The 52,044-nt window shown below is 39.5% G+C and overlaps 1 long non-coding RNA gene across 2 annotated transcripts; it reads left to right on the forward strand.

Moving 5' to 3' along the window:
- Positions 1 to 7,849: 7,849 nt before the first annotated feature.
- On the forward strand, positions 7,850 to 33,901 carry LOC131237130 (uncharacterized). 2 transcript variants are annotated; one of them, XR_009167056.1, is made up of 8 exons: positions 7,850 to 8,242; positions 8,412 to 8,664; positions 9,973 to 10,164; positions 30,387 to 30,461; positions 31,041 to 31,381; positions 31,461 to 31,492; positions 33,318 to 33,380; positions 33,452 to 33,901. It is a non-coding gene; the product is annotated as an uncharacterized LOC131237130 (long non-coding RNA). The 2 variants fall into 2 exon arrangements; XR_009167055.1 differs by lacking the exons at positions 7,850 to 8,242; positions 8,412 to 8,664; positions 9,973 to 10,164 and adding an exon at positions 29,809 to 30,186 and having other exon boundaries at positions 30,295 to 31,381; positions 33,631 to 33,901.
- The last annotated feature ends 18,143 nt before the right edge of the window (positions 33,902 to 52,044 follow it).

The following is a 52,044-nucleotide window of genomic DNA, read 5'->3' on the forward strand; positions in this document are numbered from 1 at the left end:
CTAGGTAGGGCCCGCATCCGGAAAATCCAACCCACCCATTAGATTCCATGTCTCGAAATCGTCCAAAAGAGCCTAATATCCAGTATATGTCGGTGCATTGAAAAATCAAAGTGGGCCATAACGGATTTTAACTGTCAAAATACTATTGTCTACGATACGACCCGCCATATATCCGGATTGGCCTCATATTTCGACTCAATGCCTAAAATGAGCTAGAGAATGGGATGGATGGCATGGATTAAATACATACATCAAGGTGGGGCCTGTATGAGTGGTCCACCCCAAGGCTTGTTGAATCAAGCTAATATTTTTGTTTTCTTGACAGTACACCACACCGTCAGTTCACTCTTCACTGAGTAGCCACGTCCAGCGTCCCTAGACACTAGACGGTTTGGTTACAACACATATAAGGTGGGCCCCACCTACTAGATGGCTTGGACAACTACATGCTTCATGGTGGGGTCCATCCGGGTGGGCCACACGGCCACATCATCACAAAAAGATGAAAGAGAGAGGGAGAGAGAGACAGAGAGAGAGAGAGAGAGAGAGAGAGAAAGACCAAGTGATGGAGGGACCCCGGCACTGTAGGCCCTCCCTTCCATACATCACAACATACATCAAGTGGGTCCCATTACATGTGGGCCCACCAATCAAAATCAACGGTAGAGATCCTTTCTCCACCAAAAATGCAAGGTCTAGATGACTCTATTCATGCAAGGAAAATAAACATCATGATGGGGTCCATGGAGAATGCTCTATCATGGAATGATCATGAGAATCAAGGTGGGTCATAGGCCACACCTAGGGTCCAAAGTGAGATTCATACCATCAATTAATAGGCCTCACTTGGCCCATCATCAAAGCATTAAATCTAGACTTATAAAGTATCCACCGTTCAATCTTCTTGGTCCGATGGAATGCCGAACTCCTTGTGTCTCACTTTAATGGAAGATGATGAGAAATTAAGGGCTAGGATGATGAATTTTAGAATAGGAAGTGGGCCACACGCATCACACTTTTCTTTCTATGGAAGAGCTTGGACATCTACTTTTTTTTTCTTTGATTTTGTGAAGAGAGAGAGAAAGAGAGAGAAAGGGTAGTTGTAAGAGAGGTGATGGATGTGAGGTGATAGTTGTACTTGACATATATGGGTGTGTAAGAGAGAGAGGGAGAGAGTTGACTTTAGGGTTGTTCTTGTACTTGACATGAGGTGATTGATTTATGATTGATGGAACATGTTGTAGAGATTCTCTTAGGATTGCAAACACATGGTGTTTTCCTCGAACTGAATGTCGGCCCACATCTCCTAACCAGGGTATCGGATCAGTGTGTAAGACGCGGCATCGGAACCACGACAACAGTGCAGTCGCAATGGTACAAGTCTCGGGTCGAGCCAACTCTGGAATACGGGAAGCGACTCAAGGTTGCACGCAAATGAAGTCTATGTGTCGCGGGTCACCGGAATTCGACCGGGAGGACCACGGAAGCCTACGTAACAGTACAGGCCAGGATACGGGCCTTACAGCCTCAGTCCACAATTTTTTGCCCAACCCAGCACGATCATGCATCGGACCCTCTCCAAGAGAGTTCGATCATTCGCTCAGCCATATCGTTTTGCTCTGGTGTGTGGCACACTGTGTTGTGCCTCACGATCCCTTCATCTTTACAATATCGATTGAACTCCCCATAAGAGAATTCCCCATCGTTATTTATGCTTAATAACTTCACCTTATCCCTGTCCATTTTTCCATCATTACCTTTCATTACTTGAAGTTAGTGAAAATATTGGATTTATTTTGAATAAAATAAACCCGGACTTTCCTGGAATAGTCGTCAATGAAGGTGACAAACTATGATGACCCTGCACCAGAAACCATGGGTGACAGCCCTCATACATCAGAATGCACATAATGGAGAACAACCTTATAAACCTCACTCGCTCATATGGCCTAATAATGCATGCCACATACGTGCAAACTTGGAATTTACTACAAACGCTACATCTCCACCTGATGAAGTGCTCCCGATTAACCTGTAAAGATTTTCGTTTCTCTGTGCCTTTAAGACTATGGGTACCCCCTTTAAAACTTTAAGGACACGTTCAAACCCGATGAATCTGTACCCAAGCACCTTGAGTGCTCCCAAAGATATTAAACTCTTCCTCAAATCAGGAACGTGTCTCACCTCGGTCAAGATATGCTCCATGCCATCAAACATCTTAATGCACACGGATCCAACACCAACTACTTTACAAGCATTATCATTGCCCATAAAACTTGGCCACCATCGCACTCACTGTAACTAGGGAACCAACTCCAATGAGGGGTCATGTGATATGAAGCTCCCGTATCCAATATCCTTTCTTCATTGAAGTATTCATATTTTGATGTGGTACACACATCACTGCTATTCACTTCCTCACTGGATTTCGCAGTATTGGCCTCCCTAAAACAATTTTCTAAATTCTCTTTTCTTATCTTATGATTTTTGCAATCCTTCTTCATGTGCCCAAACATCCCACAATTCCAACATTTCAACTTGCCTTTACCTTTGCCCATGGATTTGGACCTTAATTGAGAAGATCCATTGTCCTGCTCAAAATTCTGCCCCCTCGTAACCGGTGCATCTATAGAGGCACCCACTTCACCACTTTTCTTTCTCATCGCCTTTGACCGAAGGGCTGAGATGACGATGTTGACACTAATGGTAGTTCTACCAGTGCACAACGAGCCCTTGAACGACTCATACGAAGCCAGGAGAGAATTCAATAGGATGCATGCCTGATCCTCGTCTTTCATTATTTCCTCAATATCCAGCAATTTATAAATTATCTGTTAAAGTTACTAATGTATGCCACAACATCAGCCCCCTCCACCATCTTCAGATTAAATAACTGAATCTTCAAGTATAAGCGTTTCTCTAGAGATTTCTTCGCATAAATGTTATCTAACTTCACCCATGTACTTATTGTAGGTTTTTCTCTTATAACATTATAGAGGATCTCATCCATTAAGCACAATTGGATAGGGGTTCTTGCTTTCTTATCAATCTTGCTCCATTCATCATCTATCGTGGATTCCGATCATTTTTCAAGGAGAGCATCATCCAATCCTTATAGAATTAGGAGACCGGTCATCTTGACCTTCCATAGTTTAAAATTATTTTTCTCAAAATAATTTTCAATATCAAATTTGGATTATAAGCCATTGATACTATGCTTTCAAGTTCAATCTGCTTCCCAACATTAAGCTCTGATACCACTTGTTGGGGAACCGCAAAAGTACACTAAGATAAATCAAGCAAAGTACTCCAATTGCCCAACCAAGTTCAAACATAAATAAATCAAATTTTATATGGAAAAGCCCTTGCATGAAAAAACCATGGCACAAAGCGATAGTAATGCACTATTAAAGTAAAAAATTACAATAGATAGAGATTACCGATTCGAACAAGCCTTGAATCTTCCTCACAAGCCAAGCTATACCCTTGAAACCCTTAGAAAAGAATTTAGAATACCTAGAACACCTCTCTTACTACCCAAATCCCGATTACACTCGATATATAGCATAATATCATATCACAATTGGAATAGGAAACAAATCCCACACTTATGCAATTCTGCATGTGCATTTGATGACACCTTCTATGGGTCTTCGATGACATCAATGATTTGTCAATGGCATCAAACACCTTTGATGGTATCGAGAAAATACCAAAACGCTCCGGCGATAAAATGTAGATTTTTCATATTTTCCCGATGGCATCAAGCATATGTTGATGGCATTAACATTTGTTCGATGGCATTGAGTGGTCTGTCAATGGCATCGACAGACCCTGCTATATACAGATTTGAGATATCAACAACAATTAATAACTCATATGATCCCCTGTTTATAGGAGTAGTGTAAATTTTGTCCTAGAACTACTAAGTTAGCATAGTGTGGCCCACCTAGGCTTTGTATTAAACTGATTTTTGTCTCGTCTCTTCATCCTTATGATTTACACTGGATTAACTGGTTTGATGAAAGATACACACCATGGTTGCCCCACAAACCAACATGGTTGGCATCCCCACCCAATTATTCTCCATGGTGAGGCCTGTTTGAGTTATGAATGTAGGTGATTTGTGGAAATAAGAACTCATTATGATAGGAAGGTAAGGGAGGCCTACTGTGATGTTTGTGAGAAATCCATCCATTTTGTCAAATCATGTTAAAAAATACCGTATAAAAAAAAAGAGGTGTGGACCCAACAACAGAAAAAAAAAAAGTGATTAGGAAAATGTCGATGGTCGAAAGCTCCTACGTCTAGCATAATGTTTATATGCCATCCATACCATTCATTAGGTCATTGCTAGTAGGATGAACGGAAAAAGCAAAAATATTAACATGTTCACAAAAATATTAGCCTGTTTCGAAATTTCTGGCTACATGAATGTTCAATGGTGGACATTCCATCTCCACTTTTTATTGTTATGTGGTCCACTTGAATTTTGGATCTACTCATTTTCAGGACTATATCCTAATCTAATGTGATCCGGCTAAACAGATGGATGGGTTAGACTTCTCACAAACATCGTGGACTGCCTTGCTTTCTATGCCAGGAAGTCAGGCCACCACCTGAAGCATATTGCCAGTGACGGCGGTCAATTACCCAGTGAATGTATGGTTGGTGCTATGTGGGCCCATCATGATATTTGTGTTTCATCCACGTAGTTCTTCCAGTTCTTCCAGTTTTTCAGATCATTTCATAGTATGAGCCCATGTGAAAAAGTGTTGATTGAATGCTTATCATGAAAAACTACCTAGGCCATAAAAGTTTTGGATCAAGCTGATATTTGTTTTTTCACTCCATCCAGGTCAATATGAAAGTTTGGATGTCCAAAAAATTATTACGATGGACCTTAGAAGTTTTTTTTTTTTAATGGTTTATATTCAATCCTTCCTTTTATGTGGTCCACTTGACATTTAGATCTACCTCAATTTTGAAATTAAGCAGAAAAATGAATGGACGGCGGGATAAAACACATACATCATAGTGGGCCCACTAAGCACCGACCACTAGCCACCTGAACGGAAACGGATTGGCTACTCCCCCTGCCACCAGCCCGAGGCTGGTTGTTGATGCTCTGTGGGCCCCACTATGACGTATGTGTTTCATTCATTCCGTTAATCCATTTTTACAGATCATTTTAGGGCTTGATCCCAACAATGCGAGATATAATCTCAAGTGGACCACACCACAGGAAAACAATAGTGATTGGATCATAGGAAAACAATAGTGATTGGATATCCACCATTAAAATCCTCCTAAGGTTCACTGTAATGTTTATTTGACATTCGATCTATTGATTAGGTCATCCAGACATAGATGAAGTGAAAAAACAAAGATCAGATTAATCCAAAACTTTATGGCCCCCAAAAAGTTTTTAATGGTCGACGTCATTCAACACTGTTTGTGTAATGTGGTCCACTTGAGATTGGGATATACCTCATTTTTGGTCTCATACCATAAAATGATATAGAAATATAGATGGACGACATATACATTATGGTGGGGCCCACATAGTACCGACCACCAGCCATTGGCCGGTGGCCAGGGGAGTAGCCAGCTTGACCGTTAACTATCACAGTGGCAGTGTCAATAGCCAAACTGCATCCCTTCCTGCGCTCTCGGAAGATTTTAACTGTTGGCGTTTCCCTACCAACTTTTTCTTTGTTATCTGGCCCGCTTGTGTTTTAGATTTTACCGGAGGAGTTTTCTTTTACAAGATCTTGATATTTGGGAAATTATCGCATGCTTTTGAGAATATGGTAATCACCATTCGCTCGATCTGTGTGGGGCCCATTGTGATGTTTTGTCTTGCCATCCAATGCGTCCATTGGACAAAAGAACCCTCCAATGTTAGGCCTAGATTCCAAAATACAGTTTGATTCATCAGGTGGGCCACACTAAAGGGAAGAATGTGGGACATTGGGGAGGGCAGCGTCCACCACAACAGCATCGGGGAGGGCGGCGCACACCATAACAACTTGCAGATGGAATGTGGGTCCACCATTTTTTTTTAAAAAAAAAATTATTTATTTATTATTCACATGTGCACACACTCACACTATAGTGGGATTTCACCGTTAATGGGTACTTGAACCTTTTACCAGGCGTTGAAACTGCTAAGAGTCTACCACTGCAGCAAGAGTAAGGACCCACATATACACAGCATGTGGGTCCACCATGTTGTGTATATATCATCCAACCCAATAATCAGCTGTGGCCCATCAGGATCAATGGACAGAGATAAACTCGAATCATTCCAAAAACTTATGTGGGCTATATAAGAAGAGAATGTATATACATTGCTCCGGGTGGTGTGTCCCACCTAAGTCTTAGATTGGGTACATTCTTAAGATATACGGCGAACACCAACACACGCACCGGATGCACGGTTTTGATTCTACGTTCACTTCACGCAGTCCGTTTCAGGAGAAGAATCACTTTATTAAAGTGCTACAAACCGATAGGTCACCTCCATCCATTTCAACGGTAAAAGTTTAATCCCCATCGTGTGGTCCACTTGTTTCTTTGATCTTCTTCAGTTTTGGTGTTATATTTTGAAATGCCACGGAAAAATGGATGAACGGTGTGGATATAACCCATGCATCACAGTGGCCACTCAAACCTCCTACCCATTTCCAGTTGGAGACGGGCCGGGTAAGACGCAATCCGCGTTCGGGTAGGACGCGATTCATTTTTAACTTATGTGGATCACGTCCTGCGGCTCCTGCCCGTCCTGTCTACAGCTGCGAACGGGCAGGATCTTCAGCTGAGAACGGGCAGGAACTTTGAGTAGCCATCATGATAAATAGGTTTTATCCACACCGTCCATCCATTATTTTGTGGCATTTTATAGGAGGAAGCAAAAATTAAGATAGAATAAGGCTCAAACATACCACACCACGGGAAGAAACAGTGATAATGATCCTCACCGTTGAAACTTTCCTAGGGCCTACTGTAATGTTTTTTAAACCTATTCATAAAGTTACATAGACCTGACCAAGTCAAGGTAGGCCACCTAATCTTAATCTTGCTTAATAAAAGCAAGAAGTTTGCAAAGGTCGGACGCGGATTAGCTACCGACAGCTTTAGTAGTGAGATTTGCTACTGAAGTGACTTCACCAAGTTCTGTGGGCCCTACTAGGATGTATGTTCTGTATCCACACCGCCCGTACATTTGGAGTGATCATATTGGGGCAGGGCCCAAAGAATCAATCAGATCCAAAAGCTCAAGTGGATCCTACTGTAGAAAACAGTGGGGAGAGTGACGCCCACCATTAAAAGTTGGACAAAATTTTCGATCAAGCTGATATTTGTTTTATCCTTCTTCCATGTCTTCGTTGACACATGAATAGGTTGGATCTCAATTAAATATCAGGGTGGACCTTTGAAAGGTTTCAACGGTGTGCGTCACTTTCCTTACTGTTTTCTGTGACTCTCCCTACTGTTTTCTGTGGTGGGTCTACTTCAGGTTTGGATTGGCCTCATTCTTTAGATCATACTCTAAAATGATCTCTCCAAATGTACGAACGGTGTGGATACAACACATACGTCATGGTCGGGCATACAGAACTTGATAGCGTCAGGGAGTCTCGCTACTCAAACGGTCAGTAGCTTCAGCCTTTTGCAGGAAATCCGCGTCCGATAGCTATCTCGCGGACTTCATCTTTCTCCAGTTCAAATCTGTCTCAAGAAAGCAACGGCTCTTTCTCTCTTTCTCTCTCTTGATCGACCAACTCCGTCCGTTCTCTCCCCATCCCCACTCTCGCTGGCTTCTCTCTCTCTCTCTCTCTCTCTCTCTCTCTCTCTCTCTCTCGACCCTCTCCGTCCGTGCTCTCTCCATCTTCCTCTCCATTTCCCTCTCCCTCTCCCTAGCTTCTCTCTCCGTGTTCTCTCTGTAACCCTCCCTCTCTCGTCTAAGGACTCTATCCTTCCAAACGGGTTCCTCAAACAGGAACGCCCCCCTGGCATCCTCGATTTTTACGGCATCTTCACAGCACAAGAAAAACAGGGTGACATACCTGAATCCTGGGATACCCTAGCAACGTTCCCAATCCTTGCCTTCAGATCTCGATCACCGGCTTTTGGATTAGAGCATGAGTAGATATGGGGTCTGGAAAACCGGAAGCATCTCCATCATCGATGTTTGTGGCTCCATCTCAAGATGTCATCGGCGATGTGCCAATTTCAGGTGAGCATTTTGTTGCTTTGATCTGTTGCATCTCAGTGCTTTTTGGGATTTTGATGGTTGAATTTCTATGAAGTTCTGTTTCTACAACTTTTACTCTCTCTCTCTCTCTCTCTCTCTCTCTCTCTCTCTCTCTCTCTCTCTCTCTCCTTTTTTAATTTCTTTTAAAAAGGTGGCAGCAAGATAGTGTCATTGATAATAGTTTGCCTGGCGTGGAAGATGGTCAACAAGGGTTCTTCCATGCTGGATTTTGGGAGTGTTTGCATCGCTTGAGACGGATTTAAGGTTCTCAAAGTGTATATCCTCCACAATTGCTGGCTTCATCTTCTGCCACCAGTGTCGAGAACACAAATCTTTTGCTGATGAGGTGCAAACAGTTCCAAATTGATGGCTCTGAGGCCTGTCTCTGGAAAATGTTGCCGCCGGTAAGCACCCTCAATGATGTGTGTTACAATTCTTCTAGACTTCCAAGAAATCTTTGTAAGGGCCTGTTTGGATGCCTGTAAGTTGGGTAAGTGGGAAGTGACTTACAGGGAAGTCACTTACAGGTGGTGTTTGGGGGAGAAAAATCACCAGTAAGTAACTTACAACCTGTAAGTCACTTACAGGCAAATCTACCAAAAAACTGCAGGGGGATGGGGGTGGGAAGTCACTTCCCTGTAAGTCACTTACAGGCTCAACGGTCAAATTTTTAAAAAGAGGGGAAGAGGGAGAAATGCACGAACCCACCAAATATCTCTCCGTCTCTGCAATCTCTCGCTGCAGTTACTGCCTTCCGTCTCTTCTCCTCCTAAAACGGTAGGGTTTCATCTACCCATTTTTTTCTCCTTTGAAAACGGGAGTGGTTTGGCCTTACTCTATAAGGCACGCCGGCATCCAAACAGTCACTTATACGCACCTGCGTATTTTTTCACACGTGTCATGGGCCTCTAATCCGAACAGACCATGTGATGCAGCATCCCATGAAACCGTCAGGGACTGTGGCCTGTGGTTGGTGATCCTGTAGATCGTTTATCTGGTTGGTCTCACTGTGGCCTGTGGTTGGTGATCCTGTGATGTACTTGCAGTGTTGGTGAATCTCTTAGATTGCATAGTTAGAATGCAAGTAATTTAACGATCTACATCAGTGTTGGTGAATCTCTTAGATCCTGAGCATCAAACTCCTCATTAGAGAATGAGAAACACTTTGATGATAGAGTGGGATTGATGATGCGCTGGCCCTTGGAAATTACATCAGATTGCACAGTTGGAATGCAAGTAATTTAATTATTAGATTTTCTATTAATGTTTTTAAGTTTATTCTCAATGCTTAAATTGAGTTATTACTCCATATTATAGATTTTTTGAATTCGTGGGCCCACTTTTATAGCCCACTTGATGATTGGTTTAGCTTAATAATTATCTCAAATATTCATCTTGATGGGCTTAACAAAATAACATATTTGATCCCATGTTTTTTTATATGATTATAACATTTTAGAACGATTCCCCAATCTAAGCTATGCTCGATGTGAATATACAGCTTTCTACCTGTAAGTAACTTACAGGTTATCCAAACAGAAAAAGTAACTTACCTGTAAGTGACTTACAACTTACATCCAAACAGGTTACCTGTAAGTAACTTTCACCTGTAAGTCACTTACAGGTAAGTCACTTACAACTTAAAATAACTTACAGGCATCCAAACAGGCCCTAAGGGTTTAAGGGAATGTATTTGCATTGGATTTTTGTAGGCATTTTCCCAGAACAAAGCAATCTATGCAGCTGTTGAGGATGAATTCATCACAATTAATTTGACGAAAAGCCCTACATAAACTGCTGTGAATCTATTGAACCTTACTATAGAATCCAGTGTTGGTGATCTAGCAGCTCCAGAATTTATAGTTGGTTCGTGGGTATCCAAAGGGGATATTTCTACAAGCACGGTATGTTTATTTGATTGTCTTAATTCCAGGTCCTACTTCCATCAATATGATTCACTCACTCTACTGGAAATTATGCATAGGTGTTCTTTCACCATTCTTTGAAATGCATAGTTAGACTATAAGAACTAAGAGTGCCACTTTCTACACAGTTAGGATCATATTCATGCTTGTGACAAATTTGAAAGCTGAATGTCTTATATCACATGAGAGAATTACACAGACTGCAGCAAGAACTGTGATAGCTATTTGATTCCATTTGAACATTTATGTGATAGTTACATGGAACTTTTGGATCTCTGAACCCACTTTCTCATATGATGTACCAATCCGTAGTTCCTATAAGGATGCTGGTAACCTGTTTTGAACTAAAACAATTGTCTCATAACTTCTAAAGCCTTTCTGTAGATTGACTTTTGATTTAAAACTCTGTTCTTGTAGCTTAGGTACAAACATATAGGTATTCCGGTTAGGTGTTGAAATGAGGATGCTTTTCAATGCTTGTTGGATGCCAAGATCTATGTCCAACAATCAAATCTGTTCATGTTTTACAATGCTTGTTGGATGCGACATACACTAAAAGTTTTTAGGGGTGGAGGAATTTAGTCATAGAATATTTTGACCTTTTGCCATTGAATGCAAACTGTTGAGATATTTCCATTCTTAACTATCAATTGGTTGGCCATTAAGTTTTGGGATCTTTTATTGTTCAGGACATTTGTTGACTAGATCAATTGCAGCAGGCTTGTTTTCTGGGATCCAGTCCATTCATAGAGTAGGCATCATATTCAATGATCCAAACTGTTCATATGATTGATCTGATTTTTTGTGATCCTTGGTGTTCTTACAATAGAGTCCTTATTTGTTTTACAAATCTTTTACACGATTGGGCATGTTTTCAATATTCCAAACCGTTAATATAACATGGACCATTCAGAGATCAAAACTATCTGCATAATTGTTCAATTTGAATAAACCATTAATATGGTTGGGTCTATTTATGATGATCTAAACTGTTCATATGAGTTGGCCTTTTTCCAGCGATCTAAACCTATGACACGCTTGGGCCATTTCAGTGGATCCAAACTTTTCATATGATTGGCCTTATATCCATTGATCAAAATGCTTAATATGATTTGAGCAACTTTTAGTGATTCAGACTCATTATATGATTGGGTCTGTTTTCAGTGACTGATGGTAATTGACATGCTAAGTTGATCCATATCTTTCATTTGATTGTGTTGGTTCACAGTGATCCATACTGTTACAATCTTAGGGCCCTTATTTAGTGCTACAAACCATTCAAATGTTTGGACTTGTTTTTACTAATCCAAACCATTCATATGATTGCTTTGTTTCTGTGATCCAAACCATCTATATGTTTTATAATCAACAAATCAATTAGTGGGGGCTACATGCACCAAATTTGTTAGTGGTTCAAATTATTCTTATTATTGGACTCTTTTTCAATGACACAAACCTTTGATATGCGTGCGCCTAATCAAGGGATCGAAATTGTTCATATGTTTGGCTGTTTTAAGTGATCTAAACCCCTTCATATGATTGGATCAAAACCGATTGGTAAACTTAGGCTTCTATTTACTAAGCCAATGAATTAGTGTTTTATAATCTTTGTTGGGTTACACAAGCACAAGAATTCATTATGGGAGGAATCTTGACATATCCTTGTGTTCATTTTCAACAATCTAACTAATCATACGATTAGCTAGTGTCTGGTGATTCAAATTGTTAATATGGTAGAGTTTGTTTTCAACAATCTAAACCGTTCATATGGTGTGACCTATTTTTTGGCACAACCCTTGGTGGATCTGTGATTGTGTTTTCACCCATTTGAGACAATTAAGTGCATGAGTGATACATGAAAGGCCCATTTTCAATTATCCAAACCACTAATATCTCTTGTTTTGTTTTTAAAGGTAGAAACTATTCTTATGGTAGGTTCCTTTGTAGTTATCCAAACCCATTATATAATTTGAGTCATTTTAATGAACCACACCATTCATATTATTGAGGCCATTTTCAGTGATTCAAATCAATTGATATGCTAAGGCCTATGTTTCAACAATCCAAGCAAATTAATCCAAACCCTTTACATAATTTGGCATGTTTTAGTGATCCAAACAATTTGTAGTGTTGAGGCCAATTTTAGTGATCCAAAGTAATTGATATGCTTAGGCTCATGTTCAACAATCCACGCAAATGTCTTATAACCCATGTTGGTTGAATTGATGTACCAGTAATGTCAACCATGAATATTATGCTAAGTCTCATGTCTAGTGATCCAAATAGTTGATGTGATACAAAACTCAACGGATCTGTTTTTTTCTTCACCCATGTGAGACGATTGAGTGCAAGAGTCATGCACAATGGGCCCATCTTCAATTATCCAAACCATTAATATCTCTTGTTTTGTTTTTACTAGTAGAAACCGTTCTCATGGTTAGATCCCTTTGTAGTGACCAAAACCGTTAATCATTTACGCACTTCTAGTGATGCGATGTATTATTCAAATGGTCCCATTTTCAGTAGCTAAACCATTTGTAAGATGGGCCAACCTTTTAAAATGCTTTTGGGGTATTTGAAGTGATCTAATGGGGCAAACCTTTTGAAATGCGCAGGTTGTTTGGAATTATCCAAATTGTTCATATTATTGGTTCTTTTTAAGTGATCCAAATCCTTTATATAATTTTAACCATTTTAGTGATCCACACCCTTCGTATTATTCAGGATGTTTTTAGTGATCCAAATCAATTGATGTGCTAAGGCCTATGTTTCAACAATCCAAGCAAACTTATTCGAACCCTTTAATAATTTGGCTTGTTTTTGTGATTCAAATCATTCGTAGTGTTGAGGCCATTTTCAGTGATCCAAATTAATTGATATGCTTAAGCTCATGTTCAACAATCCAACCAAGTGTTTTATAGCTTGTGTTGGTTGAATTGATATGCCACTAATGTCAAACATGAATATTATGCTAAGGCCCATGTCTAGTGATTTAAATAGTCAATGCGATACAAAACTCGGTGGATCTGTTGTGTTTTCACCCATTTGAGACAATTGAGTGCATGAGTCATGCACAATGGGCACATTTTCAATTACCTAAACCATTAATATATCTTGTTATGTTTTTATTGATAGAAACCATTCTTATGGTTGGGCCCACTGTAGTGACCAAACTTGTTAATCACTCGCTTCTAGTGATGCAAACTATTTATAAGAATAGTCCCATTTTTGGTAACCAAATCATTTGTAAGATGGGCCAACCTTTTGAAATGTGATGCATGACATGAAATTCAAATATGATGTGCAAGATTTTCAGGCTTTAGATCATGTTAGTTCAGAAACAATTACACAAAATTCTGTCACGCCCCAAACTTGGAAACCGGGCTCACAAAATTTTCGATCGCCGAATCCGGCGCCGACAGCCTTCGTAGTACCCCATGAAATAAAAGACTATAAGGGGTGCCTATTTATAATAAAACCCTATACCCCAAAACTCGCGCCATGTGCGCAACATATTACTTGGAGACGAAGTAATAAAAAATAACAACTAATCCACACAATCTAAATCGTCCATGATATTCCTAATAACAATAATAGGCAAAACCCAAAGTATTAGATTAATTAGAATAGTGGGTTGCGATCATGAGAACCCATGGTGGGATTTACATGACTATTGGGCCCACTCCACGAACCAAAACACAGTCTTTTAACTAGGAGGCCCTCCCTGGACGTGGTGGGGCCCTCCTCCTCCATGCGTACGTACGTAGGGGTGGCGTGTGTGCGCGCGTGATGTCCTCATCAAAATGCTTGGGCCATTCGAATTAATCCAATTGGGCTAACCATCTGAAATGCTTGGGTTGTTCGTAGTGATCCAAATTATCGTTCATATTACTAGCTCTTTTTAAGTGATCTAAACTCTTCATATAATTTGGGCCATTTTAGTGATCCACACCCTTCGTATTATTGAGGCCATTTTTATGATCAAAATCAATTGATATTCCAAGGCCTATGTTTCAACAATCCATGGAAGGTGATCCAAACCTATTATATAATTTTATCCCTTTTAGTTATCCAAACCCTTCGTATTCTTGAGGCCTTTTTTTAGTGATTCAAATTAATTGATATGCTAAGTGTCATGTTCAACAATCCAAGCAAATATTTTATAGCGCATGTTGGTAGGATTGATATACCAGTAATGTTGACCATGAACATGCTATGGCCCATGTTCAACAATCCAAGCGAATGTTTTATAGCCCATGTAGTGTTTTCATCCATTTGATACAATTGAATGCATGAGTCATGCGCAATGATCCCATATTCAATTATCCAAACCATTAATTTCTCTTAGTTTGTTTTTACTAGCAAAAATTGCTCTTATGGTTGGGTCCCTTTGTAGTGAACCAAACAATTAATCACTTAGCTAGCTTCTAATGACCCATTTGAGACAATTGAGTGCATGAGTCATGCACAATGGGCACATTTTTAATTACCTATGCTGTTAATATCTTTTGTTTCGTTTTTACTAGTAGAAATCGTTCTTCTAGTTGGATTCCTTTATAGCGACCCAAACCGTTAATCACTCAGCTTGATTCTAATGATGCAAACTATTTATAGAAATGATCCCATTTTCGTTAACCAAGTCATTCATAGGATATGCCTTCCTTTTCAAATTCTTGGGTGATTGAAGTGATCCGGTTGGGTGGTAACCTTTTGTAATGCTTGGGTTGTTTGGGGTGATCCAAATCATTCGTATTGTTTGCTTTTTTTAAGTGATCCAAACCCTTTATATAATTTGGGTAATCTTGGTGATCCACACCCTTCGTATTATTGAGGTTTTTTTCAGTGATCCAAATCAATTAATATGCTAAGCCCCATGTTTTAGCAATCTAAGCGAAGTGATCCAAACCCTTTACATAATTTGGGCCATTTTAGTGATCTAAAGCCTTCGTTTTATTGTGGCCATTTATATTGATTCAAATTAATTGATATGCATATGCTCATATTCAACAATCCAAGCAATTGTTTTATCGCCCGTCTTGTCTAGTTGATATACTGCTAATGTGAACCATGAATATTCTAAGGTTTATATTTAGTGAAATCCAAACAGTTGATGTGATACAACTGTTGGTGGATCTATCATTGTGTTTTCACCCATTTGAGACAATTAAGTATGTGAATCATGCACAATGGGCTAATCTAAACCTTTTGGATGATGGACATGTGTTTATTTGATCGGTTGATTTCTAGTGATCTGAACCATGAATATGCAAATGCTCGTGTTTAGTGATCAAAGTAATCAATGTTATAAAGTCCTTTGCACATTTGAAATTATGAATTTGCTCATTTGAGATAATTAGTGCTTGAGTCGTTCACAATGGGTCCATTTTCAATGATTCAAACCCATCTGTATCTCTCCTTCTGTTTTTAGTGGTATAAACCATTCATATGATTGGGCCCCTTTGTAGTGATCCAAACCGTCAATCACTCAACTTGTTTTTAATAATTGAAAACTTTGTGCAATTGGTCCTATTTTCATTAACCAAACTATTCAATGGATTGAGCCAACCTTTTGAAGTGCTCGGGTCACTTGAAGTTATCCAACTGGGCATCCAATATGTTGATGTTTTACAATCCTTGATAGATGCCACATGCTTCAAATTTATTTGTTCGGAGTCTAGTCGCAACTTATTTCAAGATTTCATGGTCGAACAAGATCTTTTTAGGTATCCTTGACTACCAATTCATTAGTTGCTGTCAAATAATCTATTTTTTTTTTAGAGATTAGGAAGTTAATCTGTAAAGTTATGATTTTTTATTTTTTTGCATGTGATTAACTTACATGGGTCATCTAAAGTTGATTCATTTTCAGTGATCCAAACCTTTAATATGATTGGGTTCGTATTTAGTTGTCCAAACATTCATTTAATCGCCAACTTCCATGATCCTTGCCGTACTCGTGCATTTAGGTTTTGAGTAGTTTAAACCTTCTATTTGATTAGGGATCCACATTAATGATAAAATGAGATATCTTGCTCAATTAGACTTACTGAATAGAGAGGAGGAAAAAACTGACTACAGTAGCTAAGCAGGAGGTCCACAAAAAATTCTAATATGTGATACATTGATGGGGACATCAGAGGACCTACTTGAGTGTACCAAAGACGGAGACGATCACCCACATCAGCACAACTTTCTTTGTGGATGGGAGACGAGTTCCAAATGGGGCCCGCGGGCCATTTTGAAGACCCCACATGCATTTGACATGCATCAGGAAGACTCCACCTTGGGATGATGCATGTGGGCTGCTTAGGAGATCATTTTAGTCATAGGATTTCTATTTTGTGTCGATCCGATCGTTGCATCTTGTTGATTGGGCCATCGGGCCACCAGATCTTTTTAGATCTGGGCTCCTTGGACTTTGATCTTGATTTTTTATTTTTTGTATTTTTTTGTTATTTTTAGGAGTTATTTGATGGTTTAGATTGATAATATATATCTTAGTTTTCTTATTTTGGATGATGGGTCATTTTACTTAAGTGAATGGCATAGTTGTAATTATGCTGAATTTTAATTCCGAATTTTTTAATTATAAAACTATAAGGGGAGTGGAGTTCCAACCCTAAGGGAGATTTGAGAAGGAAAAAAAAAAAAAGGACGAAGAGACGCTCTTTTATGTGAAGGAATTTTCCTCGGTTTTTTTAGGGTTTGTGAGAAGCCCTCCCTTTATGTGGAGGAATTTTCCTCAATTTTTTTTAGGGTTTGTGAGAAACCGTCCATTCTAATTGAACTGTAGAAGGGTAGAAGCTTGTTTGGTGGTGGATTCCCCAAGGTACATCCTTCCTCTTTCTTTTATTCGAAAGGTATATTTCTTCTTCTTCTCTTATCTTCTTCTTTTCCCTTCCATTACAACCTTCTAACCCCCTAGATCTTCAATTTTCTATTTTTTCCAATTTCTAAAATCCCTAATTCCAAAATCCTCAATTCTCATGAACCCTAATTTTTCAAATTTCAGATTTTCCCATTCCTAACCCTAATCATAAAACCTACTAGTCATTCCCTTGAATGTGGAACGTGCCTATGCTAAATTGGAAGTTCTATCCTTCCATCGAGCCTAGTTTTAATTGATTTATATGATTTCTTAGCATATGGGCATGTGATTTAGGTTAAATCCAATTTTATTTCCTATCGTTTACTCTTAATTACTTGGAGGATTAGCATTTTTTGTTAATTGAATTACTTTATGGACTCTTTCATAATCTCCATGTTGCATGCTAGCATTAAATCATGTGTCCTACATTAAATTTGGTAACAGAGAATAGGTTTGACATAGGATTTTTGTGTTGCATCTAGGTTAGTCACATATAGGGTTATTGAGTATGCATTGCATATAGGATCATATTGCTGAATTTTCAATTCGCATCCCCACCTATACCATTGCTATAATTTCAGCATAGTAATTTCAGGTTGCCATATTCCTGAATTTTCAGCTTGTAATTTTTGGATTACACCCGTGCTGAATTTTCAGTTTGCTACCCTCAAATTACTATTTTGCTGAATTTTTTGGTTAGTCTGTCTAGCGTGATCTCTAGGTTAGTACTATCATTGTCATCACATTGTCTTAGGACCTAGGGTTTCCTTTACGATGTCCTTGTGTATGCCCACTCGTTCAGAACGTGGTTTCGGCTTACATCCCACTATGAATCTAGAACAGATTGTCGAGGCCCTTAACGCTATCTACAATCGTTTGACGGCTATTGAAGCACGCAATAAGACCATTGCGACTCAATTGACTGTGACCAATACATGTATCAATCGGCTTGAAGCCTCCCTTCAGGCAAACCCCGACACTGGGGAAGATGTCCAATCACAAGCTGGTGATCAAATTGAAGGATTTGAGACTATGCCACTTGCAATTATTAGCCTCACCTTAAGCCAAATTGTAGAAAATGATGATTGGCAGAATTCAATTTTCCACACTTATGCCAAGTGTTTTGGCAAAAACTGCAAGGTGATCATTGGTAGTGGCAGTTGCATTAATGTGGTATCTGCTTACACCGTGGACCACTTAGGTATGCTAGTCGTTCCTCACCCTCAGTCCTATCGAGTCTCATGGGTTGACGCATCTTCAATTCTGGTTTCTCAGCGTTGTCTCATTCCCATCCAGTTTTGTTCCTATACAAACACGTTGTGGTATGATGTTTTGCCTATGGATATAGGCCACATCATTTTGGATAGGCTTTGGTTGTATGACAAGGAGGCAACATTGTTTGATCACTCGAATACGTGTTCGTTTCTATATGAAGGCAAAAGGATTGTCTTGAAGTCTCTCCCGCCTAAAAGCACATTAGAAAAGAAGGTGGACGTCAAGAAACGTGGTCCTGAAGGTGTGATAAAACTCTAGCTTGAGTCTCTTCGTATAGTTAATGCCAAATAGTCCGAAAGAAAGACTAAAACTGATTTGACATTGCATGCCCACATGGCAAGTGATGTCACACCTAAGGTTATTATGGAGATGCCATCTGAGGTGAGTCCAGTATTGGAGGAGTCCAGTGTTGTTATTCCAGAGGACATACCGGATGAGCTTACACCCATGCAGGATATTCACGCATTGACTCTACCAAACCTTCATCACGATCAAATGAGACCTAGGGAGGAAGTGAATTTGGAAAGACGAGTAGATAAGCCGAAGACACCTAAATGATTGTAGATGAGCTTAAGACCCCTATAGATTGCATACCCACGTCTGTGTTCCATAGGCCTTCAGAGTTTGCACATGCATCTAGACAACATATGCATGACTTGCATGTGGAGATTAGAAAAAGAATTAATACAAGTAATGAAATTTACAAAATGATTGTTGACTCACGCCATAGGTTTAAAGAGTTTGTTATGGGTGATGAAGTCATGATTAAAAAGCACGATTTCATTTTTGTAATTGTGGACTGTTTTTTGAAAATGAGTCACTTTCTCCCATGTTCTAGAATGTCTAATGCCACTAACGTGGCGAAGATATTCTTTGAGGAAATAGTTCGTCTACATGGTTTGTTGAAGACCATTGTGTCGGATCAAGACGTATGGTTTATGAGTTATTTTTGGAAAATTATATAGCACATGATGGGGACTAAGTTACAGTTCTCTTCGGCATACCATCCTCAAACTGATGGTCAGATGAAGGTTGTCAATTGAAGCTTAGGAAATCTATTACAATATCTGGTGGTAGACCATATTAGGACATGGGATGCAGTTTTGCTCACAGCCGAGTTTGCATACAACAATTCCATCAATAGGTCCATAGGAATGAGTTCATTTGAAATAGTATTTGGGTACAAACCTAGAAAGCCTATAAATCTCATACCCATGTCCGTTTCGCATAGGCCATTTGAGTCCGCAGATGCATTTGCACGGCATATTCATGTTTTGCATAGTGAGATAAAGAAGCGCATTAATGCTAGTAATCAACATTCTAAAATCCTTGTAGAATCACATCGTAAGTTTAAGGAGTTTCAGGTGGGTGACTACGTCATGGTCCGCATAGATGAGCCTAAGACCCCTATAGATTGCATACCCACGTCTATGTTCCATAGGCCTTCAGAGTTTGCACATGCATCTACACAACATATGCATGACTTGCATGTGGAGATTAGAAAAAGAATTAATACAAGTAATGAAATATACAAAATGATTGCTGACTCACACCATAGGTTTAAAGAGTTTGTTATGGGTGATGAAGTCATGATTAAAAAGCACGATTCCATTTTTGTAATTGTGGACCGTTGTTTGAAAATGGCTCTCTTTCTCCCATGTTCTAGAATGTCTAATGCCACTAACGTGGCAAAGATTTTCTTTGGAGAGATAGTTCGTCTACATGGTTTGCCGAAGACTATTGTGTCAGATCGAGACGCATGGTTTATGATATATTTTTGGAAAACTCTATGTCACATGATGGGGACTTAGTTACAGTTCTCTTCGGCATACCATCCTCAAACTGATGGTCAGACAGAGGTTGTCAATCGAAGTTTAGAAAATTTGTTACGATGTCTGTTGGGAGACCATATTAGGACATGGGATGCAGTTTTGCCCACAGCCGAGTTTGCATACAACAATTCCATCAATAGGTCCACAGGAATGAGTCTATTTGAGATAGTATTTGGGTACAAGCCTAGAATGCCTATAGATCTCATACCCATGCCCGTTTCGCATAGGCCATCTGAGTCCGCAGACACATTTGCACGGCATATTCATGTTTTGCATAGTGAGATAAAGAAGCGCATTAATGCTAGTAATCAACATTATAAAATCTCTACGGATTCACATTGTAAGTTTAAGGAGTTTCAGGTGGGTGACTACATTATGGTCCGCATAGATGAGCCTAAGACCCTTATTGATTGCATGCCCACGTCTGTGTTCCATAGGCCTTCAGATTTTGCACATGCATCTACACAACATATGCAAGACTTGCATGTGGAGATTAGAAAAAGAATCAATACAAGTAATGAAATATACAATATGATTGCTGACTCACACCATAGGTTTAAAGAGTTTGTTATGGGTGATGAAGTCATGATTAAAAAGCACGATTCCATTTTTGTAGATGGACCGTTTTTCGAAAATGGCTCACTTTCTCCCATGTTCTAGAATGTCTAATGCCACTAACGTGGCGAAGATATTCTTTGGGATGATAGTTCGTCTACATGGTTTGCCGAAGACTATTGTGTCAGATCAAGTATGGTTTATGATATATTTTTGGAAAACTATATGGCACATGATGGGGACTTAGTTACAGTTCTCTTCGGCATACCATCCTCAAACTGATGGTCAGACGGAGGTTGTCAATCGAAGTTTAGGAAATCTGTTACGATGTCTGCTGGGAGACCATATTAGGACATGGGATGCGGTTTTGCCCATAGCCGAGTTTGCATACAACAATTCCATCAATAGGTCCACAGGAATGAGTCCATTTGAGATAGTATTTGGGTACAAGCCTAGAACGCCTATAGATCTCATACCCATGCCCGTTTCGCATAAGCCATCTGAGTCCGCAGACACATTTGCACGGCATATTCATGTTTTGCATAGTGAGATAAAGAAGCGCATTAATGCTAGTAATCAACATTATAAAATCTCAGCGGATTCACATCGTAGGTTTAAGGAGTTTCAGGTGGGTGACTACGTCATGGTCCGCATAGATGAGCCTAAGACCCCTATAGATTGCATGCCCACGTCTGTGTTCCATAGGCCTTCAGATTTTGCACATGCATCTACACAACATATGCATGACTTGCATGTGGAGATTAGAAAAAGAATCAATACAAGTAATGAAATATACAAAATGATTGCTGACTCACGCCATAGGTTTAAAGAGTTTGTTATGGGTGATGAAGTCATGATTAAAAAGCACGATTCCATTTTTGTAGTTGTGGACCGTTTTTCGAAAATGGCTCACTTTCTCCCATGTTCTAGAATGTCTAATGCCACTAACGTGGCGAAGATATTCTTTGGGATGATAGTTCGTCTACATGGTTTGCCGAAGACTATTGTGTCAGATCAAGAAGTATGGTTTATGATATATTTTTGGAAAACCATATGGCACATAATGGGGACTAAGTTACAGTTCTCTTCGGCATACCATCCTCAAACTGATGGTCAGACGGAGGTTGTCAATCGAAGCTTAGGAAATCTATTACGATGTCTAGTGGGAGACCAGATTAGGACATGGGATGCGGTTTTACCCACAGCCGAGTTTGCATACAATAATTCCATCAATAAGTCCATAGGAATGAGTCCATTTGAGATAGTATTTGGGTACAAGCCTAGAACGCATATAGATCTCATACCCATGTCCGTTTCGCATAGGCCATCTGAGTCCGCAGATGCATTTGTACGGCATATTCATGATTTGCATAGTGAGATAAAGAAGCGCATTAATGCTAGTAATCAACATTATAAAATCTATGCCGATTCGCATCGTAGGTTTAAGGAGTTTCAAGTGGGTGACTACGTCATGGTTTGCATTAGGCACGAACGTTTCCCACATGGAACTGTGAGGAAATTGCATGCCGTAGTGCAGGTCCATATAAAATTTTGACAACAGTGGGCCCTAATGCATATGTGGTGGATCTTCCATCTGACATGGGCATTAGTGCAACATTTAACGCGGAGAACCTTGTGCCTTGTGATGGACCCACACATCTATCTTATATTCCTCCTACAAACCTTTCTCCTATCTCAGATGATGGTGTCCCTGACCCTGTCCCCCACCCATGGCCTTTATCAGACTTTACTTCCCACCCATTGCTTTCTTTTCCATCACTACCCGGTTAGAAAGAAGAGATCAAGGATGTTTTGAACCACCAAGCGGTCTCTACCTGCCATGTAGGATATTAGAAATACCTCGTGAAGTGGAAGAACAGGCCAGAGTCAGACAACACCTGGATTACGAGGCAAAGTTCTAACACCTTGATCTTATCCTCCTCGAACGTTATCATAGCTTTATTTCGCCAGTAGTGAATTTTCTCAGCTGGGGAGAATTGATGGGGACATCAGAGGACCTACTCAAGTATATCAGATACGGAGACAATTACTCACATCAGCACAACTTTCTTTGTGGATGGGAGATGAGTTCCAGATGGGGTTCGTCGGACCATTTTGAAGACCCCACATGCATTGGACGTGAATCAGGAAGACCCCACCTTGGGATGATGCATGTCGGCAGCTTGGGAAATCATTTTATTCATCGGATTTCTATTTCATGTCGATCCGACTGTTGGATCTTGTCGATCAGGCCATAGGGCCACCAGATCTTGATTTTTTTAAATGTTTTTTGTTATTTTTAGGAGTTATTTGATGGTTGAGATTGATAATATACGTCTTAGTTTTCTTATTTTGGATAATGGGCCACTTTACTTAAGCGAGTGGCATAGTTGTAATTATGCTGAATTTTAATTATGAATTCTTCTCAGCCGGGGAGAATTGATGGGGGACATCAGAGGACCTACTTGAGTGTACCAGAGACGGAGACGATCACCCACATCAGCAGAACTTTCTTTATGGATGGGAGACGAGTTCCAGATGGGGCACACCGGGTCATTTTAAAGACCTCACATGCATTGGACGTGCATCAGGAAGACCCCACCTTGGGATGATGCATGTGGGCTGCTTATGAGATCATTTTAGTCATAGGATTTCTATTTCGTGTCGATTCGACCGTTGGATCTTGTCGTTCAGGCCATTGGGCCACCAGATCTTTTAGATCTGGGCCCCTTGGACCCTGATCTTGATGATTTTTTTAATGTTTTTTTTTGTTATTTTTAAGAGTTATTTGATGGTTGAGATTGATAATATATGTCTTAGTTTTCTTATTTTGGATGATGGGTCAATTAAGCAAGTGACATAGTTATAATTATGCAGAATTTTAATTCTAAATTTTTTTAATTATACAACCACAAGGGGAGTGGAGTTCCAACCCTAGTGGAGGTTTGAGAAGAAGGAAAGAGAGAGAGAGAGAGAGAGAGAGAGAGAGAGAGAGAGAGAGAAGAGAAGCTCTCTTATGTGAATAAATTTTCCTCAGTTTTTTTTAGGATTTGTGAGAAACCCTCCCTTTCAATTAAACTGTGGAAGGGTAGAAGCTTGTTTGGTGGTGGATTCCCCAAGGTACATCCTTTCTCTTTCTTTTATTCGAAAGGTAGTCTTCTTCTTCTTCTCTTATCTTCCTATTTTCTATTTCATTACAACCTTCTAAACCCTAGATCTTCAATTTCCTATTTTTTCCAATTTCCAAAATCCTCAATTCCAAAATCCCCAATTCTCATGAACCCTAATTTTTCAAATTTCAGATTTTCCCCTTCCTAACCCTATTCATAAAACCTACTAGTCATTCCCTTGAGTGTGGAATGTGCCTATGTTAAATTGGAAGTTTTATCCTTCCATCGTGCTTAGTTTTAATTGATTTATGTGATTTCTTAGCATGCGAGCATATGATTTAGGTCAAATTAGATTTTATTTCTTATTGTTTACTCTTAATTACTTGGTGGATTAGCATCTTTTGTTAATTGAATTACTTTATGGACTCTTTCATAATCTCCATGTTGCATGCTAGCATTAAATCATGTGTCATGCATCACACATTATGTACAATGATAGTGCCCTTCAACTATTACTGGAAAAAAGCCCTTTAACTACAATACCTAAATTTGAGAGACCATTTATCATCAAAATAAATGTTCTAAAAAATATTTTTGCTAAGATGACCTTAAATTGTGATTATGAGCCTCTACCATGGAATAAGAGTATGTTAGAATTTATATAATATTTTAATTAAAATGGTAAGGATTTACCAATGAGGGGTTGTAAAATTAAAGAGTCTACGAGAGAAAACACACATCTACAACACCTGCCATGTAAGAATGCAAGTTGGAATGGGTTATAACTAAATTATTTCCCTTGTTTCAAGTTTTACTTGGTAAAAAATACAAAACAAGAAATAAGAACATAAAAAGAAAATGGAAACTATAAAAACTAAAAAGAAGAAAAGAAAAAAGAAGGAGAATTTAGGCAAATGATGGTTCTTGAGCAAGAAGCAAGAAGAACATTAAAAGAAGAAGAAGAAGAAGAAGAAAATTAAAAAAGTAAGAAGAATCTAAACAAAAGATGGTTCTTGAGCATGATTTCCAAGTAGGTGAAAACTAAATAATGTCCTAAATTTTTTTGTTGGAATGACCTTTTATCAATAAATGAAACTTCATATACAGGTTAAGTTCCCGATCTCTAAAAAATTAGATTATTTGAAAATACTAATTATGAATGATTTTTATTTTTTATTTTTTAAGTAAGCTAATCTTCATGCTAAGGGTCTTTCTTGTTTTAGGATACTCTTGATCTTAGTAAGGTTTGATAGTTTACACATATAGCTAATTACACCCTAAGCACATAATACACAATTTCACTAAATGCCGAATATCATTCACCTCCAATAAAAGGATAGTCAAATCCATAGTCAAGGATGAGCCTACCCCAATCATTTTTTTTTTCTTCTTTTACTTAGATCTAAGGATTCAAAAGATGTGAGGTTTCACTTCCTAAAACCTATCACGAGTTTGGGCGAATGGCTTTGGTTGTGGGTTTGCTCCCCATAAACATGAGTTCGATTCCCTTCCCCATGGGTTACTCGAGTTTGGGCAAATGACTTTGGTTGTGGGTTTTCTCCCCATAGATACGAGTTTGATTCCCCTCCTCGTGGATTACCCGTCACGAGTTTGGGTTAATGGCTTTGGTTATGGGTTTGTCTCCACAGACAAGAGTTCGATTTCCCTCCCCGTGTGGATTACCTGTCACGAGTTTGGGCGAATAGCTTTAGTCGTGGGTTTGCTCCCCATAGACACAAGTTTGATTCTCGTCCTTGTGTATTACTCGAGTTTGGGCAATGACTTTGGTCATGGGTTTTCTCCCCATAGATACGAGTTTGATTTCCCTCCTCGTGGATTACCCATCATGAGTTTGGGCAAATGGCTTTGGTCATGGGTTTGCTCCCCACAGACACGAGTTCGATTCCCCTCTCCGTGGATTACTCGTCACGAGTTTGGGTGAACGACTTTATTCGTGGGTTTGCTCCCTACAGACATAAGTTCGATTCCCCTCTCAATGGATTACACGTCACGAGTTTAGGCGAACGTCTTTGGTTGTGGGTTTTCTCTCCACAGACACAAGTTCGATTCCCCTCCTTGTGGATTACTCGTCACGAGTTTGGGCGAACAAATTTGGTCATGGGTTTGCTCCCCACAGATACAAGTTCGATTCCCTTCCCGTGGATTACCTATTACGAGTTTGGGCAAATGGTTTTGGTCATGGGTTTGCTCCCTATAGACACGAGTTCGATTCCCTTCTCTTCACAAGTTTGGGCAAACGGCTTTGGTCATGGTTTGTCTCCCCACAGACATGAGTTCGATTTCCCTCCCTCCTAATTACTTGATATACGTGGTTGGCGGGTGATTGCATGCATCTGTAGGGAATAATCTCGCCGTAATGGGGTGGGGACACCCTATCATTATATAATAAAATAAACTTCCAAAAGTTTTTTTTTTATAAATCCTCACATCTAGAGACTCTTGAAATCTTAACCCTCAATTTCATTATCTATCATCATTGACGAAAGGGTTGGGGTAAGGTCTCATGAGCGTGAACATAGCTTCCTTTTAATTGGACTATCTTCAATAGGTAAAATCACACACCACTTTACACAAGGGTTGATTAGCTATGGAATCAAAGTAATAACCATCGATCCTTAATTTTATATTGAAATTTCTTTTATGAAAAGTGCAATGCCTTCCATTTAAGATACACAAATGTTTCTGTTGGATAAAGGCATGCCCAATTTATTTCATGATACACTACTTTTTTCCTTGAGAGATAACAAAGATTTTATTGAAAGCACTGCCAAAAGGCAAGAAAAGAAGTACAACCTAATGCTAAAAAAAGACAATATTCGTAGCCTTAACCAGTGTTTGAAATATCAGTATCGCATTACGTATCGCACCCTTGGGATGCAGATACCCATCGGTTATTGCATGAGATATATCGGTTGTATCACATAATGTATCGTTGTTGTTGTAAACATGGGGAGACATTGGGAAATTGGTTGAATTTTTCAATGAAAAACAAAACATTATAAAAAAACAAGTGCACATTATAGGTTTTATTTGTATGGGGTCCTAATCTATGCATTGTCTAACCGAATTGATGCAAGTATATTCAAAGTCTATTAATATAATTTATAAATGTAAGAAGATATGTGCAAACACAAGCAATACATTCAAAAAAAAAAAAAAAAAAAAGAAGAAGAAGAAAAAGAATCACCGGATCAAGTTACATACATGTTTGATTTTATGTTTAGATACAAAGATTGCAACTGATTTGTGAGAAATTAGGAATTTTTGATTTTTGATTTTTTTTCCAGTTTTCCACAAGTTGGCTCATATCCTCCAAATCTTAAAATTGAAGCTCCCAATCCATGATTTTTCATTCAAAACATGAAAAATCATGTATTTGTAACAATTTGACATTGATTTAACATGATTTAAAAGGAAAGAAAATGATTTTTTTTAAAAATGCTCACCAAATCAAACATATGGGATATATTGATCTATTTCCATTTATTTATTCACATACATTGAAACTTTCTCCTTTTAATGATAAAATGTGCCGTATGTATTTCTCTAAGTTCTTACAAAAATCTAGGGCTCCCTTTGTCTAGCATTTGGGAGACTTGGTTCATGATTGTTCCATGCTATGCCCATTTACTGTGATCAATAAGTTTTCTTCTGACTTGCCCAATTGTTGACTGCATCGTTCAGGTTTGTGTTGGTCAGTTGAATTTCATCACGAACCAATCCCAATGTATGAGAATTACTATGACTATGTATGTAGAGTCATACATGATTTAGCATTCATGCCAGAGTTTATATCTGCTAACTTGAAGCATTTTTACCATATTGTGTATCTTTTTAAATATTTGGATTGTGAATTTGAAGTGGGACATCCACGCAAATCCCTGATTTGTTTACCTTTCTTTACAAGGAAATGTTTAGTGCATCATTGGACTAACCATTTGAAAAGCTTGGACAATGTTTAGTGGATCAAACCACGAATTTGATCAGCTGATAATTTAGTGCATCATTCATCCATAATTGGCAATTTTCAATGATCCAAATCATTAATCCAAATCATTAATATCTCACAAATTACGGTTTTAGTGGTACAAATAGTTCACATGATTTGATCCTTCGGAGTGATCCAAATCGTTGATCACTCGGCTTGTTTCAAGTAATATAAATTTTTGTATGATGTCCCATTTTCCTCACCATACCATTTATAGGATTTGGACTAACCTTTTGAAAAGCTCGAGCCATATGAAGTAAGCCAATTGGGCTACTCTTTTATACCATTTTCTCTAACCAAACTGTTTTTAGGATTGGACCAACCTTTTTTAAAAGCTTGGGCCTTTGTTGCATGTCCATGCATGCATTGGGGGGATTGGTTTCCCTTCCATGCAATGAATGCTCAACCCCTGAAAAGTGGCAAAAGATCTACTAACATGCCTTTTGCCTAGAGGTTGCCATTTTGTTTAACCATGTTGCATCTGCTATTGTTGTTTCTGGTTGCTTTTGTTGGCTCTCTAGTGCTTTTGTTGATTCTCCAGAATTTCCTAGACTACAGAATTGGAGGGGGCAACTATTTTCTATTTCAGATGGCAGGCGAAGATGTCTCTGCTTTAGGGAGGGTGTTGCACGTCCATGCATCGGGGGATTGGTTTTCTTTCCATGTAATGAATACCCCAAACCCAAAAAAGGGTAAACATGCCTTTTTCCTATGATAGACTAAAATTTGCGATGCAAAAACAACGCTTCTCAATTCAATATAGTGAAAATTGAAAATTTTAAAGCGACCAAAACAGTACCCATATTCATTGATGTAGGGACCAGGGTCCAAATGCTATTATATTAATATCAAGTTGCAAATTGACAGCTAACCTCCTTGTTATTTCCATCAACTACACCAACTGTTGCTACATCTGTGATGCATGAATTAAATAACATATCCAGATATTGTTCTTCAATCTGTCAGGGAGTTGGCTAGAAAACTTGTAGGTGAGCACACCTGCACAAAAAATTGCAATTTAAATAGTAGTCATAGCATGTTTATGAAAACGCAATACTAATGAATGATGTCTATTTGAGTAAGAAGTCTTAGATGGTTGTCCAATATTATAATTTTACGGAATCTTGCGTTCAAGTGGTCAAGTATGTGTTTAGATGCCTTGAATGGTGTTGAGCAGTTCTATGAGGGAAAGAGTGCTGAGATCATTTACAGTAGAGCTGAATGGGTATGCTTTAATAGTCTAGTTGAGCTGCAAACCATGAAAGACCATGCCTATGATCAATCTTCTTTTTAAATTGAAACTTGCTTACTCATTTACAATTTTCTTGTTGTTTGTGGATGTTGCACAGGAAGAGTGACAATATAAATATGAACTCCTCTTGGAAAAAAAACTAGGGAATTAGCCTCTCTCTCTCTCCCCCTGCCCCCAACCCCTAAGTCAACTTCCAGATGTATATCAATTATGATCTTTTGCATTGATTAGCTGTCCACGGTCCATTTGTGAGTTTATCTGGTAGATTTCAAGCAACTTGTCTTTTACATTGTTTAGCTGTCCATGGTCCATTTATGTTTTATCTAGTAGTATCATGTATTTCAAGCAACTAGTTTGGGATGTTATTCTTGTACTTCAATTGTCTTGTTGCATGCTAACCCGACCTAATTTTTATTTGACCTATACTCGTTAAAATTAGGTCGAATTCATGGATGGGATCTATCAGGTAGCCCTAGCTTCGAGAACCCATTGACAGCCCTACTGGCCCTAATGCGACCTATGTGATAAATGGGTCAAATTTGGGTAGGGCCGTATTGACCCATTAAATTGATATGTCGGGTGATTTTGATTTCAACATGACCTAGGCCAAACTCAATTTTTTATGGGCTGGGTCTAGGTCCAAAACAACAATTGGATTCTTAAAAAGGGGTTCCATTACTGAATTTCTATTCTTTGATAGTCGTTTATATGGCCACATTTTCTAGAAACCTAATGTGTGTTTGGATTTTAGGTTGGTGACGGATCTGTCAATCATGTGGTAAGTTCATTGTACATACAAAAGATCACTAAAAATCCACTCAGATGGGCCACCCCACTAGGAACAATCTAGAATTGCACCGAATCCAACACACGAAGGTGATATTGAGGTTCCATTTTGTAGAGAGGGTTGAGATGAGGTGATGTGCCTGATCAACGATCACAATTGCCTATTTTTTAAATGTGTTTGAGAGAGTTTAGGCTTTGAATTTGGGTTGTCTTCGAATAATTCAAACTATTTATACGATGTTTCTTATATGGTAGATAGATAACCAATAAAATCTTTACATATGATTGATACATTCAATCGAAGAGATTTTTGGGTCATCCCATATTCGGGATGTCAATGGGTTCTGGACCTATGGGTCCGGGTACTTGATGATCCTGGCATAACTTTAAGGGGTCCAGGTCCCATAGATAAATTTGAACAGGCCATATATTTCCTTTCCTTTTCTTTGAAAATTTTAGGTACTGTCATTAACGATAAGAGTTGGGCTTTTGGCATGGCTTTATCCTTGGGCAGGTATTCTAAGCTCGATTGGATGGATATATTAGCAAACTGAAGAATATATCAATGGTCAACTGAAAAATAAACATGGTTGTACTTTCATCCGAGTAAATAATGGTAACATAGGTCCATTTTTACTAATAAATGTGATTTTTTTTTTCTTTTGATTGATGAGGGATGGGGACCAAGGATTGATGCCCGATCAATGATCACAATTGCCTATTTCTTTAAACATGTTTGAGAGTTTAGGCTTTGAATTTGGGTTGTCTTCGAATAATTCAAACTATTTATACGATGTTTCTTATATGGTAGATAGATAACCAATAAAATCTTTACATATGATTGATATATTCAATCGAAGAGATTTTTGGGTCATCCCGCATTCGGGATGTCAATGGGTACCTGGACCCATGGGTCCGGGTACTTGATGGACCTGGCATAACTTTAAGGGGTCCAGGTCCCATAGATAAATTTGAACAGGCCATATATTTCCTTTCATTTTCTTTGAAGGGTTTGGGTACTTGATGGACCTGGCACAACTTTAAGGGGTCCAGGTCCCATAGATAAATTTGAACAGACCATATATTTCCTTTCATTTTCTTTGAAAATTTTAGGTACTATCATTAACGATGAGAGTTGGGCTTTTGGCATGGCTTTATCCTTGGGCAGGTATTCTAAGCTCGATTGGATGGATATATTAGCAAACTGAAGAATAAATCAATGGTCAACTGAAAAATAAGCATGGTGGTACTTTCATCCGAGGAAATGATGGTAACATAGGTCCATTTTTACTAATAAATGTGATTGTGTTTTTACTTTCGATTGATGAGGGATGGGGACCAAGGATTGATGATGACTTGCCCAAGCTGCCGGTGACTCATCCAAGTCTCAATTGGAATCATGACCAAATGATTCAGTTGGAATTGTTGAGTCAAAACACAATGATGAGGGCATCTACTTTCTTTATTGATGCAGTTCTCTATTTATCAGTACATGCCAAGTAACCAAACGTATGTTATCAGTATTATGTGCTTAACTCTTTTTTCTTTTTCTTTTTCTTGTTTTTTTTTTTTTTTTTTTTTTTTCCAGTGTGGCACTACCGAAGAACATAAAGAGGCGAGGTATGGAATAATCCATGAAGATAAGGAAACCATTTCCTTTGAACTTTGCTTACTAGTTATCTTGCATTATGCAATCAAAAGGCCAAATTGACATGTGGGTTTTGAGTTCCAACTTGAATAGGCTTGGGCCTGTAAGGACTCACTGACGAGCTTAGGCTAGATTTAGCCTAGGTCGGCCTGGCCTATGGGTCAACTGACTCAAATCGCTTTTGAGGAGGGTTCAAACCAAGCTAATTGAGTGGCGGGTCGGGTTCAAGCTAGACATATGGCCTTTTAAGAAAATGGGTCAAACTTGGCTTGAACCCCGTCCACATAGGTTAAAGGGTTGGGCAAGATGACTTGGCTTGACCAAACCAAAAACTCAAAATAAAATAAAGAAAAAGTATGGATAAAAATCCTTTGTCTAGGCTCAAGCCCAAACTGATTTTTTAACGGGTCCAATTTATTGAACCTGAACTTGTTAAAATCTGGTCAGGTTCATTGGGTACGCTTGACTTTGGGTACCCATTGATAACACTACCCTTGCCTTCATTTTTGAAGACCTAGACCAAGACTGATTGAGTTCGGGTACCCATTAAGTACCCATCAGGTCTTTAAATTTAGTTTTTGAGTTGGGTTCAGGGAAAATAAGACATGGATTAGATCACGCATACACATCCCGCTTTGATATGCGCTCTCTTCATCATTTAATTAATTATACTATTAAAACTAAGTATACCCAACATAGACCCGACCTGAGCAGACTTTAACTCATGGACCTGGCCCAAACTCAAGTAGACCAAGTTCTTAATTGAGTTCAAAAGGTGAGACTTGAACCCGAGTTGATTTCTTTATGGGTCCAAAAGATGGGACTTGGACCCATTAAAATCGGGGGCCGGGCTCATTGGGTATCTGTTGGTACAGGTCCCCATTGACAGCTATATTTATTATAGATATATTAGGAATTGTTTTAATATTTGAATTAATAGATTTTTGGAAGTTAATCAAAAGATAAGATTCATAATCCCATAGATGCTGAAAATATCATTTGAGAGGATTTAATCACGTTTGTTGAGAGAGGATTTTGCAAATCCCACACATATGTGAAGCCTAGCCACATAAATCTATGTACCTATTTAAAACATGTATTTGGCATCGATATCAGGATGATTCTATTATCGGTGGCTCAAAATTGACTAGCATGATGGTTAGAATAATGTGTTTTTTAGGATTGATCCAGGGATGATGCAGCCTATCACTTGGACCATTAGATTGACTTGAGAGTTATAACAAGTTGTGGCCTTCCATGATGTCCGTGTGACATCCACTCATACCGGTTTCTCTAGCTCATGTTAGGATGTACCTATTTAAAACATGTATTTGGCATCGATATCAGGATGATTCTGTTATCGGTGGCTCAAAATACAAGGGTTAATGACAATCTGCCATGTCGACACATGTGGTGAGCTGCCTTAGCCTGACCTGAAAATACAAGGGTTAATGACAATCTGGCATTTTCTGAATTTTCTGAAAATTTCTCTTTGTTGGGTTAACAATAATCTATTAAGATTTTGATTGGAAACAGAAAATTTCTCTTTGTTGGGTTAACAATAATCTATTAAGATTTTGATTGGAAACTGGTATATCTTTCTAAAGTTTGCCTCTTACCTCTCCTTTGTGGATTTTCTCTGGAGGAAAGGTTTTGTTAGTTTTGTGAATTTGTCACTTGACATGGCAATGTGCTTTCTATGTGTAAGAACTTGGTATAGATATGATGAACCTTTATGCATTAGTATTTGGAGAATCTGTTCTAAATGATGCAGAATGTATTTATATCTCCTGATAGGAATGATATTACAAAGAAACAGATCAAGCTTGACCCTAGCCAACCTGAGGGTGCAAGACACTGGTACTCTCTCTCTCCATAATATCAAAATAGGTCTCTCTTCTTCCTCATTTTTTGCCATAATATCAAAATAGGAAATATATGTTTTGGTATGGTCAGTTATGGAGTTGTGCAGCAAGTTCATTTTGAGAGGTTCCAGGCCTAATTTGATTGTCATGGTATTTGGAATCAATAGACCTCACATGAGAAAAGCCCAAAGAAGTACAAATAGACCTCACACGAGAAAAGGCCAAAGAAGGACCACACGGATTAGGTGGTATTGCTCTCCCCCAACAATGGTTCAATTTGATTGTCGTGGTATTTGGAATCAAGACATGACCCATTGGGCCCCATTTCAACTAGGACCGGGACCCATAATTGCACTTGCTGAGAGCTTGAGTCCTGCAATTGCCTAAGAAGTTTCATGCCAAGTTTTTAAATTATGTTCTTGGTATCTCGTGTTTAACTCTTGTCTCTTTTCTCTCAATTTTTATTTTTTATTTTTAAATTTTGTTTATTTGTATTTATTTTTATTTTACACTTTTGAACTTTTCTTGTTATTTATTTACTTTGCATTAGGCGATGAACAGGCTAGGTTGGCCTGTGGGTTTGAGTGCCAACCTAAATGAGTTGGGCTTCGGCCTAATATAGACCCATTGTCGGCCCTAGCCCTGTTATAATATGGGCTGGCCTGCGGGTTGGTTAACTGACCTAACGTGCTTTTGAGGTGGGTTCAAGCGAAACTAATTCGGTGGTGGGTCAGGTTTGAGCTAAAAATATGTACATTTAAAAAAGTGGCTTGGAATTGGGTTGCCAACCCACGTAGGGTATTAATGGGTTAAGCGGACGCGGATTTCCTGCCAAAGCCTTCAGCAGGAAGTTTCTGTGCTGGAAACCTAGGTGGGGCCCACCGTGATGTTTTTGAGAAATCTACCCCATTCATCCGTTTTGTGAGCTCATTTTAGGACCTGAGACCAAAAATGAGAAGGATCCAAGACTCAAGTGGGCCGCACAAAGGAAAAGGAGGAAAGGAAATTCCTACCATTGAAACCTCCCTGGGTCGACAGTGATGTTTAAATTACATACATACCTTCATAGGCATCATTCCTACTGAGATGAACTGAAAACACAATTATTGTACTGATTTAAAACTTATGTGGCCCCACAAATATTTCAACTATGGACATTCAATCCTCACGTTTTGGACCCACTTGAGTCTTGGATCCGGCTCAATTTTGGGTCCATGTCCTGAAATGATCTTTAAAAATAAATGGACGGGGTGGATTTCTCACAAACATCACGGTGGGCCTCACCTTGGTTTCCAGCGTCTTAAAAAATAGATGGACAGGGTGGATTTCTCACAAACATCACAGTGGGCCTCACCTAGGTTTCCATGCAGGACCTTTCGCAGGTTTCTAGGAACTTCCTGCGAAAGGCAGGAAATACACGTAAATGACCTAGCTTGACTCACGCAGGACCAAAAAAATAATAATAATAATAATAAATAAATTATAGATAAATTTATTGAACCTAAGCTCATTAAAATTGGGTTAGGTTCATTGGGTACCGATGGCTTTGGGCCATGTGATAAACAGGTCAGATTTGGATAGGGGCTAGTATCAACTCATTAAAATTATGGGTCAGCTACTTTTGATTTCGACCTGACCTAAACTAGCCCCAAATTTTAATAGGTCAGGTTTAAAGGTTTCTTCTACTAATCATTCTTAAACCAAAGATATTGAAAGTTATTGGAGTTTTGCATGCACTACTCACAGCAGGTCCACATTAAGACCACTTTAAATCTATGAACAATGGGCCTTAAAATCCCAAGCACTACTGCACAAGGTTTCGAGTGGTAGTGCTTGGGATTTTAACACCCAGTCAAGGGTTCAGTATCCATAGGTGGTGAAATCCCACTACGGTGTGAGTGTGTGGGTGTGTGTAAAAAAATAATAATAATAAAATAAAAATCCCAAGAACTACTGCACAATCTCTTGGCCAATCTATTTGATCGTAGTTTGCTTGGATTTTACAAGGCATGTGCCTGCCTTCTATTAGGGCCGTCAACGGACTGGGCTCCGGTAACACCTTTACAATTTTGAATAAACCTGACTATGGGGCCCGGCCCAAACATTTGAAAATTTAGCAGAAGCAAACCTAGGCCCATCTCGTTGACAGTCTTACCTTCTATGATCGAAGTACTAATAGACACCACATACCCCGCATGAGAAAAGCCCAAAGAGGCCCACACGGATTTGGTGGTGTTGCCCTCCCCCAACAATGGTTCGGTGATGTGTTGGGCGCTTTAGGGCCCCACCGTGGATACCATGCTGTCCATCCATTTATTTTTCAGCTCATTTTAGGGTATGAATCCAAAAACCAAGCATATCTAAAGCTCAAGTGGACCATATCGGATAAGTACACCCACCATTGAAACCTTCCTGAGGCTCATTGTAACGTTATTTGCCATCCAACCTGTTAGTAAGGTCACGCAGACCTAGATGAAGGGAAAATACAAATATCAGCTGGGTCCAAAAGTTGTGGCCCACACAAAATTTTAATGGTGGGTATCCAATTCGTGGTATGTGGTCCACTTGAGCTCTGGTTCTACTTCGTTTTTGGGACCATGCCCTAAAAGGACTTGGAAAAACTGATGAATGGAATGGATATACAGCGCATACATCATGGGGCTGCCCCACACATCAGGCAAAAGGCATGCAGTTTCGTTCTGAAAGTTTTACAAAAAACCATCTCATTTTCGCGTCTCCTTTTTAAGAAAGCTTCTCAATTTTCAAATAACCGTTATGTTTGTCAGCGGAAGTTGAGGTTGGCCCATGCAAGGGGTGGGCGGCTTGGGTGGGCCCATTAATGTTTATGTGAAATCCTCCCCAACCATCAGGTCTAGGGCCCAAAACTTAGCCCCATTCATGATTCATGTGGACCCAATGACGGAAACAAGGTACAATGCAATGCTTACCCTCCAAATTGTTTCCCTTCATGTGAGCCATTTGAATCACATATAGGTCTGATTTTTGGGTTGTAGGCCTAAAGATTGACGTGGCATCAAATGTCTAGAGTAGATTTTATATAATCATCACATTGGGCCCTATAAAAATCAAGGGTGAATGTATCTTTTTACTTTTTTCTTCAGTGTGGCCCATCTGAATAACAAATCAGCCTGACTAATGGTCGGAGTGGATTTCACATATACATTGTGATGGTCTCATCTCCCAACTATTCCTAAATTTCTGCTGATATATTTAAATAATAATAATAATAATAATAATAATAATAATAATAAAGACCCACCAGCCTAGAGGTGTATGCGAGATCCACTCTGGCTAGTCTATGTAATCCCATGTTAGGCCAAGGGATAAAAATATTAGTTGGTGATGATTATATGATGTCTACTCCAACCATTAACACCAAAAATCTGGTATGGACTTGTTTGGTGCGTCTCGGGCCATGGAATACAATGGGTGGTGTGGATTTGCCTGATGTGGGCCCTACATGCAAAAACCCACATAAAAACCACTTTTCAAAAAAAAAATAATGGCAGCAACAGCTGCTGCTGCTGCTTACTGTCAGAGGACGCCAGCGGGCGTCCTATTGCGTAGGCGGATGGGCCAGGGACCACGGTCCCAACCGTGGGCCCCACCATGATGTATGTCATCATCAACACCGTGCATTTGAGTGGGCCCCTTAGGACAGTCAGTCACCCCCTAAAATCAGCGGCGTGGGGAACTCAGGTGGCCCACGACTCATGAAAAAGTGGATTGAACGTCTGCCATTGAAACCCTTCTAGGGTCAGAGAAGTTTTGGATTATTTTGAAATTTGTTTTTCCCCTTCATTCGGGTACTTGTGACCTTATTAACGGACTGTATGAAAAATAAACGTTATGGTGGGCCCCACATGGGACCCACCTCTATGGAAACGGATTGGCTGGAGGTACGGACACCAGCTATTGAGCTAATGTATTCACGCCAGCTTCAGCTATCGGTCCGATCACAGACGTGATCCAGACCGTCCGTCCCTTTAATGGTGGGCCACATGTGTGGACCCCACCATGATGCATGCGTTATATCTCACCGTCCATCATCTGGACGGTGGTATACCACCCTGATGTATGCTTTAGATCCACTATGAGGTATGTGTCTTATCCATCGTCCATCTGTGGACGGTGGAACCCACCAACTATATAGTAGATGTGGACGTCAGCTAGTGCTGTGGGTTTCATCCACACTGTCCACCTATGTGGACCCCGTGAGGCATGTGTTCTTCCAGCAGTCCATCTGCAATGGTCCAGATCAGCAACACCATGATGTGTGTACGTCCATCCACCCATCCTTTTGGCAAGCTCATTTTAAGGCGTGAGCCAAAAAATGAATAAATAAATAAATAAATAATGAAGCAGATTCAATTCTAGGGTGGGCCACGTATGTGGGCCCCACCTTGATGTACCTTATTCATCCAAACCGTCCATCCTTTTAGCTGAGACGGGCAGGAGCTTGGAGTAGCACCTTGATGTATGTATCACATCTCCACACTGTCCATTCTAGACTGTGTTATGAGGGACGCACCGTGATGTCTGTGGGTACATCCTAGCCGTCCATCTATTTTCTGTGCAGTGATGAGCGGGACCCACCTGGATGTACACATTCTATATCTGTACTGCTGTGGAACGCACTTTGATGTATGTATTTTATCTTGTTCACTGTCCATTTGGATGGTGCATGTGAGGCCCATCTTGAGGTATATGTTGTATATCTATGCCAGGCCATGGGGCTGTATTATGTATGTGTTTTGTCCTTGCTGACCGTCGGCGATGGAGCCCACCTTGGTGACGTGTGCACCCCATGTGTGGGACCCTCTTTAACGCATGTGTTGCATCCAAATCATCCATCTAATTAGCAAGCTATCTTAGGCTTAAGACTAAGAATGAGGCTGATTTATCAGGTGGACCACACCACAGAAAATAGTGGAGAGACAAACGCTTACCATTGAAGTCCTTTTTTGGACCATAGTAGTCATGGGTTAAATTGATATTTATTTTTCCTCCCAACCAAGTCTTTGTAACCTTACTAATAGACTAGATGGGAAATAAATTTGATGGTGGGCCTTGGAATTGTAAACAATGAAAATCATTATCTCCACTGCTATTTGTGAAATGGTCCAGATCCTTCAATATGGTCTTTTTTTGGGAAGGTATGAGGCCCACCTTGGTAGATACATAAGGCCCATTTGAGGAGGTTCACCTTTGAGGTGTTTGTGGCTCATCCGTTGGCTCACTTTGATATACTTGTGGCCAATTAATGCGGCCCATTGATGCGGCCCACTTGTTGTATATGAGGCCCATCGGTGCGGCCCAATGATGTAACCCATCGTGATGTGCATGTTATACAGGTCGTTCTTTGGCTGGACCACTGGTAGGCCGAACTGTGATTGTGGGCCCACTTATTACATGTGCAAGGCCCACCTCTAATGAATATTCGAGGCCCACCTGTTGGCTATTTAAGACCCACTTGTTGGATTTTTGAGGCCCACTTGTTATGTATTTCCGGCCCATATGGCATGGCCATTGTAATGTTTTGCAACCCATTTAACGAGGCCCATTATGATGTGCATTGGGCCCATGGGTTGTGGTCATGCGATGTATCTGAGGCCCATGTGCAGGGCCCACTTGTTGTGTATGTAGCCCTTATATAAGGCCCATTGTGATGTATTCGTGGCCTAAGGGCAAGACCCATTGTGATGTATATTAGGCCCATAGGTTATAGCCCAATGTGATGTATTTGAGGCCCATGGGCGAGGCCCATTGAGATGTATCTGAGGCCCATTGTGACATGTTCGTGGCCTGCGGGCAAGGCCTACTGAGATGTATTTTCGGCCCACATGCCGTGGTCCATTGTAATATATATAAGGCCCATGTAACGCGACCCGTTGTGGTGTATATTTGGCCCTTGAGCGAGGTCCATGGTGATGCATATTAGGCCCTTGTGTGAGGCCGCGGGCCCACTATATGTTTCTATGTAGGCCACTCCTTGGGAGCAATGTTGGTTAGATGTCCACATTGATGGGCAATGATGGCCTTGTTAGGCCCATTCTCATCATTCCCTTAGTGGGTTAACCCAAATAAGTGGGCCCCATTCACCGTAGACGGATGGCTCCGTACTATCGGATTTGATATAACCACGGCCGAGTGCCGATCTTTATATTATGGTTGATCGGCTGATCATTTATGGACCCCGCTTTGTTTATCTGTTGATTATCGGTGCCATTGTCGTGACTGAATTGCCGATTCCGATTATTGATCGATTCTGATTGTTGTGGCCGATTGCCGATTCCGATTGTCAAGGCCGATTGTCGAGGCCCAATGAGATGTACATGCGGCCCATATTTGAGGCCCATTGTGATGTACATTCGGCATGTGCTTAAGGCCCAATGTGATGTATATTAAGCCTATATGATGAGGCCCATTGTGGTGCATTTGAGAGCCAGGCGATGGAGCCCATTGTGTTATATCTTAGACCCATGTGAGAGGGCCATCGTGAAGTGTATTGAGCTCTTGAGTAAGGCCCATGGCGTTGTATATTAGGCCCCTGTGTGAAGCCATAAGCCCATTATATGTTTGGCTCTATGTGGGCCATTTCTTGGGGGTAATGTTAGTTAAATGTCCACATTGTCGAGGTCGATTGTCGATGCCGGTTGTTAATACCGATTATGAGTATGTAACATCATAACATCATGATACATGCCCATATGCATCATCTGCATGTTTGTTATGAGATGTGGTTGATCATTGCATATGTCATTGAGCATGTTGTTATGAGACTCCCTGATAGGCGGAGGTTATCTCACATGAGCAGCGGTATGCGCAGGATTGATGCATGACTAGATTGTATGACTCATGCATCTCGCATTATGATTACTGTACGCCCTAGGGACATCAGGGCCGTAGCCTCCACAGGCATATCGTGGATGGTCAAATGAGACACCAAAAATGTTTGCTTCTAGCATACGGGTGCCATAGATGTCCCTGGGTGAAAATTCCTAAACCTCCGTGGCCAGGAGACGCCCTAACGTCAAGACCGATTAGATACATGAGCGCTCGAGTGCCGAATACCAGGAGGCCGCGTCTCCCACTGTGTCGTGGTTGGTTGGGAGGGGGTGTGACCCTATCCGCCCAAGGGTAGGGGGCAATACTAGGCTGAGTTTGACCAACTCGTGAATGGGTCCGCTATCGACGTGCCAGATAGGTATTGGCAGACTATTGGCCAGGCGGATAGTGAGGTTTCTTACGCTCACTTGGACTGTGCGGCTGGGAGAGCGATAGTGCCATTTGGAGTGTACTAAACCCCGGTGATGATCCCAGAGATGAACTGTACTGATATGTGGATTTAGTGAGCAGGAGTTGCATACTCATTCATGCATTCATTCATTCACTATCCACTCGGGTTGGTGGTGGGCAACTATTTGTTACGTGTGCCTTCGTAATGGCCAGGATTTCAGTTAAGGCGCGCGACTAACCTGAGATCAGGAGTTTACCACATTGAGTCTGACAATCCAAATTTAGATATGGGACTGGTTTAGATAGAAGTCCCTTGTGATGGACCCCATAGCCTGCGATACTATGTACTATCATCCCGACTTCACACTCCAGCATGATCATTCCATTCACACCGTATATTTCATTACATCCGCGACATATGGCATTTTGTGTTACCTGTGTTAGTGCATTTATATAGTTTAGAGACAACATCTGATATTTGACTCTTTATGACTTCCCATTTGCATAGTTGCTTCGTATTGCGTATTCTAACATTGTATGACTTATGGACTTGTCAGTATTTCTGCTTATTCTGTTATCTTATGATTTGTGATCTTGTCAATATTTCTGTTTACTCTGATAATTTATGATCTTGTCAGTATTCCTGCTTTTTTCGACATTATACAATTTATGGATTACCAGTATTTTCGGTATTATATGACTATGGCATTATATTGAATACTTGACACTTACCTTGTGCACACACTTACACCACCCTCTAAGCTTTCTATAAGCTTATGCACGATAGATGCGTGCAGATGATGATAGGTTGCAGCAGTGTTGAGCTTGGAGCGTGCAGCGGTCTTTTGGAGCTTGACTTTTGATTTACGTATTTCCCTTTCAGTATTGTATTCAAATGTTTATATTAGTGGATATGTGATGATGATGTTGTCTTTGTAATTTGGGTAATCTTGTAGTTATGCTTATTATGAGTTAAATGTATAAAAAAAATCCTTCTTGTAGTATCCCAAAATAGGAATCTAGCATATGGACACTAGGAACTAAGAATGGGGTACTACGGTGGCTGTCGGCACCGGATTTAGCGATCAGGATTCCTGTGAATCCGATTTTTGGGTTTGGGGCATGACATCCGAGTCTACTCCATTAATTTCAAGCAAATATAGATATAAACACGGTCTGCTCCAATTGGCCAGGCCCCTCCAATGCTGTCCATATGAAATGGACAGCTTCATCATGGTCATAACAACGGTTCCCATCTTCCAAGGACCTTTGCTCAACATTCGGATAGCTCCGACGCATATCCGGGTCTACTCCATTAATTTCAAGCAAATACAGATATAAATATAGCCTGCTCCAATTGGCCAGGCCCCTCCAATGCTGTCCATAGGAAATAGACAGCTTCATCATGGTCATAACAGCGGTTCCCACCTTCCAGGGACCCCCGCTCAATATCCAGATAGCTCCAACGCACATCCGGATCTGCTCCATCAATTTCGAGCTAATACATTTAAAAACAACATAAAAGGTAAGTAAAGCAAGAAACGTTCATATGAAGATATTGAGGGGAATTACTAGTGTATCTATATTCCTTTTATGTACTAGGTTGATTTTAAGTTGATTATGACTAAGACGTTGATATAACATTATATGTGATGAGGGTTGAATTACTAGTGTATCTATATTCTTTCAAAGCGATCACTTGGACATTTATGGATCACCAAATTGCAGGCCAACACATATACAATTTGTTGGTCCTAGTAAAATTAGTTGACTGAACATTGTGTATTTCCTTTATTCAAAATGGTGTCCATTAAAAGCCAAGCCATTGACACCCTATAAGGAGACTGAGGACTGGGGTGTAGCTTAGATAGATAAAATTGGAAAGCATCCATACAAAAGTGATAGTTCTTATTTCACAGGTAGAACTTCAAGCAATACCTTGGGCTTTTCTAATCCGTGTTGTAATTTCAAGAACTCATCCTTTGTCAAATGATTACCTGCAACAATGTCAAAGTAGAGCCAAGTCATTGTGAAATAAGCATGCCAGAATATCTGAAACTTATTATGGGCAGGCCTAGTCTATCATCAGGAGTAGGGAACTCGAACTTGTAGTTGCACACTGAAAAATGAGTAAAGGTCATTAGCCATCATGAAGTTAAAATAAAGACCAAATGAAGAGAGACATTTTGAAAATTCTCAAGGACTGGGGTGTAGATTAAATCATACACATATTCACAGGAATCTTTAGAACGAAGATGGCAAGAGTGGCCCATACAAGAACTAACCCAAGTAATACTTATTACTACGATATAAAAGTCAACCTAATGGGAAATTCAACATTGAAAAAGAATAGTATAGTAGCAAAAACTTTTTTTTGGGGGGGGGTGAAGGAGATAGAGAAGGGTATATGATGATTGGAATGATAACTATACAATTCACTGCCAAACAAAAAAGAAAAATATAACTATTAAAATGCAGTTCTGGCTTTTCTAATTAAGCAGCACAAGGAATAACAATAATACCTCTTCATGGTATATGGACCCTCTGGTAGGCGTTTCCCTTCCTTCATGCAATTCTCAAACCGAAGATGGTTAACTATTTTTGTTCCCAAATCCTTAGCCAGACTGTATTTCCTGAGAAATTAACTCATCAATCTCATCACTCAAACCGGTACTATAATTGATTCCTTCATTTCAAAACTCACCAAATGTGTCATCGATTTAGACATTGTCCCGACATAACTAGCACCGGTTTGATTGATAAGCTTGATGAGTTTAAACTTCTCTAATCCATGCTAGCCGCTACTGCAGTAATAACAGATTCCATGCCCCGAAGAGGTTATCTTTTTATCACTAAAATAACAAGAAAATGTACAAGGGATAAGCTTCATTAGAAACAAATTATTGCTGCATCTGCTTTGTAGAAACCTAAAGTTCAAAATATTAGGAGTCATGCAAATATGGTGGCCATTGTGGAACAGCAAAGTGCAAAAGTTATGATAATGGATGATTTAAAATAGTAATAATAAGTTAAAAACCATGACTATACATGGAAAATCCCAAAAGGCCCAAATCTCACCTTCTTCTTTGTGTCTACACAAACACACATGCATACATAGTAGAGTGTCTGTATGTCGATCTGTATATTTGTATTTCTAGTTTAGAGTTTATCTGTCAACTTCTCATTCACTTTGTCCATTGTACATGTTTTTTTACAGTACCTGAATACTATACAATCGTTGCTGAGTCGAAGTTTCCCTACTGAAGAGATGACAACAGTCAGAAGGACGACTTTGTTCTTTCTTAATAGATGATTTAAAATTAACAAAGCTGGAAGAGAAAGGAAAAAGAAAATATGAAAACTGATTCTCAAGCTAGACTTTGAAAAAAGTTCATCCTTTAGCTCAACAATTTTTGCTAATGCATTTAATGTTAACTGCATACAGCTTTAAAGAGCGCCTTGTAGCCCAAAGAAAATAGTGAAAGATAGCAACAGCTGAACTTGGATTCAAAAAACCACTCAGCAGGGAGGAAAGAATTGCAAAAAAGAAACAACGCCTAGCTGCAATTGGTAAGGCATTTCATTCTCCTCTTGTTCAAGTAACCATTTGCATTATGTCCTTTGTAGGTTGGATAATTGTGCTTTTCTTTGTTATAGGTTTAGGTTAAGGTTATAGGATTAGGTTTAGGTTATAGGCTATAGCTTTAAGGAATTGAGAATAGGTCAAGGTTTAGGTTTAGGAAATCGGGTTCGGGTTCGGGTTTAGGTTTGGGTTTTCAAGTTTATGTGTAGGCTAAGGAGTCGAGATTAGGATTAGGTGTAGGTTTAGTGTTAGGGATCTGAGAATACATTTAGGTTTTAGGTTATAAGCGTAGGTTATAGGCTTAGGTTTAAGTTAGGTTATAGGTTAAGGTTTAAGGAATTGAGAATAGGTTAAGGTTTAGGTTTAGGGATTTGAGAATACGTTTAGGTTTTAGGTTGTAAGTGTAGGTTACAGGTTTAGGTTTAAGTTAGGTTATAGGTTAAGGTTTAGGAAATTGAGAATAGGTTAAGCTTTAGGTTTAGGGATCTGAGAATATATTTAGGTTTTAAGTTGTAAGTGTAGGTTACAGGTTTAGGTTTAGGTTTAGGTTATAGGTTATAGGTTATAGGTTATAGCTTTAGGGAATTGAGAATAGGTTAAAGTTTAGGTTTAGGTTAAGGTTATAGGTTTTGGTTTTAGTTTAGGTTTAGATTATAGGTTATAGGTTATAGGTTTTGGTTTAGGTTAAGGTTATAGGTTTTGGTTTTGGTTTAGGTGGTTTAAGTTAAGGTTATAGGTTTTGGTTTAGGGTTAGGTTATAGGTTTTGGTTTAGGTTAAGGTTATAGGTTTCGGTTTAGGTTTAAGCTTAGGTTTTAGGTTAAGGTTCTAGGTTTAAGTTATAGGTTTAGGTTAGGTTTAGGTTTAGGTTATAGGTTGTAGCTTTAGGGAATTGAGAATTGGTTAAGGTTTAGGTTTAGGACATCGGGTTGGGGTTCGGGATCGGGTTTAGGTTTTGGTTTTCAAGTTTAGGTTTAGGTTTAGGTTAGGGAGTTGAGATTAGGATTAGGTGTAGGTTTAGGTTTAGGGATTTGAAATACATTTAGGTTTTAGGTTTAGGTTTAGGTTTTAGCTTATAGGTTTGGATTATAGGTTTAGGTTTTGGTTTTAAGTTTAGGTTAAGGTTATAAGTTTAGGTTATGCCAGATTTCTCTCTCCAAAATTAATTGTTTCCTCTCGTGTGGCTCATCTGAGTGTTAGATACATCTCAGTTTTGGTCGTACGTCCTAAAATGAGCTCCAAAAACGTATGGACGGAGTAGATTTTTCTCAAACACTGAGTTAGGCCCCACCCAACATGCTTGTGCATGAACTTCTTGGAAAGGCTTTCTAGCAGGAAACCGGTGTCGACTGAAATCTCACTACTCGTCGGGCAAATCAATCACCGCACTAATTTCTCTTCCTCAGCCAGGGCAAAAGTCACCTCGCCGCCATTTCTCTTTCTTTCTCTTTAAAATGTACTCATTCTAGAGTGAGCGGCGGTGCAAGCTCTGCGTGTAAGTTTGATTTCGACCTTCGTAGTGTCACTCACAAGCACGAATCTTTTTACTAGATTTACAACGAAAATAAAAGTCGATGGTGAAATTTTTCCAAAGGTCCGATCCAGTTTTATTGAAGAAGATGATGACGATCTTATTGAAGAAGATGGTGAAACCTAAACTTAATTTACTTAACTTAAACCTACACCTTAACCCAAACATATAACCCAAACCGAACCTGAACACGAATTCCTAAACCTAAACATATAACCTAAACCTATTCTCAAATCCCAAAACCTATAACCTAAACCTATTCTCAAATCCCTAAACCTATAATCTTAACCTATTCTCAAATCCCTAAACCTATAACATAAACCTAAACCTAAACCTGTAACCTTAACCTATAACTCGATGTTTGAGAAAAATCCACTCCATCCATACGTTTTTGGAGCTCATTTTAGGACGTACGACCAAAATTGAGATGTATCTAACACTCAGATGAGCCACACGAGAGGAAACCATTGAGAATAGGTTAAGGTTTAGGTTTTAGAAATCGGGTTCAGGTTCAAGATCGGGTTTAGGTTTGGGTTTTCAAGTTTAGGTTATAGGTTATAGGTTGTAGGTTTAGGTTATAGGTTTAGGTTAAGGTTATAGATTTTAGGTTTGAGTTTAGGTTATAGGTTTAGGTTTCAGGTTTAGGTTTAGGTTTAGATTATAGGTTTAGGGATTTGAGAAAAGGTTAAGGTTATAGGTTTAGGTTTAGGTTTAGGTTTAGGTTTAGGAATTCGGGTTCATGTTCGGGTTCGGGTCCGGGTTATATGTTTGGGTTAAGGTGTAGGTTTAAGTTAAGTGAATTAAGTTTAGGTTTCACCATCTTCTTCAATAAGATCGTCATCATCTTCTTCAATAAAACCCGGAGGGACCTTTGGAAAAATTTCACCATCGACTTTCATTTTCGCTGCAAATCTAGTAAAAAGATTCGTGCTTGCGAGTGATGCTACGAAGGTCGAAATCAAACACACACGCAGAGCTTGCACTGCCGCTCACTCTAGAATGAGTACATTTTAAAGAGAAAGAGAGAGAAATGGCGGCGAGGTGACTTTTGCCCTGACTGAGGAAGAGAAATTAGTGCGGTGATTTGATTTGCCCGATGAGTAGTGAGATTTCAGTCAACGCCGGTTTCATGGAAACCTTGCATTTGGATATTCAACAAAATTAAATTGTAATAATTCAATTCAGTTCAAGAAACTCAAATTTCTGAGAAGGATTTAATGATTTTAAATTCATGGTTTTCTGGAAAAGGTCCATTTCTTGGACGTCAAATTCAATGGGGAAAGTAAAATGGTTAATATTACTTTTCACAGTGCAAAGTTTCAGTTATATTTCTTCTTTACCTTCCATTTTCTTCTTAACAAGAAAATTCATATTTACTAATATTCCCATTTTTCTATTTTTCAAAAGAATGAGTTCGGACTCCGAAAACGTCGGCTCCAGCACTCGTACTTTTAGCCCAAACCCTAACCAAGGACTCCAAAATTACCAAGTACTCATAAACATTCATTGCAAGCATTTTCTATCTATGTGCATGACGACCATACGGTAAAGATCAATCCTCTTATTTTCATTTACAGAAACTAGTGGATGACAAATTATGTGTAACATACAGAGATGGTTCAGCCACTTGTGCAATTAGAGAAGGTTCAAAAGGACATACATATTTGAAAGTTGGTCAAATCATAAACTGACATATTATGGACAGAGACGTATTAATCCAGTAACAATGAAAACCTGAGCAATAACATGAACTATTGTCAATAGTTAGACAATGATGCGCATAGCTATTGGCCATCATTTCATGCAAGAGGGAACTCAAGATCTTCTAGAATTTGCTATTGGAAAACAAATACTGAACTTACATTGGTTTTTCTCATTGTTGGAACAAGCATTAATGGAAAAACAAAAAAACCATTGATGGAATGATTACGCTAGTTCCCAACATCAAGAAGTAGTTTTGAAATGCCAATGAGATAACCTTCTATTTACTTCATAAGCAAAAAATGCAATCCACATTCATAAACAATACGAGGCAATGGTTTTTTTTAAATAAAATGAAACTAGTCAACAATAGCAAAATTGTTAAAGAATAATATAGGATACGAGTTTACCAGTATCTGCTTGGACCCATTATGAATGCTTTCAAGATAGATTTGAAAGAAACGTAACTGCAACTAGAGGGCTACTTCCCCTTTATGAATGCTAAGGGTCCATTTGGACACACCCTCAAAAGGGGTTTTTGATGCCTTAATCATTTTGCACCAAATGGCAGTTCATGTTGTGCACTTCCATAAGCCCCCTTCTGATCCCCCACTAATCAAAATATGCGCGAAAAAAAAAAGAAAACTGATTCCATTTACCTGCAACTGAACTTCAGCCTAACAGCTAGAATTTTGAAATTTTGCTATAAACAGATTTCAGCTTAAACAATTTACAACTTGTGATTCAAACAAAAGAAGAACAAAATAAATAGCTTGTCCTTTATAAATTCGTCAAAAACATCCAAACCACTTCTTCCCAAACACAGCCGATCAACCAGAAACTGTACTAATTAAATCTACCAATTCAGCATGGCAAATCTAACAAGCCAATCAATACTAAATTATTCATATAGAGAAACCCAATCGTGAATTATAATTAATACCTCATAAACCATTAAAAAAATCCAGATTGTTCATCTGACAAGCTGATTGTGCATTGATAATGGACTCACGCATGTAAAAAAAAAAATCTCAATCATAAATTGGATAGGCTTTTCCAGTTGTATGTGGACAATTGGCAATATTTGCTTTTTAGCCATCCACTTGCAAGCCATTACAAATGGGTGGATCCCACAACTCTGTGTGCGTGTGTGGCATCAATTGAGTTTGAATGGGAAAGAAGAGAGGTTGGGTGAAGAGAGCAAGAGAAAGGACTATCCTAGACCATCCATTCACTTAGATATTATGATCTAAGTGAATGGATCATATATGGTGGGTCATCCTGCTTGTGAATCAGAGGGGTGCTTTTAATAAATTTTCACTCTACTAGTTGATTAGATGGGCAAATAGAAGTAGACTGCGCATCTTGAATTTTTCTACATAGGTCCATAGATCTTGACCATGTAGATCCATGGGATTCTGTTCGCATTGTTGAGCAGGCCTATTAATGGCATGCACGTTTGAACAGTAGTGAAAAATTGCTTAGATGTAAAGGGTGCGTTGACAACCACATGGTTGTCCTAAATACTAAAGAGCTCTTAATTAAGTTAATATAATGAGAAGGAAAGGAAAAGCTTCAGAAAGATTTACCTTCTGCATTAGTAGAATATCCAGAATATGGTCATGTTATCTACTACAACAGTTTGTGAATCAGCTCAAAATCTAGCTATTTAACAAATGGTCCAATCATTTTTTTTATTTTTTAATACAGAGAACATCCATTAAGCTGAAAAGTATTAAATAGAAGAATTATCAGAGCCTGGATAAAAGGAAGGTTGATCTCCAAACTATGAAACATTCACCAATTTACCATTTACAAGCCGATTGCATATTCCTGACAATGAATAACCAGATGTAACATGGGAATCTGTTGTGGCTGAATGATGAGCATGTGCCTATATACAAATTTCTATAGTTCTATCGAGCTGAAATGTGTAATGTGAATGGGATCATGCACTTTAGGATATTTTTCTGTGCCATCCTTTTGCATTTACAAAACAAAGGAATAAATTTACAGATAATCAGAATTCTAGATTGTACAATATGATTAAAGAAAATGCCATTACTTAAAAAAAAACAATTAGTAACCCACTGAGACGCATGCCCAAAAGTCTGTTGATTTCATGGGCCCTGCCATGATGTATGTGTTTTATCCACGTTAGCCATCTACTAGAATGAGTTTGTATAATATAAATGCATCCAATCCAATCATCCATCCATGCATATGTACATGTCTAACCATCCAACCATCCATCCATGTAAATCAGAAATCCCTAATTCTTAAGAGCCACAATAGTTTTGAATCTAGCACCCCATGTGATGTATGTGTTTTATCTATTTTGCCAGCTGGTTTTAGTCGGAAAAGCTGAAGCATGCGTTCCCTCATGATGGGTACAGTTGAAAACTTGTCGGTGCCACATAAATTTTGATGAGGCTGATATTTATGCCTTCTCCTCATCCAAGCTTGTGTTGGTTGGCTCTATGAATTATCCTTAATTAGGGATTAAAAAATGAAAATCCCCAAATACATACACCATTGGAAAACCCTAATTAGGGTTTGGATATTCAACGTTGAAGAGAGAGGAGAGAAGAGGAGAGAAATACCTGCTGCAATGGCCCCTCGCTGCTGAAATGGCCGCTGATGTGCAGATTGGTTCAGCTCCCTCCCTTTTTTGAATCAAAGAGAGAGAGAGAGAGAGAGAGAGAGAGAGAGAGAGAGAGAGAGAGATGATTGGACCTGATGAGGGCACCCGAAAGAGAGAGGGGATGGAGAGGATTAGAGAGAGAGAGAGAGAGGATGGAGAGGAATAGGGCACGAGAGAGAGAGAGGAGGGGGGATAGAGAGGAATAGAGAGAGAGAGGGTCGGGAGAGCGTTTATGCGCTGACGCTCCTCGAGCTCCGAGTTGTATGAACGGTTTAAAGGATGTCAAAGTTAAATGGGCCCCACTGTGATGCGTGTCGACCATCAACACCGTGCATTTGATGGGCCCCCTTTAAATTATGGGATATCCCAAAAATCAGCCGTATACGGAACTTAGGTGGGCCGTACATCTAAAATCATGTGAAGAAATGGCTCAAACATATAAAAGCACTTAGTGGGGCCCACCTGAAATTTTGATGCATATGAAACTTGGTCTGACTCCTCGCCCAAGTGGGACACACATAATGGATGGTCTAGATTTGTGAACCACATCTCGATGGGCCCAGCAAATGATTATGAATATTTTAATGGTGGGTAACCCCTCTCAACTTTTGTATGTGGTGTGGCCCAAAAAAGTCATGGATTGGAGTGATTTTTAACCCTCATGCCCATCATGGAATGGTACATCTGACTGATGGGGTAGATGTTCGACACCAGTAGCTCTTTCACAAATTATATTCAATCCAATCTCCACCATAGACATGTATGTGATCTTGATCGCAACTAATTAGTTGATGGGGCCATCTGGTTAGGCTTTCTTGCCATAAAATTGGTGAGGGACACAATTTGAGGTACCACCATAGACATGTATGGTTCATCTCAGGTGCTGGGCCATGGCCCAACTCTCTTCAGCATGAGCTCAGGAATCTGTCAGACATGGAAAGCTTAGATCATCGAGAGGCACGGATCATTGCTCAATCCCTCCTTGATCTGCATCACCTTCCCGTCACTTAGGTTTACCCAGTAGATCGCGCCAACAAGACTCATAAGTCTTAGACTCGCTCATCTTGATGGTAATCAACCTCCGCAAATCCTCGAAGCTGCTCCCCTGCTTCCCGAAGTTGGCCCTTGATATGAGGGAGCAATTTTAGCCTAGATGGAGATTTTGTCAAGGATTACGTCTCCATTAGAAAGAAAGAAAGAAAGAAAGAAAGAAAAAACAGCCGGGAGTGTTGTATCAATCAGACTCGGTGCTTTAGAAGTTATATAAAAATATCAATGGTGAGAGGGGTGAGCCTCTTGATTGGGTTAGGGAAGCTGCCGGGACCTCAGACTTCGATAGTTTTCAAGAATTGGGAAAGTGGGTCAAAGTCGATCAGAGAAAGAATCGGAGGTGGAGCGCTTGACCAATTATTGTGAATCCACTTCGTGAACTGCCTACTCTATGTTGACAAATTTCCAGAAGAATGGATGGAGATCCACTTCTAAAGAATCTTTGACAAGTGTGGGCAGATTCAAGAAGTTATCATCCCTAGGGAGAGGGGCACTATGGTAATCGGAGGTTTTTCTTTTGTTCGATTGAACTTGAATGAGGAGAGTGGAAGGAATGAGAAGGAAAAAGGTTTTATGGGAAAGAAATTAGGCATTCATATTACCCTTTTTGGGTTGGAGACTAGAGTGGCGGAATCCGAACCACGCAACCTTCTCCGTGTCCATTTCTCCTTCCCGATCCAAACCCCTTTCTCCTTGATTTTAAAGGCAGGATCAGACCCTCCCTCGAGCTTATAATGATCCTTCAAGGAGGCCTTGTAGGGTCGGTGTCCTTCTGGAGATACTCTTCTATCCACACCTTCAGCCCTCCTCCCTTGTTGGAGGCCCCGTGCTCGCCGTTCACTTATGATGCCCCTAAGCCTCTATCTCCATCTTCTTTTGAGCCCCCGATATT

This window comes from Magnolia sinica, chromosome 2 (genome assembly GCF_029962835.1).
Source record: "Magnolia sinica isolate HGM2019 chromosome 2, MsV1, whole genome shotgun sequence".
Lineage (NCBI taxonomy): Eukaryota > Viridiplantae > Streptophyta > Magnoliopsida > Magnoliales > Magnoliaceae > Magnolia > Magnolia sinica.